This window comes from Cyclopterus lumpus, chromosome 16 (assembly GCF_009769545.1).
Source record: "Cyclopterus lumpus isolate fCycLum1 chromosome 16, fCycLum1.pri, whole genome shotgun sequence".
In the NCBI taxonomy this organism is placed as follows: domain Eukaryota; kingdom Metazoa; phylum Chordata; class Actinopteri; order Perciformes; family Cyclopteridae; genus Cyclopterus; species Cyclopterus lumpus.
In genome coordinates this window covers 13,225,995-13,282,229 of record NC_046981.1, presented here as the reverse complement: position 1 = coordinate 13,282,229, position 56,235 = coordinate 13,225,995, and the positions used below count along the sequence as shown (strand labels likewise).

Genomic DNA, 56,235 nt, shown 5'->3' with positions numbered 1-56,235 from the left:
TCCTAATAACAAACTGACTACTCTACATTCAGAAGGACCATTTCAGATGTTCACTGCACTGAATTTCACCTCACATTTATGATCCATTATTGACCTTTGGCATTGTAAATGACAGACACCCACGAGCTATTGTGCCATCTGATTATTTGCATGTTCGTTGTATTTATTGAATGTGTATTGAATGTGTATTTATTGAATGTGTATTAAATGTGTATTTATTGAATGTACTACAGAATAGTACTCAGTGCCTGTGCAAACATCTGCAAATGCACAAACGTCACTTAAATGGGACAACGCTTTTCAAATTTAAAAATAAAATAGTTTAATCATGTAAATGAGCAATCCAATTATTACAAATACAATCTTCTATCTTTGTTCGAACGTTAATCACATGTTCAGTTTGGTGAGGCACTAAATTACAGTCAAAGTTACAGTTAGATTGAACAAAATAATAATAATAATGAAAGAGCAAATACTGCTAGACAAATCATGATACAACACAATTCACTATGAAACAAGAATTATAATTACTCCTTAATTTACCCCTGAAAACGTACCAAAGATTTAATATTACGTGTTTAGTATGGTAGCCAGACGGAGTCATTACTGGCTCTACCTGGAGCCAGAGAAAACACCTGCATTCAAAAAGCACTTTAAGGGCACACAATTTTTACTGGATTATAAAATTAATTGCACAGTTAACAAAGAGAATCAAAAAAATTAACAAAAACCATAAAAACAACCCTTAAATAAAAAAACGACAGCCTTTTAAGTTGTACATTAACAGGTGATTTCCGTGACCTTTGTTCAGCTTCAAGATTGTTTTTATCTATTAAGCAGTGCATATCATCCAATAAAAATACCACTATATATTACAATCCATTAATGTTTCCATTAAGTATCTCCTTAAAATACTCCAATTGTTTCATTATTAATTGGTAATTTGATTGAATTTCAAGGTTAAAAGAAACGTAATTGAGGGATTCTGTTCGACAATGATTAAAGTGTAGAAACTTTTAATTTGCAATACAATGCTTCTATAGCATGCAATATAAATCAACCATGCTTGTAGCTCACATGTTTGAGCTTTACTAATGAGTAACTAATGGGGGAGGGGGAATCTGCCAATTCCTCATGCACTCATTAGCTCGGGTTGGGAGACTTCATTCTCATAAAGAGTAGCGATTAAAATAGAACGTGTGTTTATAATGTCTGATGGCATTGATCTGGCGGTTAATGTGGAGCCGGGCTGAAGACAAATGACTTTCTGGCTTCATCTGAAGACTCACTCTTTAAATACACAGCTGAGAAATACACAAGACACTTGAAATACTCGTAATTTCATGTATTTATTGTGATAACGGACACAACGTCTCCTACTGTACTATGCTCCAACCGGCTTTACGGAGCTCTTAGTGCGTTCCAGCTCATTGTTTATCTGTCCGACCGACTCTCACTGCTCTGGTAGTGTAGTGTGGTCCACGGGTTTGGATTCACTTATTTTAGTTTGTTCAAGAACTAAAATCTGAGGTGGCACTCGTGACTTGATCACGCTACCATCTCCAATACTGATATCATTCAGACACATTATTATCCTCAAAGTTAACCCAATCACAGTGTCGGCAAGTGATTGCGGAAATAAAAATGAACTTGAGGCCTTTAAGGGAGATATTTGAAGAGATATTATCACATCGCAACTTTTACTGACATGTACCATAAACATGATCTGAATTACTCTGATGATCACTTTTGGGAAATGACTGAGATATTTCTTCAAGAAAACTGTTTCAATTTGCTTTTTCTAGCACCTTCAAGACTCAAGGTCATTATTGTAGCTGTAGATATGAAGCAAATAACCTCATGTGTATTCCTTTAACTTTGATCAACTATTGTTTCTTCTATGGTTCAACTGGAACTGGAGAGAAACTTATTGCATACTGTTGCATGTTAGTAAATCTTTCCACCATGTCAGGGTAATTATAGTTCACTATTGTACTGATAAATCAACAAGCTCAGGGCGCGACAGACTCCACTGAAAGGTAAATTATATAATGTTAAATAACCAATATGTTTTGTTTTTGTAAGATGTGAAACTTGAAAACAAATACATAATCTGTAATTAAAATTGAATTTAAATTTGAATCTCACGTGTGGAGTCAAACATGACACCACACTATTGTCGAAGATTATGTTCAAATATATGTGCACTTTGCATTGAATGTAGACACACAACTAGGAAGCTATTCTGTGGGAAAGGCCAGCGTGTAGTCAAGCATTGTGCCGCCTGACCTCAGCCATGGCAACAACTGTTCGAACCTGGTGGATTATTAACCACGGCTAAAGTGCGTTGACATAGTAAACATAGTTTAAAATTAGTCCGCTATAAAAAAAAAAAGGAACTAAGAGAGATAAGCAGGTTTCTCTGCCCACACGTCAGCTGCTTTGGGCCTCCAGTCTAACCTCACCGGATCATCCATGACATCCAGTGTGGTCGGTCATTTCTTGCGAACTTGAGCGTAAACTGGTGCGGCATCGGAAGGAGGCTGAGGAGCTGGCTTCTTCATTCGCTGCTGGTCGGCATCATGAGGAGAGGAGGAAGCTGCAGGAGGATTGTTGGTCAGTCTGATCTGGGCATATTCTGAGGAGTTACTCTGCGACGCCAGCTGCACTTTTCCACCATCTTTTTTCTGGAAAATACTGATATCTGCATAATTCAACTCCTAGAAATGACAAAGCCAGGGAGAAAATGTTAGATTACATTTACAGTTATTTTACACCAGATGAAATAATAGCAGTTAAATGAATATCTGACTAATATTGCCCAAAACAAGCATAAACATTTTGTCAACTGAATATCTACTTCCTTGCTCAAAGTCTGGCCTCTTTAGAATCAACATGAACAAGCAGATCACAAACTGGCCACATGTATATCACAGAAGAATTATCTCATATTTAAAACTTTGTATATCCCTTTAAACTCACTATTTGATATGACTATCTACTATTACTGTGCACTATATGTGATCAAATCATTGGATTTAATCAAAACCTTGTACGTGGATCATCAACAATATATCATACTCTGGGTATGTTGAACTCGCTTTGAAGTACAGGCCTCAGGTTTAAGTCAGTAATCTGGTTAGCACTGCTGACCTTTTACCTGAGTTCCTGCATATGCTTTGTTGTCCTGGCCTTCAGCTCCTTTAAAATATAAGAAATAAACAAGGCTTAGGATAATTTAAAGGCATACTATGCAGCAATTGCTTCTTACTGTTTGTCAACAACATTCAAAGTTGACCCCTCCTCCCCACGGCTCAACAACACCAGAAGCTCACGTGCCAGAACACCTGCAGCATCACATCTGGCAGCAACAGTGAAAGCCAACCCCCAGGTTGTTAAACATTACAGCCAATCCTATTTGTTATACTGTACCGGCCACCAGGTCCATATTCAGAATTTATATCTGAATTTTCAGAGTGTTTATCAAGTTTAGTCCTTAAAACTGATAAGGTTATTATTGTAGGAGATTTTAATATTCATGTGGATATTGATAATGATTTTCTTAGTACTGCATTTATCTCATTATTGGACTCGATTGGCTTCTGTCAGAGAGTACAGAAACCCACTCACTGCTTTGGCCACACCCTCCACCTTGTTCTTGCATATGGCATTGACATTGAGCATTTGGAGGTCTTCCCACAGAACCCTCTTCTGTCAGACCATTACCTCATAACCTTTGATTTTATACTCCCGGAGTATACACCGTTAGTCAAAAGTTTCTACACCAGATGTCTAACTGACAGTGCTGTAGCTAAATTTAAAGAAGCGATTCCTTCTGCATTTGATTCAATACCACGTCTCAATGTGACAGAGGACTCCTGTGCTAACTTTAGTCCGTCCCAGATTGATCATATTGTCAATAGTGCTACAGGCTCACTGAGAATGACACTAGACTCGATAGCCCCACTGAAGAAAAAGACAGTGAGGCAAAGGAGGTTTTCTCCCTGGTAGAACCCTCAGACCCGCGACCTAAAGCAAACTTCACGAAAGCTTGAAAGCATATGGCGTTCCACCAATCTGGAAGAATCACGCTTAGTTTGGCGAGACAGCCTTAAAACATATAAAAAGGCTCTCCGTAATGCCAGAGCAGCCTATTACTCATCAGTAATAGAGAAAAATAAGAACAACCCCAGGTTTCTCTTTAGCACTGTAGCCAGGCTGACAGAGTGACAGCTCTGTGGAGCCGTGTATTCCTATAGACCTCAGTAGTAATGACTTCATGAACTTCTTCAATGAAAAGATTTTAACTATTAAAGGCAAGATTGATGATATCTTGCCCTCAACTACTGCCGATCTGTCATCAAGAGGAGTGGCCTTGGAAACGGCTGTATACCCTGGTGTATATTTGGATAGCTTTTCTCCCATTAACCTAGACCAATTGTCCTCAATGGTTTCTACTTCTAAACCGTCTACCTGTCTCTTGGACCCCATCCCAACGAGGCTGCTTAAAGACGTGTTGCCTTTAATTGGCACCTCTCTGCTGGATATTGTTAATTTGTCTTTGCTAACAGGGCATGTACCACATTCCTTTAAAGTAGCTGTAATTAAACCTCTCCTGAAAAAGCCCACTCTTAATCCAGAGGTGTTGGCTAACTACAGACCAATCTCTAACCTTCCCTTCCTCTCTAAGATCCTTGAGAAAGTAGTCGCAAATCAGTTGTGCGACTTCCTACATCAGATTAGTTTATTTGAGGAGTTTCAGTCAGGATTTAGAAAACACCACAGCACAGAGACAGCACTGGTGAAAATTACAAATGACCTCCTAATTGCATCAGATAAAGGATTCATCTCTGTACTTGTTTTGTTAGACCTTAGTGCTGATAAAGGACTCATCTCCGTACTGGTATTATTAGACCTTAGTGCTGCGTTCGACACCATTGATCATGACATCCTATTACAGAGACTGGATCAGTCGATTGGCATTTCAGGTAATGCACTAAGTTGGTTTAAATCCTATTTATCAGATCGATCTCAATTTGTATTTGTAAACAATGAAGCCTCAATGACCATCAACATTAATCACGGAGTTCCATAAGGTTCTGTGCTTGGGCCAATTTTATTTACCTTATAAATGGTTCCTTTGGGCAACATTATCATACACTTTCATTGTTATGCACATGATACTCAATTATATCTATCAATCAAACCAGAGGAGACCAACCAGCTCACTAACATTCAAGCATGTCTTAAAGACATAAAAACATGGATGACCTGGGCCCTGAACACCTCAGAGATCAATTATCTGGTGATGTGGTTTCTGTAGATGGCATTGCCCTGGCATCCAACACCACTGTAAAGAATCTCTGCGTTATCTTTGATCGGGACTTGTCCTTTAACTCCCACATGAAGCAAATCTCAAGGACTGCATTTTATAATCTACGTAACATTTAAAAAAACCTGGCACATGCAGAAAAAATGGCTCACGCGTTTATTACTTCTAGACTAGATTACTGTAACTCCTTATTATCAGGCTGCTCTAATAAATCTCTTAAGTCATTCATACATTCTATTCAATTCAATTCAGTTTATTTTTTATAGCCCAATATCACAAATTACAAATTTGCCTCAGAGGGCTTTACAATCTGTACACATACGACATCCCTGTCCCAGGACCTCACATCGGATCAGGAAAATTGGATTGGAGTTCCATTCATACATTGTCATATTCATGTAATGTGTTTATGTAACTTTGTAATGCTGTTCATTCTGTACACATGACATCTATTGCTTCTGTCCATTCGGGGAGAGGGATCCTCCTCTGTTGCTCTCCTGAAGGTTTCTTCCCTTTTTTCCCTGTCAAAGGTTATCTTTGGGGAGTTTTTCCTGATCCGATGTGAGGTCCTGGGACAAGGATGTTGTATGTGTACAGATTGTAAAGCCCTCTGAGGCAAATTTGTAATTTGTGATATTGGGCTATACAAAATAAACTGAATTGAATTGAATTGAATTAGGTTCACTCTTGTTTTCGATGCTGTGCCATATTCATAGCTTCCTCTTAATTCAATTCAATTCAATTCAGTTTATTATTTAGATGTGCAACTGTGCATGTGTGGGGGTCTGCACACACCCAGTGCCCAAAGGTTGAGCGGCCCAGAAACATGAGGGCAGGGTCTCTGCAGATACAGACACCGCTACACAATTCTGGTGGGTCATAGATGGGGATGCCTTTTGTTTGAGAAATCCTGCATAGTATAACTTTAATGAAGGGAGTAAACTATGCTGTATAGTACATATAGACATATACAACTCACACACACACACACACACACACACAATACACATACCTGTTCCGGTGGGAGGGGTTCTAACTGACAGTTTGTGTCTCTGTTTTCTGTTGAGAGAGGTAATGAGTCATTATTATGTAAATAAGACACTGTCCGTCATTATGTCATTTTGCTACAGAATAATAATAATATTGACATTATGTTGTTGAAATCAAATACATCTATTTATTGGAAATAGCATAAATAAAAATGTAGTTCTTTCTCAAAGAGATTTTAGTCCGAAATTTATATTTCGAGAGTGATTTACAAATGATTTTTAGTTTTTACCGGCAAACATTTCAAAAACTTTCAAACAGGGTTATGGACTTCGAAACACTGAGGACAAAATTGTAACTCCTGGTGAGCCAGGTTAATATTTAAACCTGACAACAACAACTAAATGTTAAACTATCTAGCTGTACAGTGCCTATATGGAAAATATATAACAAAAGCAAAGTGACCCTTTGTTGAACATCAACCTTTTGTAGGTTGAGTAAACAGAATTTATAGTCTTAATGTCTACATGATTCTAGTTCCACAGTTTGTGTCTGCTCTCTTTCTTTGCCATGGACTCTCCTGGCATAGATCCTGCTATCCTGCTCTCTTAATCGTGCTTTTGACTCCAAATTTCATAATACTGAGCAGCAACCTCACCTCATAATTATGATGGATTCTTATTAATTGAAAACAAGGCTCCCTGGTTATATCTTAAAGCTCTTTTCCACTTACTTTGTATGATAAACATAGTATCCTCCACACAGTCCTCCAAAGACGACTAAAACTGCGATTACTATTCCAGCGATGTGACCATCCGAAATTCCTTGTGGTGTGATTGGTTGGGCTGGGCAGGCATGAATACAACAGTAGATAAGAACATGATTTTTACACCATGCTGTATATTATGCTTGGGGCTCGCTTTTTGAGGCTACAATAGCTGCTACTAGCATAACACATGTAAGGCTGTGTTCGAAATCGCTTACTAACCAACTATTCCCACTGAGTATGACGTCAAATTGAGTATTTAGTGCGTTGTAACTTCGAAGATTTTGTGTCTGCGAGAAATGCTTGCATGTATGGGAATTTATGAGTATGAGTGAGCTTACTTCACATACTCAACTGCCCCACAATGCATTGCGTCTGGGTACTTTTTGACGATATTCCGTCATGTGATATTTTGAGCCAGGCTAAAAGCAGACCTCTGGTTCTGAAAAGTAAAGCCTGGTTGAAAAAAAAAAAGGTCTGATTGTCTGTCAGAAAATGACTCTACTTCTCATTTGAATTATTATCAACCGTAAACGGTTGAGATCATAAACTCATGTTTATGGTCTCAACCGCTAGTTTCAAGTCTTCCTCAATACAGCATGATGTTTATTTTAAAGTAAAATGGGTGATAAAGCAGAGTATGAATCAAGACGGGGCTAGCTTGTGATTGACAGGTTGCTACCACAATAATGTCTCTTTTGGGAGTTGAACTTGTTTTCGTCTTAAGACTTTAACACTTTTACAATGTGTTTTCAGTTCATGAGAGTTAATTGCAACATTTTGGTAGCATACAAATGTCTTATTCAAGTTGTACAGGTTGGTTGTACTTCGTTCCACCCTCATGTTATTGTTCACAAAAAAACAAGATGGCGAAGGCAAAAATGCTGTAATCAAGACTTCAAAGCCACCGTCCACAAACCAGTATGTGTCGTCACGGGGGACTGGTTTCCACTGCTTATGTAGTACTCTGTGGTTAAAAGCTGTTAATTTCTTTTATATGTTTTAAGGCAAGAAATAAACCATTTATATTAAAAACATGTGGTCAGTTCATCTAAATAATGACTGCCGCTGACTGGGTGAGACCAGCTGTCAGTCATGGGATACGTTTTGCTTGTATATACTTCAGTGTGAACAGCCCGCTGGTAATACAATTGTTCATTTAGAAGGCAGTATACAGTACATCCTGTATTACATGGGTTGGTATACAATCTCGAACACAGCCTAAATGTACGACTAAACTGTTGGCGATTGAGTTACATTATTATTATATAAAAACAGTGATATGAAAGCACTGCAAGAAACACCATTAACACCATCTTGGTACCTTTTACAGACAGTAGATGGGCCGCTGAGGATGTTTTCCCGGTCATATGATTCATCACTTCACAGATGTAGTTGCCACTAAGCGAATAGTTAGTGTTGGTTTTAAAAATAACAGAAGAATTGTGGATCTTTGTCCCGTTCAGCGTCCAGGTGTAAGCAGCAGGTTCGGATTCAGCAGAGCAGATTAATTTTAAGGTCCCATTAAGGTATATCTCACTTGGACCGTGGATTTTAACATGTTCTGGTCCATCTGAAAAACAGATATTTGTGAAAAAGGGTGCTAATGCAGCTTTAAACACGTTACAGTTCCACTAAAATATGTCATGGTACACTGTTATTTAAGGCAGTCATCATTTTTAACCATAAATGTATAGTTTGTTACTTACAGAAAACAAACACTTTGTATTTAGCTTCAACATGGTTGACGGGGTTGCTGACGTTACAAACATAATCTCCAGCGTCATCTTTACTCAGACTGTTAAAGGACAACACTCTGTCCTTGTCGTAAAGTTGCATGTTGTCATCTGGAGTCAGTACTACGTCACCCTTCCTCCACTCTCTCTTAAACACAAAGCCAGCAGCATCACAGGATAAGTTGAAAGAGTTGCCTTCTATCGACCCGTTGGTTTTCGATGTGATAGAAGCACCTGTTATTTTCTCTGTTGGGAAGAAGATATGTGAAAAATATGAGAACAGGGACACAAGTAACCGTTACAGTGAATACAGTTGAGTGCAACATACTATTGACTTTTGAGAAAAACAGTGTGTCAGTTCTCACAATTTATAATCTGTCTGTCAGCTGTTTGGTGCAGGGCAGTTAGGGTACAGTTTGTTTTTCAGAAAACGACACTATGAAACTGAGCGTTGATTATAGCCGCTTTAAGTGATGCGTTTTTTTTAATTACTTTTTCTAATAAAGAATGTGCCTGCAAGATTAGGCAATAACATATCCAATTTAATGTTTGTCTTTTCATGCCAATACAAATTATGCAAGACTACACTTCCTGTAAGTGTTATCTTTCTGACCCTTTGCTACTATGTACACTAATACTCTTAATTCAAATGTACCCAGTAAGGAGACAACTGAGGGCAGAGACGTTTAATTTTTGCTACTGGCCACTTCCAGAAGTATTTTTGTATGACCTCAAACATTTTTCTTTCTGAGCCTCGGTTGACTCTGTTCATCAACAATTGCAGGCGTATCTTGAGTGCAATAGTATGTATTTATTGTTCTCTCACAAATGCTAAATACAACCTTTTCAATGTACAGCTGGGGTAGATGTTTTTTTTGTGGTCTGAGAGAAGACAAGACTTTTTTTCTGTGTTTTGAGGCTTTAGAAAACCTAGTGACGGGAGATTTCAGAGGGCGTTCCCATAAACTGCTCCACAAATGTAGATTCACAAACACATCCCAGATGGTTAAAGTCTGATTCAATGGCAGGAAATCCTGCGGTTAAAATTGCTATTCCAGCATTTGCAACAACTGTCTCCAGTGAAAAGAAACCCAATAAAAATGAATCTCTAAAAGAGAGTCTGAATAAATGCAATAAGTCACGTCAATATCAACAAAGTGTTTCAGAGATCGAGGTGCCTGTTTTTCATAAAACTGCATAACCCAGCTTTAAGGAAGTTATATCTGATACACATCTGTCATTGAAACTTACTCAGGACAGAGACAACTGAGGGCGGAGACGTTTCACGTATCAGAGTTTTGCTGTTAAAGGCCCGACAGCTGTAGTTTCCACTTTGACTCATCTGAATGTTCATCAGTCTGAGATCTGCTCCAGTATCTTTCTGTAGGTCTCCATTCAGAAGCCACGTAAAATGGGGAGCAGGTCTGGAGTCAGCTGAGCAGGACAGGATGATGTCTGATCCTTCCGCATAGTATTCTGGTGACGGTGATATCAGATTAATATTTTCTGGTCCGTCTGCATGTGGGAGAAAACAACAGCAACAAGTTAATATGCACAACTGTATTGTTGTACATCATGTCACCAGAAAAAAAAGAAATGTCTGTTCAGAGAAATGTAACAGAACGAGCCTTCAATACACACATTCTACATGAAACCGTCTGTACAATAATTTAGTTGGCCAAAGTTTGATTGATTCTATAAGGTTGAAAAATGTGTTTCTAATAATTTGGACAACACAATCGGGACAAAATACACAAAACAAGGCCACTCCTCTCGTAACTGTTTCAATCTAAACGTTCTATCTCTGTTTGCATCCAGATGTTGTCAAATAAAGAACAGAGCATGTAGGTTATAACTCACAGCTGATGGAGAGCTGTATTTGACTACTGGTGGCAGTACTGACAGGGTTGGACACACGACAACTGAACGGTCCCTGGTCGTAGCGAGTCACATTTATAGTGAGAGTGGAGCCTCCATCAGTGAGCTGAACTCTGTCACTGGCTGTAACCTCAGAGCTGCTGTTGAGCCAGAGGAAAGAGAGAGAGGATCCAGAGGAGGAGCAGGACAGACGGACAGAGCTGTCCTCCTCCAAGTCTGTGCTGCTGGCATTCGCCATGACGTCAGAAACTAGCTCTGTGGATGAAAAACAAAATGCTTTTACATTTGCCACCACATGAAGGTGTAGTAGAAGGAAACACTGCAGCGGCTGACAATTAATCTATTATCTTATCATGAGACGTTGAAAGTTGAAAGTTTCCAGTAATTAACTCAGTGTTATTTTCAAACTGGACCTTAAGGTTGTTCTCTCATTTTCAATACCAAGGTGTTCAATTTAACACCCTGTGACCTTGACACAGGATAACCATAAAACATCTATCAGTGTATTTTTTGATTGTCTCAACAAGAGCTACGCATGAAAAGCATATTAAGGCTGGAATGTTGTGTAGGAATGTATATTTGAGTATACAGGTGTATTTAAAAGATGGTAAACTCAGTGTTTTCATTTCATATGTTTTTACATATTGTTGATATCAGTGCTTAAAGTCCTACAAATAAAAATAAGCATAACGCTCTAGTGAGAAACCATCCCATGAATTGGATAGAGAAGTAAATTGAGCAAAACAGTTTATTCGTAACCTTGGAAACAGTGGTTTGACAAAAAATAATGTTTACTTAAAGTTGGCTGACTTGATTTCTCTTGCTTGTTTGTTTTGTTTCACTTTCAAATTATTATTATCGTGTCATTATGTAATAACAATCTGAATTCTGTTTTAGCTCGTATGTTTTAACATTTTTTATATATCTCATCTCAAACCACTCGACACCTCAACACAATTATTAATTTATTAATTTATTATATTAATCTCCACTCAGAATTGAAAGGGAAGCAACGTGTGAAGTTTGCTCACCATGTACACTCAGTCTGGTTGTCCCTTCCTTCGGTAGTTCTCCAATTATAGCAATGGAAACGCTGTATTCTCCACTGTCATTATGAGTCAGACTCCTGAGCTCCAGAGATCCAGTAGATATGAACAGAGTGATCCTGCCTTCATACTCTGGTGAAGTGAAGTTGTTCAAACTGAAATATATGATCTCCTTATCCCCAAATTTCCATCGCACTGTTAGAAGTGATGTTTCTGGTAAAGTCACTGTTGTGGTGAACATCACTGTCTCTCCCACAGCTGCATTCAGAAGAGCGTCTGGCAACACGCCAGCTCCTCTGGTCAAACCTGGAGGAGACATTTACAGCTCTGAGAGGAACTCAAATGAATTGTGGAGATTGAAAAAAATGGCCACTGTGACAACATCCTCAATCATAATACATAATATGTGTCCATAATATATTAGTATAGATGTCAATGAAATTACGGTGGTTGGTTTCAATCTTTTTAAGTTTACAACATTTTTAGGCCACATTACGGAATTGAAGTCTAACAAAGTGAACCATTCAGCGAGAGACTAGCGGGCTGATTATCTATCAGAACAGCCAGTATAATATTAGTATATCATACACTTTACAATTAAGGTGCACACTTATTTTTATTGATATCAATTTAAGAAATACACATATTTACTAGAGCACAGGCATGAGAGCCAATATATAAGAAGAAGATTTGTTTCAACAATTAAGTTACTTTTTATTTTTATTCATATGCTGTCCATGCTGCTATAGAGTCACAAAAGCATGAAGCAATCTCAACATCAGGGCACCTTTCTAACAACATCTCAACGATTTTTAAAGTTTATCAAATGTATTTCAGCAGACGACAGTAAAACCTTTAAAAGCAAGATTCTTACCTGTGAAAGCCACAGCGACTGCACAAAGTAAAGGTAACACATCCATGGTCTCCCTTTGTGAGATATCCACAGCTGAGTGAAACGTCACTCATCAAACTTTGACTGTTGTAATCAATGTGAGCCTCCGGCAGCTCTAATTATACGAGGCAGTAAACGCAGAGCTGCGTGTCGAGTTACAAAGAGTCTCATGAGATGAACCCACTGAGCCGCAGTCAGGAACTAAAGCTGCTAAACGTCCTCCTCTAGTGGTGTACATGTGTTGTTATTGACATGAAGGGACATGAGACGTGTTCATTTAATAGTATCATTCATACTAATTAATTAAGCATTATTAAATAAATAATAAATACAAATGTAGTTAACAACAATAAGATCACACATGATGTATCTTAGACAGGGGGGAATAATACATCTTAACCTTTTACACTCCAGCCTATTTTTGTAGGATTCTGCTCGATAAACAAACTAAAAAAAGGGTATCTCCTCTACCACAAGGGCTATTTGAATTCTATATATCTCACTTTTATATGACTAATGGGGTTCAATACATGCAAATACAGCATACACACATTTGTATTAGTAATTAGTCATTTGAAAACAATTTTGTTTTAAATTTGCACACTGGAATGTGATGAAGCGATTTGTGTTGCTGTGTTCTTTTGCTTGTATCTCAGTTGGGGTTGGGTGTAGAGGATTTTTAACTATGACTGGAATCTGTGTGGACTTGGTGACTAGCTTTTTCTGCTAGGACGTAGCTACGGGTCGCTAGGCCCGGAAAACTGGACGGTAAACTTATTTAAGGCAAATTATGAATATGATACTTGTCTTCTTATTTTTACTATTGTGTGAGTTGTGTTTGGAGCATTTGAAAACGGCTTACTAATTATTGTAGTTTACGTTCTGCTGTTTAATTTTATGTGAAACATCATGATATTATTTTATCATTATCTTTATGGTTTTACCTGAAAACCTAGAGTCTCCTCATTCTGACCCTTATTTTGGGGCTGTGTGTAAAAGGTTAAGTAACTAAAGGATAAATAAAACCACAATGTTAAGGAGCAGGCATCATTAAATACATGCATGCATGTTTGAATCATCGTGTGACATCATGAATATATAAACCTTTAGTTAGTTTCTTCAGATTGATTCAGCTTGTATGAACTTTTATTCTTAAATTTTGTTTTTCTGCTTGTTTGTTATGTTTATTTGCATTTGACAATGTTTTATCAGCAAGTTGTTTGATTCCCTATAAAATTATAGAAGAGTGGTAACAAAATAACCATCAATTTAAACCTCATTTTATTGCAATGCATCATGGTGATATTGAGATATTTCACAGGATAAATACAAAATTTGACCTGCAAGAAAAAAAGTCAGGAGATCTCTGCCAAATGTTATGACAGTCCATCAAACAGTTATTGAGATATTCGATGAAACAAAAAATGATGTCAACCTCACGGTGGCGCCAGAGGAAAGTCAGACGATCACCCAGTCTGTGTGTGTTTTCATTCTTTGGGTGCCATGAATGTCTGTATACAATTTAAACTTTCAATTTTACAGCAATCCATCAAACAGTTTTTAGAAAGTAGTTTTTAGTCCAAACCAAAGTGGTGGACCAACATATTAATATTGCCATTGAGACTCTAGTATGGCTGACAATACCTAAAGCAACTACAACATGCCACACACTAGGACTTCATCACAGGATTCTGTGTTGTTTATCAAATTATTTGTGACCAATGATTGTGTCTTGCCATCAGCAACCTAATGGACTAAAGTTTTTATTGTAATGTTGCCACCTCAGAGCAAAAATCCATATCCAAAATAGGGCGTCTCTAAAATAAACTGTTTAATGATGTCAAACTGGGAAAATTGTTGCTCTTTGGACATCAATTCAAAGTTTTGTGTTGTGTACATTGTTAATTATCAACTACAGGGCAGGTAATCTTCCAGGTGAATGACGATGGGAAAAACCCCACGGCACAGTACTTCCTTGTACTACCTTCATAAAATTAAATCAGCACACAGTATTCTGAAATTAGCAAAGGCAAAGTGAAGTGATCCCTCTTCTCTTGAAGAAATGGAAATAGCTGTGATAGACTTCATAATCCTGGTGGCCGTCTCCGGTGAGCTCTTACCACATCATACAGCAGATAAAAGAGATAATTAACTTATTTGTCCATGTTCCCCTGTTGCTGTAGTCTACGTTCCTGTGGGACACATTTCCCTAACATAAGGGGCCAAAGAGTAGTTTCTGACCATCTGTAATATAAACATGTCAGTTAATTCAGCTTGTTAGCAATTTGATGATCACTATAACATGATTCAGAAGCTCTATTTCTGTTTGCTGCAAAGAGAAGAACACCTCAAATCTACAACTGAGCTATGAGAAGAGCCATGATGCTTCTCATAGGTGACCTGTACGTATGGTTCTTTAGGGAGAACTGCTGTAGATGTGTGTCTGGGGTAGTTTTTAGATCTCTGTAAATGTCTCCTCCAGGTTTGACCAGAGGAGCTGGCGTGTTGCCAGACGCTCTTCTGAATGCAGCTGTGGGAGAGACAGTGATGTTCACCACAACAGTGACTTTACCAGAAACATCACTTCTAACAGTGCGATGGAAATTTGGGGATAAGGAGATCATATATTTCAGTTTGAACAACTTCACTTCACCAGAGTATGAAGGCAGGATCACTCTGTTCATATCTACTGGATCTCTGGAGCTCAGGAGTCTGACTCATAATGACAATGGAGAATACAGCTTTTCCATTGCTATAATTGGAGAACTACCGAAGGCAGGGACAACCAGACTGAGTGTACATGGTGAGCAAACTTCACACGTTGCTTCCCTTTCAATTCTGAGTGGAGATTAATATAATAAATTAATAAATTAATAATTGTGTTGAGGTGTCGAGTGGTTTGAGATGAGATCTATAAAAAATGTTAAAACATACGAGCTAAAACAGAATTCAGATTGTTATTACATAATGACACGATAATAATAATTTGAAAGTGAAACAAAACAAACAAGCAAGAGAAATCAAGTCAGCCAACTTTAAGTAAACATTATTTGTTGTCAAACTACTGTTTCCAAGGTTAAATTAAATTAAAAGTCTATAAGTCATAGTAACTATGACATTTAAATAATTTCCCTTGAACACTGATGCCGATGAGCGTTATGCTTATTTTTATTTGTAGGACTTTAAGCACTGATATCAACAATATGTAAAAACATATACAATGAAAACACTGAGTTTACCATCTTTTAAATACACCTGTATACTCAAATATACATTCCTACACAACATTCCAGCCTTAATATGCTTTTCATGCGTAGCTCTTGTTGAGACAATCAAAAAATACACTGATAGATGTTTTATGGTTATCCTGTGTCAAGGTCACAGGGTGTTAAATTGAACACCTTGGTATTGAAAATGAGAGAACAACCTTAAGGTCCAGTTTGAAAATAACACTGAGTTAATTACTGGAAACTTTCAACTTTCAACGTCTCATGATAAGATAATAGATTAATTGTCAGCCGCTGCAGTGTTTCCTTCTACTGCACCTTCATGTGGTGGCAAATGTAAAAGCATTTTGTTTTTCATCCACAGAGCTAGTTTCTGACGTCATGGCGAATGCCAGCAGCACAGACTTGGAGGAGGACAGCTCTGTCCGTCTGTCCTGCTCCTTCTCTGGATCCTCTCTCTCTTTCCTCTGGCTCAACAGCAGCTCTGAGGTTACAGCCAGTGACAGAGTTCAGCTCACTGATGGAGGCTCCACTCTCACTATAAATGTGACTCGCTACGACCAGGGACCGTTCAGTTGTCGTGTGTCCAACCCTGTCAGTACTGACACCAGTAGTGAAATACAGCTCTCCATCAGCTGTGAGTTATAACCTACATGCTCTGTTCTTTATTTGACAACATCTGGATGCAAACAGAGATAGAACGTTTAGATTGAAACAGTTACGAGAGGAGTGGCCTTGTTTTGTGTATTTTGTCCCGATTGTGTTGTCCAAATTATTAGAAACACATTTTTCAACCTTATAGAATCAATCAAACTTTGGCCAACTAAATTATTGTACAGACGGTTTCATGTAGAACGTGTGTATTGAAGGCTCGTTCTGTTACATTTCTCTGAACAGACATTTCTTTTTTTTCTGGTGACATGATGTACAACAATACAGTTGTGCATATTAACTTGTTGCTGTTGTTTTCTCCCACATGCAGACGGACCAGAAAATATTAATCTGATATCACCGTCACCAGAATACTATGCGGAAGGATCAGACATCATCCTGTCCTGCTCAGCTGACTCCAGACCTGCTCCCCATTTTACGTGGCTTCTGAATGGAGACCTACAGAAAGATACTGGAGCAGATCTCAGACTGATGAACATTCAGATGAGTCAAAGTGGAAACTACAGCTGTCTGGCCTTTAACAGCAAAACTCTGATACGTGAAACGTCTCCGCCCTCAGTTGTCTCTGTCCTGAGTAAGTTTCAATGACAGATGTGTATCAGATATAACTTCCTTAAAGCTGGGTTATGCAGTTTTATGAAAAACAGGCACCTCGATCTCTGAAACACTTTGTTGATATTGACGTGACTTATTGCATTTATTCAGACTCTCTTTTAGAGATTCATTTTTATTGGGTTTCTTTTCACTGGAGACAGTTGTTGCAAATGCTGGAATAGCAATTTTAACCGCAGGATTTCCTGCCATTGAATCAGACTTTAACCATCTGGGATGTGTTTGTGAATCTACATTTGTGGAGCAGTTTATGGGAACGCCCTCTGAAATCTCCCGTCACTAGGTTTTCTAAAGCCTCAAAACACAGAAAAAAAGTCTTGTCTTCTCTCAGACCACAAAAAAAACATCTACCCCAGCTGTACATTGAAAAGGTTGTATTTAGCATTTGTGAGAGAACAATAAATACATACTATTGCACTCAAGATACGCCTGCAATTGTTGATGAACAGAGTCAACCGAGGCTCAGAAAGAAAAATGTTTGAGGTCGTACAAAAATACTTCTGGAAGTGGCCAGTAGCAAAAATTAAACGTCTCTGCCCTCAGTTGTCTCCTTACTGGGTAAATTTGAATTAAGAGTATTAGTGTACATAGTAGCAAAGGGTCAGAAAGATAACACTTACAGGAAGTGTAACGAATAAACTGTTTTGCTCAATTTACTTCTCTATCCAATTTATGGGATGGTTTCTCACTAGAGCGTTATGCTTATTTTTATTTGTAGGACTTTAAGCACTGATATCAACAATATGTAAAAACATATGAAATGAAAACACTGAGTTTACCATCTTATCTGTGATGGTATCAGATTACATTTTCTTAAAGCTGGGGTATGAAGTTTTCTGAAAGAAAGTCAGAATTTGCATGTTCTGCTCTCCTCGTGCAGTTCTTCCTTCTTTCCTAAGCCACTCCCACCAGAAGGCTGCTGGATTAAAGAAGAAGAATTGCTGGATCATATATCACATAAAAATCCATCTCGTCAAGCTTCAAGTGATGCTTCGATAATATATCTTAAATTTGTTTTGGAGTAATTGATAATGATATTGGCAATCAGTTGGCTTCTTAGGTTGACATAAATATTGCTAGTGTTCATAAGGTGAATGTGGTTGTGGCTGATTAGGTAAAATAAACAAGGTAAATTAGCAAACACTGGTTAAATATTGCACCAAGCACTAGACAACAGATAGTATATGATGAACAAAGTAAACAGTCCTGTAACAGCATGTCTGTCCAACTCGTATAAAAATCTTTAAGATCTAGATTTATCATAGTATCATTTAAATGGGATTCATATCCATTCTCCACATTGCTCTGCTCTACTGAACAATGTGCCCTTGGCCAAGAGAGGTGGTCAGTAAAAAATTGTTTTATTTTTCACCAACAGTGGCAGTTTCCAACGTCATGGTAACCATCAGTGGCTCAGACTTGGTGGAGTTCAGCAGCTCTGTCCGTCTGTCCTGCTCCTCCTCTGGATCCTCTCTCTCTTTCCTCTGGCTCAACAGCAGCTCTGAGGTTACAGCCAGTGACAGAGTTCAGCTCACTGATGGAGGCTCCACTCTCACTATAAATGTGACTCGCTACGACCAGGGACCGTTCAGTTGTCGTGTGTCCAACCCTCTCAGTACTGCCACCAGTAGTGAAATACAGCTCTCCATCAGCTGTGAGTTATAACCTACATGCTCTGTTCTTTATTTGACAACATCTGGATGCAAACAGAGATAGAACGTTTAGATTGAAACAGTTACGAGAGGAGTGGCCTTGTTTTGTGTATTTTGTCCCTATTGTGTTGTCCAAATTATTAGAAACACATTTTTTTTTAACCTTATATAATCAAACTTCAGCACAATGTAAACTAAGTTATTGTACAGACGGTTTCATGTAGAACGTGTGTATTGAAGGCTTGCACTGGTGACAGTTTTCTCCCACATGTAGACGGACCAGAAAATATTAATCTTACAATATCACCGTCACAAGAATACTATGAGGAAGGATCAGACATCATCCTGTCCTGCTCAGCTGACTCCAGACCTGCTCCCCATTTTACGTGGCTTCTGAATGGAGACCTACAGAATGATACTGGAGCAGATCTCAGACTGATGAACATTCAGATGAGTCAAAGTGGAAACTACAGCTGTCGGGCCTTTAACAGCAAAACTCTGATACATGAAACGTCTCCGCCCTCAGTTGTCTCCATATTGGGTACGTTTGAATTAACAGTTGTATTGGATATAATAGCAAAGGGTCAGAAAGATGAAAAGAACTGAAAGTGTACACTTACAAACAAAATTGGAGTGGAGACAAAAGCAAAAGGATAAAAGAAGAGTGAATATTGGACTTACATTCAACTGGTGGACAGAAACATGGTGCTCTCTATGTTCTGCATGTGTAACCTAAATGTTGTGTTTATCAATTTAAACAGAGTTTACCGGTCAATGTTGTGTTTATGGAGCACATTCCAGGACAAAGGTCACAAGTCTTGCAACTTTCCATTCTTTTAAGTCATTTGTTAAATAATCTTGTGGTTTGAATGACAGTTTTCTTCTCAAATATTGAAATTTGAGAAGAAAACGTTGCTAGTAGCAGCTAATGTAGCGTCTCGATGCAAGCTTGATGCAGAGATGAGTAACGGGCTACAGAAGTCCGGTAACCTTCTAACTCCACACACACAGATTTTATTTTGTATCATCTTTTTACTTGTTATCTACTTGTACCTTCAAATCATGTGACGGGTGGCAGGCATTTCAATCGGTTCTCTGCTGCCTTTCTGCCTCAAAAGGATGCAGAACTCAGCAATCATTTTACTTTTATTAGTCAGCACTATATGTATTCAAACATACTTTGCATTCACCTCACCTGTGTTTCTGTTTCAGAGTTCCTTAAAGCCATGTCTGGACTTCTTTCAACTGGTGCCATTGCTGGAATAGTTATCTCATGTTTAGTGCCTTTCTTTGTAGCAGCTGCATGGCACTATATTTATAAAAAAATGTAAGTTAAAGAAGAGCCTTTATTACCATTCAGACATGTCACCATGTTATCATGTATTAATAGATAACTGACATTACATTAACCCTAATTTAACACTGACCTAACTCTAGTCATGTATGACTTATGGTAGGCTATACAATAAACAGTAAGGATTTATTGTATTTCTTGAAGGACATTATTAACATATCATTCACGGGAGGTCAAAGAAAATGTATCTGTTGATCACATTTATTATTATTTGCATTAACAATTACCTGTTGTGAGAATTTAAATACTTGTAATTGTTATTTTGCATTTTTAGTGCTTAACTTAAATTAGTTAACAATCTTGTTAAGAAAGTTTAGAAATTCCTTATCGAATCATGTTGGAAACATCTACGCAGACACAACACAAGTTACAGTTTTAATTTTGAGTTGCATCTTGTTGACATTTTAACAGAACGTTTTATTTCTAATATTTAGAAACAATAAGAAAGCTCAGCCACCTTCTGAAATTAAAGGTTTGTATTCATCCTTCTAATGCATACATATATTTATACATATATATATATATATATATATATATATATATATATATATATATATATATATATATATATATACAAACACACACACACACACACACACACACACACACATACACACACAAATGCAGTGAGCATTAGGACCTCCACAACATGTTTTACCAGTTTGGGGATATGATCTGGTTGACAAAAATAGACACAATGTGTTTAGCATGAAAATGAACACAACAAAAACAGAACAAAAGCTGAAATAGGATATTAATCTATCCATCTCTCAATTTAATTCAAGTCCATTCATTTCCATATGACTTTACTGACAATAAAGTTTCTAAAAACAATGTACACAAAAGTACACACAACTATCAATATGAAAAGTAACATAACAATAACACAACATTATGACTGTTATATACAAATATTTTTTTGAGGGTTAACCCTAACCCCATAAGAATAATTGGATGTAACAAACCTTTTTTTTTTGCCTATAGGACCGCCACCTTCTGAAAGTAAAGGTTTGTACGCACGCACACACACACACACAAACAAACAGACGCACACACACAGAAACACAAATAATCAGATGTAACAAACCTTTATTTTGTTTCCTAGAACATGAAGAATGTGTGTATGAAAACACTTCAGCAATATATGAAAACTTATAAATTCAACAATCATCTTTCCCTTAAAAGGTGAGTTTTTAAATAATTAATATGATGTAGTAATAAATGGACATTATTGTACGTAGTTTATACGTAGAACCTATTGTAGGAAACACTCACTGAACACTCATTACAGTTGATCAGAACGCCATGAGTGACATTTCTTTCTTTTTCACTTATGTCCAGCAGAACATTTGGAGGAAAACTAATTTAGCAGCCATGACATAATCATGATCGTTTTGATCTGGATGTGTGACATCAAACATTTGCCATTTACTCATAAAGTAGAGAGCAACAGAAGCATTTCTGCTGCATTTCTTTTCAAAAGCAAGCCCCATATTCACTTCTTGAGAACTTCTCCCAGAGAGAGGTTTGTGAATTCAATAGAATACGAAGATCCATTGGGCTGAAGAGATGAGGGATACTTCTCTAAGGGTTTGATACTCTGACTTCTTTACATTTAATATATTGTTAGTATGAAAGATTGGGTTGGGATAAGAGATTATGCAAAATATACATACAAATAATTCTATTCAAATTGTGTTTTTCTGACATGGTTTGAACAGCAACTGCATATGTGACAGTCTTTTAAATATAACAGTGGAAATTATGTTTTAAGTAAAGCTGTATATACTTTTTTGGAATTGATCCATGTGCTGCCAACAAACAATAAATACAAAAATGAAGTTGTGCCTCCAGAGTTTATTCTTGATTGTTCACTAAGCTTCGTGGATAAATGAAAGCTGATCATCAGACTTTGAAAGTGCTCAAATATGATCCCATTGCAGCTGTTATTATATATTATGTTCAAGTTAACACTGATAATCTAGCAGAATTGCAAAATGTCTCCTCTCCCTGCTGTGACGGATAGTTGTTGTGGCAATCCGGTGAATAAATAATCTCTATAAACAAGATTTTTGGAATATGAAGTAGGGCTGCACAAATAAATACAAATTGTATATGATATTTGATGTGCGATATTAATGATAATTCCTACATCATTATTCTCATAGAAAAAATTTAGCTTGCATTGATTTTTACTGGCATCTGTATCGAACAAAGATATTTGGACAAAAATATTCCGCCTATGACCTTTTCGCAAATTGCAAAAGGTCATATTGAGATTTTGATTTCATTTTGATTGATTGTGCAGCCTAATTGGAAGCATTTGCGTTTCCATTTGTAATCTGTGTCGTATAAACCAATCATGTTTGAACAGGCTTTGGTTAGAGGCAGGAAAACAATCCCATTGGAGAGCAGAAGACACGGAGCGCTCTGTCCAAAATGTAACGCTGAACCCGTCGGCAAACAATTCTTTTTGCGTCACAGAGCTACTAGAGTGGCTGAAGACTCTGGTTGGTAAAACTTTTGTTGTGATCAAGTTTGTAACTAAGAGGTAATCATTAACGACAATCATAACTGATGGTGTTCAGAACATGCAGTCATATTTTATTAGCTTGTTATGCAAGTTTAGAGGGCGACAATCAGAAATGGATCATTGAGTGAATATTGGGACGCAGCAACGCGCTGCCTTGGCGCATGCCCCCATACCTGACCTGACCTGTGAATATTTAACCATGCCCAGCCTGCGGACGTCTCGATGACACGTTTCATTTATTGCATATTATCTCACGGACACTTTTTCCATTGTTGCACAAAGTCAGACGTCAGATGGTCAGATAACATTAGAAGAGGACCACACTGAGGAATGCACCATGAGCTATACATTCCTCAGATCAACCATACTTGTGTTTCTCTCATCAGGTAAGAAATGTATTGCAAATGATTTTTACATTCATCAACAACGAGAGGTTGTGAAATGTTGGCTAACCGCGAGATGTTTCAGCAGGTCTCTGCTATGGAGCCGGTGTGCTCACTGTTGACTTACTTCGTGGAGCAACAGGGGAGAGCGTGACCTTCACAACGTCTGTAAAACCACCAGCTAAACCATATATGGCATTGACTTGGAGCTTCAATGGGACCACCAACGTAATAACCTCAACCAGTGTAGATGCAGTGGGACCAGGCTATGTGAACAGGATCACCCTGGATAAATTCACTGGCTCTCTGGTGCTAAGAAACCTGACTGAAAAAGACAGCGGGATTTACGAGTTAATCATCATCCCCTACGGAGCAGAGCAGATTCAAGGAACCGCTGAACTGGAGGTGCAGAGTGAGTTAGACTTCATCAATCTGGCGGCGTATTTAAAATAATGCTTGTGTAATATATACGCATTTGCACTGAAATGATCAGCTACTGTTCACATGATGTGTACGTATGTGTACAGATTGTAAAGCCCTCTGAGACAAATTTTTTAATTTGTGATATTGGACTATACAAAATAAACTGAATTGAATTGAATTGAATTGAAGATGTCTGTTTTAAGAATGTCTCTTTCTACACATTGTTTGTGCACAGCCAAAGTGTCCAAACCCACCATGGCCTGCCCCACAGAAGACCTAGTAGAAGGTAAAACCTCCCTGAACCTAACCTGCCATGCTAGCGGCTTCGTGACTCGCGTGTGGCTGAAGGACGGCAAACCTCTGGTTTCCGGAGACGGACTCAGCTTTCACGATGGCAACCGAGTGTTGTCCTTCAGCCCCTTGAACCGGAGAGACACTGGAGAGTTTCTTTGTAATGTCAGCAATGAGTTCAATTTTGATACGGCCAAATGCAGTCTTAAAGTCTACTGTAAGTACTTTCAATTGTACTTTAATATACCACAGTACTTTTTTTTTTTTACATTTATATATTGTGGGTATTTGCATATAAATTCTTATAATATTCTTCTTTCTCATCTTTTCAGATGGACCTGACAAACCCATAATTGATCAGAGTCCAATAGGAGCAGAACTTGAAGAGAGTGTCTTTCTGAGCTGCTCTGCTGTATCCCTACCAAAGGCAAAGTTCTTCTGGAGGTTCAAACACATGTTGATGTACGGGCCTGCACATTACATCCATGAGATGGAATACAGGCACCTGGGGAGGTACACCTGCATGGCCCGTAACCCTATCACTGGTCTGGAAGCCTCTGCGTTCCACACACTGCGTGGTATTTAAGCTCTCATTCATACCTCTCTACAGTAAATTGTCGATACTGATATGTGTTGGCAAAAAGTACAAGACAGAGTAATTCTTTTTTCTTCTGATCTAGACTCCTCTACTCCTATCTCTGGTTCTATGTCCATGATGTTTTGCACTGTCCTGACCACGGTGGCACTCATATCGGTCTAAAGACTGCATTTTGTTTGTGGAAAGAGTTGTAAGCTTGCTCATTTTAATCGGCAATCATTATCGCTGTGTCTCTTTAAATTGATTGTTCACATAAAATAAAGTTATGAATGACAAATAACAAACCAGTGTTCCTTCCCATTTAATAGCGGTCTCAATTTTTCTATTAAGAGAACTGAAGTATTGCTAATTGCTCTAATGGCATCTCTCAGAGAACGAGTAGAGAGAACTTCCAGCTATGGTCTCATTAGTGCTAACAAATGAACAGATAATAGATCTACTTATATAAATAGTTTTTGACTCATTCAGCCTTATGATAAAGTGTTGGATGTTCTTTAAGGTGACTGAAGCCTGATAACGTTGAATCAAATTGCCTCTATAATAAACTTTTATTAAAGCTCTGTTTCAGATTCTGTTTTGTTAATGAACTCCATCATGTACCTTCCATTCGTTCATTTTTCTTTGTTCCACAAGCGTGCGCCTGCTTGCTGCTGCCATGAACCCAAAAGAATCAACTTACTCAAACCCAAGTGCACTTCACAGCAACTTTTTTAGAATACAATTGGAGCACATTTTGGGTTAGTTACCTGTTGACAGAGTCCTGCACTAAATCCGTTACATCGCCATGCGTTGGTCTTAATGAGGGTGGTGCATATAGCAATGACGTTTAACTCTGGGAATAAATGCAGGACTTGAAACTCTTGAGTCATAAAATAAGAAAAACATGAAAAGTTTGGAAAATGATAGTTGAAAACTAAAGAACAACTGGGTGTTTTTTTAAATAATGTAGTCTGTATAACCCACACAATGATTCAAATGTAGCACATTTCCTGACTACCCAGGCACCTTTGACTCATTTAAAAATTGATTTGGAAAGTTTTTGTGTTCACAGTGCTTGTATGGATGAGTACCGCAACAAGCGTGTTAAGGGTTTTTAGATTTGAGAAAAAATACATTGGCATCTATTCATTATGAATTTTCATAATGTCATAATGGTGTGACGACACCTGCCCTTCCATGCCAATATGTTGTTCCTGTACTCGTTTATTATTTACATGGTGGCAGGGGATCAAACAACTGGGCCCGGTGTTTTACTACTTTGACGACGTGGGTGATCAAAGGCATACTGAGGTGTTTGGATAAACACCCTGCTAATTATTAGTCAAAGATCCATTATGATAGTAAGTTTTGATAAATATTTATAATCTTTGTAATTTAATAAGAAGTCAATAGCCAGATTATTTATATATATATACATACACATTAAAATGTAATGTTATTAGGTGAATAATAATTTATATATATATATATATCAGATTCGACATTTTGTTATGTTACAGCCTTATTCCAAAATCGATTAAATTAATTATTTTCCTCAACATTCTACACACAACAACCCATAATGACAAAGTGAAAACAGTTTTTTGCAAATCTATTAAAAATAAAGAACGAAAACATAACATGTATATAAGTATTCACAGCCTTTGCTTAATACTTTGTTGAAGCACCTTTGGCAGCAATTACAGCCTCAAGTCTTCTTGGGTATGATTCCACAAGCTTGGCACACCTATTTCTGGGCAGCTTCTCCCATTCTTCTCCAGAGATGTTCAATGGGGTTCAAGTCAGGGCTCTGGCTGGGCCACTCAAGGACATTCACAGAGTTGCTCCGAAGCCACTCCTTTGTTATCTTGGGTGTGTGCTTCGGGTCGTTTGTCCTGTTGGAAGATGACCCGTCGCCCCAGTCTGAGGTCCAGAGCGCTCTGGAGCATGTTTTCATCCAGGATGTCTCTGTACATTGCTGCATTCATCTTTCCCTCAATCCTGACTAGTCTCCCAGTTCCTCCTGCTGAAAAACATTCACTAAGTTTGTTTAAATCCTATTTATCAGATCGATCTCAATTTGTATTCTATTTGTAAACAATGAATCCTCTATGACCACCAACGTTAATCACGGAGTTCCACAAGGATCTGTGCTTGGACCAATTTTATTTACCTTATATATGCTTCCTTTGGGCAACATTATCAGGAAACACTCCATAAACTTTCATTTCTATGCAGACGATACTCAATTATATCTATCGGATCAAACCAGAGGAGACCAACCAGCTCGCTAAAATTCAAGAATGTCTTAAAGACATAAAAACATGGATGACCTGCAACTTCCTGATGTTAAACTCAGACAAAACTGAAGTTATTTTACTGGGCCCTGAACACCTCAGAGATCAATTATCTGGTGATGTGGTTTCTGTAGATGGCATTTCCCTGGCATCCAACACCACTGTAAAGAATCTCAGCGTTATCTTTGACCGAGACTTGTCCTTTAACTCCCACGTTAAGCAAATCTCAAGGATTGCATTTTTTCATCTACGTAACATTTCAAAAATCAGGCACATCTTGTCTCAAAAAGATGCAGAAAAGCTGGTTCACGCGTTTGTTACTTCCAGACTAGATTACTCCTTATTATCAGGCTGCTCTAATAAGTCTCTTAAGTCCCTCCAGTTGATCCAGAATGCTGCAGCTCGTATACTCTCAAAAACTAAGAAAAGAGATCACATTACTCCTGTATTAGCTGCTCTGCACTGGCTCCCTGTAAAATAAAGAATCACATTTAAAATTCTTCTCCTCACCTACAAAGCCTTGATTGGTGATGCACCATCATATCTTAAGGAGCTTGTAGTACCATATTGCCCCACTAGAGAGCTGCGCTCACTAAATGCGGGGCTACTTGTGGTTCCTAGAGTCCTAAAAAGTAGGATGGGAGCCAGAGCCTTCAGTTATCAAGCTCCTCTTTTATGGAACCAGCTTCCACTTTCAGTCCGGGAGGCAGACACAGTCACCTCATTTAAGAATAGACTTAAGACTTTCCTCTTTAATAGTGCTTATAGTTAGGGCTGAATCAGGTTTGCACTGGTCGAGCCCCTTGATATGCTGCTATAGGCTTAAAGGCTGCTGGGGGATGTTTTAGGATACACTGAGCACCTCTCTCCTCTTCTCTCTCTCCTTATGGATGAATTTACATCCCTCCATTGCACCTTATTAGTCGTTGTGACTTCACGTCTCATAGGGTCCATTGGACCTGGAGGTGTCTGATGCCTGGTGAGCCGGCCTCTCGCGTTGGCCCTGCTGATGCGCCGCCCCCCCCCCCCTCCTCTCTACCTCCTTCTGTTTCATGGATTGGAGTTCCATTCATACATTGTCATATTCATGTAATGTGTTTATGTAACTCTGTAACTCTGTTAATTCTGTACACATTACATATATATATATATATATATATATATATATATATATATATATATATATATATATATTATTCACCTCATAACATTACATTTTATTATCATGTATACATATATGTATATATACATATATTATTCACCTAATAACATTACATTTTAATTTTGAAAATGGTGTCTCTGGAATCTGGCTATTGACTTCTTATCAAATTTCAAAACTTAATATAAAAATGGATCTGTGGGTAATAATTAGCAGGGTGTTCCTCTAAACACCTCAGTATGCCTTTGACCGGCCACGCTGTGAAACAAACTGCTCTGTGATTTTCTCAAAGCAGACAAGCGGATTAGCGGATGAGCTGAGCTGTTAATAATAATTAATGTGTAATATCTTATATAATAATAGTAATCCAAATATTATTTGTCATATTGTGATATCATCACACTAGCACATCATGTCCAGCAGGTGGTTTTATTACTTTATCATCACTGTGTTATCATACCTGCAGGAACTTTGTGCATAATATATAAAACACTGCTGATAAAATTGTAACACCACAAACCTAATTACATCAATATATGACACTATAAGTAGATTAAGGAAAAAGGAGCAAGGGAATCAACTTTTTTTCTTTGTCTTTACTGCAAGAAACATTGGAAGTTTTATCAATGAATTTCTTGTAGGATTTGATAAAAAACTATTCCACAAATGTTTCATCTACTGTATAACATAATCAAATATACACTATATATATATATATATATATATATATATATATATATATATATATATATATATATATATTTATATGTATACACACATAGACAATATACATCCAAATATTTTAATTCCCAAAGAAAACATCGGACAAGTGGTTTTGCTTTTATGGTTTTATGTTAAGCACTTCATTTCCCTTTGAAAAGCATTTAAAGCTCATTTTCTTTTGCGTTTTAATTATTCAAGATGAGTGTACACAAAGTGTATTTATTTTTATTTCTGATTCCTAACCAATCAGGATGAGTTTGGCACCACAAAAGAAGTAAAGGCTGTAGCAGGTGAAGAGGTACATTGCCCCTCCCCTCACACACATACTCTACTCACTGCACCTCCTCTGTGAAAACATTGTGTGTGTGTCTGGAGGCTGCAGGAGATATGGGAACGTCTATACTGTTAGTCATCTTGGGAGCAATCTCAGGTGAGAAATAAAGACTTGGATAAAGACTTTCACACACACACACACACAACTCCTCCACCACATCATGATTATTCAAGTTATCTCAATTTAATCTTAAAAGCGGACTCTAAATATTATTTAAACAAGATTGATTGTTATTACTGGTTATAGTTTTATTGGTTATTATAGTTGTACATGTTAAAAGTGTGATAATTAAAGATTCTGTTCAGCTATACTTATACGGTCTTACTTTTAATGCTGTGCAGGTCACAGTTGAATCTAACAGACTATCATAAAGAGAGAAGTCTTTGAATGCACCTGTATAATTTTTTTTTTTCATTTAAAAATGGACATGGCATAGGAAAAACTCACTCTTGTTTTTATTTTTATAAATATTTGAGTGATCTCGATGTCTTTGTTGCATAACATTTTCATGTAAATATGACACTAGATGACACAGATAACATTGTAAAGAAATCTAAATCCTATCCTTATTTTAGGATTTGATTTGATGCATATGTGTCTGGTATTTCAAATAATGGTTTCTCATTTGATTACATTCCCCCCTAGTGATCTACAATGTGTTGTTTTCCAAGTCTCAGTAACATTTATTCAAATATTGTAACTGCAGGTTTAAGCCACGGAGAAGTTTTGCTGCCAGACAGTCTTATTGCAGCTGTTGGAGAGACGGTGGTATTCACCACAACAGTGACTCCACCAGAAGCGCCATTCTTGATAGTAACATGGAGTTTTTATGATATCCATGGTGCTCATTCTAATATAATAACCTCAAGTAATGAAGACCTAACTGGACCAGCGTATACAGACAGGATCACCCTCTTCAGAGCTAATGGATCTCTGGAGTTAAGGAATCTGACTCTTAGCGACAGTGGAAAATACAGCATCCTCATTATAACAAATGGAGCAACACAGCAGAGAGGAAACTGCAGACTTGACATACTTGGTATGTTGATGCAACATGATTGACCTGAAAAAACATATGGAAAACATACTGTTTCAAGACTGTGTTCCCTCAAGAGGCATCAACTATTTTAAAGTGATGCTTCAACACGCATGCAATATTGCATATAATGCCATCATTAAAATAATGTTACTTTTTATGTTCGACTACTCTGAAAAGTCAAATACTAAATATTTCCACTGATCATATCAATATCTAATGATTGGAGTAGCTTAATCTTTCATTGTTACTTTGACCTACACCATATATTTCCTGCAGCCTTTGTCTTATGTCATTTTGTTATCAGTTCAATAAAACCTGACCTTGATTGACATACAGGGAGCAAGTGTATACCAGTTCACAACTGTCCATCATGGACGTTTATGGTCAGGGTTATTTTACATTATTAGTTTTCGTGGTTATCCTGCTACAGCAACAGGGTAGACAAGCTTTGCCTCCATTTAGGACGTGTTCTTTGTTAATCTCAACCCACAGCACCAGTCTCTAATGTGGTGGTAACTTTCAGCAGTACAGACCTGGTGGAGTTCAGCAGCTCTGTCCGTCTGTCCTGCTCCTCCTCTGGATCCTCTCTCTCTTTCTTCTGGCTCAACGGCAGCTCTGAGGTTACGGCCAGTGACAGAGTTCAGCTCACTGATGGAGGCTCCACTCTCACTATAGTCAGTGTGACCCGCTACGACCAGGGACCGTTCAGGTGCAGAGTGTTTAATCCCATCAGCAATGGCTCCAGTGATCCAGTGAACCTCTCCATCAGCTGTGAGTTCTCCATCGTCACATATTTCTTCAGAACCAAAAGCTGAAAATGTTCACATTGACATAAATACAGCAAAATGTAGCAGCTTTGCCTCATCACCTGTTGGTGCTTTGGTCACCGAGCAGTTGATCCCTGCAGCTAGTGAGATAATGATGCAGTTCTGCTTTTGACTGGTCCAAAACAGTTGCAGCCACACACTTTACTGATTGGTGACTCTATTGGTGACTCTCTTTTGTTTAATTTTTCATGTGTCGCACAATGCAGACGGACCAGAAATATTCTTTGACGTTATCTCCCTCACAAGAATACTATGCGGAAGGGTCAGACATCATCTTGTCCTGCTCAGCTGACTCCAGACCTGCTGCCCTTTATAAGTGGCTTCTAAATGGAGACCTGCTGTCTGATACTGGACCACAGCTCAAACTGATGAACATTCAGATGAATCAGAGTGGAAACTTCAGCTGTCGGGCCTTTAACAGCAACACTCTGATATCCCAAACATCTCAGCCCTCAGTTGTAAATGTACTGGGTAGGTTGGGGTTTGTACTTCACCACTACAACTGTTCACCATGCATCTTTAGGGCTAGGAATATTGTCATTATTTAGACTGTCCAAAGATGCTAATCAATATGTTTTTCCCCACAGTTCCAGTGTCCAATGTAAAGGTAAATTCCAGCACCACAGACATTTTGGAGTCCAGCAGCAGCTCTGTCCGTCTGTCCTGCTCCTCCTCTGGATCCTCCCCCTCTTTCCTCTGGCTGAACAGCAGCTCTGAGGTTACAGCCAGTGACAGAGTTCAGCTCACAGATGGAGGCTCCACTCTCACTATAGCTAACGTGACCCGCTACGACCTGGGACCGTTCAGGTGTCATGTGTCCAATCATTTCAGTAACAGCACCAGTGATCCAGTAGAGCTCCTCATCATATGTGAGTCATTTATCTGCGATGTTGTTTTTCTTCACTTTATTCTTTCCTCCATGTATTTTATTGGTGACCATATCTTCTTGCGTTTTCCTGCTTCAGTCGGCCCAGATAATATAAATCTGACAATATCTCCATCACAAGAATACTATGACGAAGGTTCAGACGTCACTCTGACCTGCTCAGCTCCCTCAAGACCCCCGGTCATGATTCTGTGGTTTTTGAATGGAGACCAGCTCTCTGATACTGAACCAGAGCTCCGACTGGTGAACATTCAGATGAGTCAGAGTGGAAACTACAGCTGTCTGGCCTTCAACAACAGAACGATGAGAAATCAAACATCTCAGCCTTCAGCTGTCTCTGTACTAAAGTGTAAGTTGGGGAGGAACGACCTCTTGCAGCCGAGGGCTTAAATGAGTAGGCCAGAAATAATTCCTGAGAGACTGTTTAGTTGTGTTTTTTGACACGGAAGTGGAAAACAGTTCAATATGCTTAGCTGAACATAATCTGTATGCAGAAACAGAGCAATTGATCTGCATGTACCAACATTATTATTAGTTTTTTTCTGCCCACAGCACAAGTCTCCAATGTTGTGATAACTCCCAACACCACATATCTATCAGAGTTCAACAGCTCTGTCCGTCTGTCCTGCTCCTCCACTGGATCCTCCCCCTCTTTCCTCTGGCTGAACAGCAGCTCTGAGGTTACAGCCAGCGAGAGAGTTCAGCTCACTGATGGAGGCTCCACTCTCACTATAATTAACGTGACGCGCTACGACCAGGGACCGTTCATTTGTCATGTGTTCAATCATTTCAGTAATTACACCAGCGAGCCAGTGAAGCTCTACATCAGCTGTGAGTACTCTCAGAAGTTACAGCATATGCCACACAGACCTCTACATTTGCATCATAATTATTATAACCATCATGTCAGGAGTGGGTTTGTCTAAATGACTTATTGTGCTCCTTGCTGTTTGATTGCCGCTGTGTTTGGGTGATACTGAGTAAATGTCAGCTGCGTGTCAGTGTAATGATGCAGTTTGGCATTGGAACGACATACTTAACAGCTGTGAGCGCTTCACGCTGAGCCAAGCGAGAAGCAACACACAGCTTTCTCAAGCTACTGTTATTTGATTGGTGACTATACTGTTACTGTTTTAAATCTTTTCCTCAGATGGCCCAGAAAATCTTATTGTGACGATATCTCCGTCACAAGAATTCTTTGAGGAAGGATCAAACATCAGCCTGGTGTGCTCAGCAGACTCCAGACCTGCTGCCCTGTTTCAGTGGTTATTGAATGGAGACCTGCTGCCTGATGCTGGACCAGAGCTCAGTCTGATGAACGTGCAGATGAATCAGAGCGGACGCTACAGCTGCCAGGCCTTCAACAACAAAACCCTGAGAAATCAAACATCTCAGCCTGTAGCTGTGTCTGTACAGAGTACGTTAGAGGAGGCTCAATGGTTCCAACACAATGGCTTTACTTTTTGAATTCTTGACTTGCTGCTAGTCTATTTTTACTTATTATTCACAGCACCAGTCTCCACTGTGGTGGTGACTTCAAACAGCACACACTTGATGGAGTTCAGCAGCTCTGCCCGTCTGTCCTGCTCCTCCTCTGGATCCTCTCTCTCTTTCCTCTGGCTGAACGGCAGCTCTGAGGTCAAAGAAAGTGGGCGAGTTCAGCTCACTGATGGAGGCTCCACTCTCACCATAATGAGCGTGACCCGCTTCGACCAAGGACCGTTCAGGTGCAGAGTGTCGAATGGGGCCACAAGTGGAACCAGCCAACCGATGAGTCTTTTCATACAATGTGAGTTTAAGACAAAGGGACTTGTGCTACAAACCTACCATGACTTAAGATGACTCACTCTCAAGCTCCATATGAGTCCCAGTGGGTTCAGTAGGATGTGTGGACCCAAACCAAACATATGGCTCTAATGCTTAAAAGCAATGTCCACCGTAAAGCGCCCACGAGCAGGCCCACTTCAAAAGTAGTCGCCTACTTGATTTAGTTTACAAGTTACAGTAACATCGCATTACACTACTGCAGGACATGAGATGGCACACAATTCAACGATGACACAACACACTAAAAAAAGTCCTTAATTGACAGCCAACAGTCAATTGAATATAAATGTGTTGTTACCGGTCACAGAAGCTGCGGCTGATGACTTAATCCACAATGTTGAGACAGTTTCTGGATCTCAGTCGACTTCCACTTGCTTGTTTGAACGAATCCATCCATAACATACTATGATCATGTGTATATGAGCTAATTCATCCGAACCAGGCCAAACCAAAACGTCACGACCGACCTCCCCCTCTGACACGACGGTCTATTAAGTCGTGAAATTATTACTATTATTCATACATTGAAATGAATCTTGTTGGATTCACTTTCATACAAACCGTCCATTAAAAAACAATAACAATTCAGGTATATTTTTGTATAATTTATTCCAAGCACTCACATATTATCCTAATCATGTGTCCAAATTTGTAAATCTATGCCAAACTATTTTGCAAAGTATATTACATTTAATTAAGCACTGTACTTTTCTGATGTACTTGTGCCTTACTTCAGTATTTCTTCTACTCCATTACACTTATTAACATTTATCTGATTTCTTAGCCATCTTTGCAGTTTAATAATATAAAATATAATCAACAAATGATGTATTTGTATTATTATACGTTTAGTAAATACATTATTGACCCTCAGAGGGAAATTCACAAGTTAACAAGCAACATGTGAAGTAATTAAAATGAGGCCCACCTTTGTCAGTTACAACATTAAAGTGATAAAAACAGGAAAACATCAAATTATAATGCAATAATATAACAGTCATTTTCTGAAATGGGCCATTCTCCATAATGAGTACTTTTACTTTTGGTAGGCCTACTTTAAGTATGTTTTAATATTTGTGTACTTTTTTTCTTTCACTTGTAACATAGTATATCTTACACTGAGGTATTGCTACTTTTACTTTACTCTCAAACGTGAATGTCAGTTGTTATGCACAGATGTCCCCAGCAAAATTAAACCCAAATAAAAAAAATCATAGACGCATCAGAAGCCTCTACGACGAATGCAGCCAAACTACCGTATCTTCAAACAACCTCTGCTTTGTTACAGTTGGACCCGACAACATTGCCATCAGAGGACCTACATCAGTGCGTGTTGGAGATTTCACAATACTTTACTGCTCCACTATGTCGGTACCAGCTCCAACGTTCACGTGGCTTTACGATGGCAAGCATACCAGTATGCAGGAGTCTGTGTACATCATCCCCTCCATCAGAAGCTTTGACAGTGGGACGTACACCCTGCACTGCTGTGAATGCTGCTACGGGCCAGAGTCAAGCAGGCCAGCCACAAGTTAACTGTCGGAGGTATGTGACAACAATGTAAAGTGACCAAGAAACACACCGATACCATTGAGACATGTATTTTGTATTTTCTGTGTGTTTAGGAGAAATGCATTGAAGGACATTCTTCGTGTTTTCTTTCCCAGATGTTTCAGACTGTGACTGCTCAGCTTCTGCTGGGAGAGCTACAGTCATAACAGCTGGATGTTTTCTAATTATTGCATTTGTGTGTGGAACAATTGTGTGCAGAATGATAAGGAAGAATAGGTAAGCATAAACTCTAAGTAAGTACATTTACTCAAGTACGGTACTTAAGTACAATTTTTGACTTATTTGTACTTTATTTGAGTGTTCAAATGTTCTACTTTACACTTTCCTTCCACTACATTTCAGGGAAACGTAGTGCAGGAACGCAGGACTCACTTGTAATAGAGTATTTTACTTTTACTTACATCTTAACGTGCCCTTATTTACATTTTTCAGAGTCAACAACAATTATTCAGCACATCGAAAAGGTAAGTATTCACCTGATCTCATTTTCTTATATTTTAAGACAATGGAAATACTTATTCCTCAATCATAAAAGTGACTGACTGAATCGTGAGTTAACAAACTTCTGCTTTGATTCCAAGAACAATTAAGCATGAAGGAGAACCGTTCAGACGTGTATAGGATCTCAGTTATAGCATCGAACGGCGTGAACTCTTTTGAAGGTGAAATAAATGTGACTGAATGAGATTTATTGAACATTTCACATTTCCGTATTGCTCTTATAATTGATCTTTCCCTCTTGCAGCATAAGGAGGAAACAAACACAATTAAGAAGCCTTCCCAAATATCCAAAACCAAGTCTCAAAGAAAAACAGCAGTGTTGTTTTACATTCTTTTTATTTATTCAACTCTTCACTGTACTGAGCTCGATGTTGTATGCATAACTTCATTGCAACTTTTGTGTAACCTGGTTTTACAATAACATCTGATGGTTTTGCAAGAATAATATTCCATTCCATCATCCAAACCGCTTATCCTACTCAGGGTCGCGGGGAGGCTGCAGCCGATCCCAGCTGACATTGGGCGAAGCCAGGGTTTACACCCTGGAGGGCACATATATAGAGACTAGCCACGGCACCACCATGCAATATACTGTAAATAGTTAAAATAGTAACCATTGAAACAAAGTAAAGAAATGGGTATTATTATAAATTACATGTTATATGTGTATATTCAATACTATAAGACTATATCTGGATCTACTGAATACAGAAAACGTCATGTTTTACCATCATAAATCCACAAAAACGTTGGCAACACTAACCTTTTGGTATCTGCAGTCATCTTCTCTGGGTTGAACTCCTGGTTACATCCTTCACTGTGGTTGAACATGGACAATCTCAGCAGGTGCAGCCATGTGCTGCTCTCACTTTGTGCTGCTCTCACTTTAAAGTTGCTGGGAGGCAACTCTCAGTGTATTGGCATGTTTAAACATCTAAATATGATGCACTTTGTAACAGTTTTGAAAAGTCTTAAAACATTATTAATTATATAATGGCACATGCAGTTCACTGTTCACTGTGCACTACGTTTGAATCTTGTTTTTTAGACAATGCTCAGTCCTTCAAATAACTTTAAAAATAAATAAGCTAATCTCTTCAAATGTGTGAGTTGGTGATTTGGTAACAGGTATGAATTAGTATATCACATTTTAATAGAAGTGTTTATTTTGTCATTTGGCCCCGTCTTCTGCCCAGCGTAATTTGGGAAAGACCCTATATAAAAACAAAAATGACTGTCTACTTACTTTTTGAGGCCTTGAAGATCAACCAATTTTATGATTCAAGTGACGCAAAAATATGTTGTTTAATTGATTTGAATTCACCATCAAATGGGAGGTCAGTATCTTATGTCAAAACATAGAAAACAACCGTAGCATTTAAGGTTTTTTTGGCTAAATAAAGGAGAGAGTAATATATATTGTTTGCCCAATCAGTATCTTTGTGACAGTACAATATGTTAAATGTTTATTAAAAGGTTTATGAACTCCCAGTACTTTGATCATCCCACCATACATCTTGTTAATTATTATTACTGGACTCTCTATAGAGCAATGTTTCTAAGTTAATTATTTATGTCAATAATAAATATTTTATGACACCTGTTGTGTGAAAATAAATGGACTTTGTTATTTATTACCTAGAGCATGAAGTTATGTATTCAACCCTAGAGATGTGCACAAACAATGTCCAACACAAAAGCTGCTTCCACCTGTCGAATCCTATCTTTATTATTAGATCATTACTTTTAAGAACACAAATCATTAATCCACAAGGACACGGACAGAGGAAGTTCAGGCTGACAGATGTCAGTTTGTTGTTTTACAGATTTTTTAAAAACTATCAGTCTCTATGAAATGTAATGAAACACCTGGATACAGTCAGGGATATTGGATAATGTGAAAACACAAAACAATATTTGTATCTCTTCATGATGTTCAGAGGGGCTGAAGGCACAACACACAAACGTTGCGTTTTTGTGGCGAGTTGGAAGTATAAACAATGAGGAAGACATCATGCATTGTACAAACCAGGCTAATACTGTGTGTAATAAACAGTAAACTAGATTAATCCTAATTTATGATGACCTTGAGGCAGATCAGAGCATAGACATATCTACTAATGGATTTGTTGCGTTTGTTTGCATTTTAGCACCATTTGTCACACCTGTATGTCAAGTTGGGTTTTTGTCCTGTCTCCATGTTTGTTTTGTGACTTCCTGTTTTATTTTGGAAATTAACTCTCCTTTCGTTTCAAGTTCTGTGCCCTTCCTCTTGTGTCACCAGTCTGATTGTCTTCCCTGATTCCTGATTGTGTCCACCTGTTTCCCCACTTCCCTCATGTGTACTTATAGTCTGTGTCTCCCCTTGTCCTGTGCCAGTGTGTCTGATCCCTCGTCCTGCACACACGCCAAGTCATAGTCATGTCCAGGAACCTAGTGTTAGTCATTTCCAGGTTTTTTCCCTGTGATTTTTTGTTATGGAATAAATATACGGTTAGTTAAATCTCCACTCTGTGTCCGAGTCCTCCGCCACAGTTCCCGCCGCATGACACCATTGAGTCTGCATCTGCTTTTATCTTTAAAGCTAATTATAAAACATGCAAAGCAGCGAGAGACAATTTGTCTCACGTAAAAATAAAAAAGAATGTGATAGTCTAACTCAACACAGAGAAGTGGACACACACACAGTATTGCTCTACTGGTTTCTATATCACTGGTTATTGGATACTGTAACTCTGTAAGTTCATTCTGTACATATGACATCTATTGCTTCTGTCCATCCGGGAGAGGGATCCTCCTCTGTTGCTCTCCTGAAGGTTTCTTCCCTTTTTTCCCTGTGAAAGGTTATTTTTGGGGAGTTTTTCCCTGATCCGATGTGAGGTCAAAGGTCAGGGATGTCGTATGTGTACGGATTGTAAAGCCCATCCATCCATCCATTTTCAATACCGCTTATCCTCATTAGGGTCGCGGGGGCGCTGGAGCCTATCCAGCTGACTGGGACAGGCCGCCAGTCCATCGAGGGCAAGATTGTAAAGCCCTCTGAGGCAAAATTTGTAATTTGTGATATTATGCTGTACAAAATAAACTGAAACTGAATGACTAGTACTATCGTTTGAATCGATTAGCTTTCTTATTCTGTCACTCAACCAAGTGATAGAATTTGAAAAGCTCCAGACACTGAAGTCTAAACAGAGCATTCACTGCACTTCTATTCAAGCCAGTGTTTTTTCAGTGTTTTCTGGTTTGGTGGTATTCAGTAAAGGGTGACATAATTATGTAAATATTGAAGATTACTGACATGCAAGACAGTGGCTTTTCTCTGCTGTAAAATATTAACTAATTTAAAAGATAAGACCTGACAGTAGCTATACTCTGATAGAGGTCGAATGTCAACCTGGTTGAAAGCTCTCAAAAGTCGTGACATTTTTAAATAGCTTTTATCCAAATTAAACCCAAAATACAGATTGTTTGCTGAAAAAGTTAAAATTCTTCCTTCACCAAAGGCACAATAATTGTAACTTTTGGTATTGTGATTGAGCCTTGTTTATCATTGCATCATCAAGGACACTGTCCGTCTGTGTTTCTGGAACATTTGGTGAGTTATGTTGTATTTGAAATGTGTGTGTAGTCGATAAATCATTTTATCACGAAAATATTTTTTTGAAATTATTTTTTTCAAGCAAAATGTTAGTACATCTAAAGAACTATGCCCACCAAACCATGCCCATCAACATTTTTTGATTCATTGTTTATGCTTTTTCATGCCGGACTGACTTCATTTCTAAGAAACCTATGACCACATCTTGAGTAAACACCAGATTTAGAAGGGTTGCTTTTGTGTGATTCTCTGAGGAGAAACTCAGTTTCATAGATCTCTGGTTTCTATCAGTTTATGTCACGACAGTGCTGCTGAAATACTGCATTCCTTACAATTTTATAACATAAGATGATCTGCATTGCTTTCAAAAACAGAACATTTGACGTGGTTATTATATCAAACAAAAGGGGTTTAGTTTTGAATGTCAACAGCGATCGTCTGTTAAACTGTAGTTTACATGCAGTAAACTTGGACAATGGCCAATGGATCCATTCAGAGCTCATAAAAGCCGCAGCGTGACTATAGATTTCAAGAATGCATTTTGTATCACATAAAATTTGGTTTCTGCATTAAACTACAGTTGTGAAATTCAGCTTTGTAAAAATGTGATTAATGAAACGGTTATGCTTGACTCCGTTTTGACTCTAGGGATATGGTGTTATAATAAAGCATCAGTTAATAATTTGTCGGTGGAGAATAATTCCTTGTATTCTTTTCAGACATTGAGATCCATTTCTCTCGTAGAGGGACACGTTCTCTTGTCAATCCGACATCATGAGCCACATAAAGTCATCGCTCCCAGTGTAACAGAAGAGGTTGCGTAACATTATATTCACACCAAAGCACATTGTTATTGAAAGGCCACAGTGACGCATTCTGACATTTCACCTCCCGTTCTGTACATTCAGACACATGTGACACATTTTAAATGCCTCATTGTTCCAGCTGTTTCATTTGTTGGGTCTCAGTATTTGGACTGGATGTTTTCTGGATAGATGTTTGTAAAAACAGAAAAAATAAATGCAAACATATGCAGAGACACTGAATTAAATATCTATATAAAAAAATAAAGAAATGCAGTCTATCTGCAGACATTGAACCAAGAGACGTGTTTGTGAAGCTGTCTGAAGGAGGCTAAGTGTCTCCTGGACGTCTTTGATCCTCCTCCTCGAGGAATGCTACGCCTCACTGCTGCTCCTGAAACTCCATCCTGTAAGAAATCCAAAAGCACTCACTGAAGAGCTCATAAAACTGGTGCACGATGGGCCTCCACCTCCATGACTCAGACTTAATGTGACACAGTCACATGACTAGGTTCATAGACATCGCCGTCTTTTTAAATTCAAGTAACTTTACTGAATTTGGTTGAATTTTGAAAAATCTACCCGAACGAAAAACAATGTGTCCACAACGTGTAAAGATGGTCCGAGTGTCGTTGTTGTTTCATGCTCACTAGTTTATTGTGAGAAGATTACGTTCCTTCATACTTTATTGTGTCGAACTTACAGTAAAAGGTGCAAACCTGATTACGGAAAGCTTTGATTACCAAGACCACAGCAAGGTTGTATTAATTAAACACTGCTGACCTTTTTTTGTCTGGTCAATGGACATTTCTACATAAAATGATTTAGTCCATCTACTCGAGTCTATAAGTAACTTCTGACTGAACTCATAGCCTCAGGGGGTTCGGTGTGTTTACACAGTGGCATCGTAAACAGTGTTTGTGCTTTTCATTACTGAATGTGAGGGGGGGGGCAGGAGTCGCTGTGGGACAATAAAAGAGCAGGAGCACCTGTGACTCTATGTTTTAGATTTTGAAGGGGACTGTGAGACAACGTTACACATGGAGATCAAGATGCTGTGGACCGCTGCTGGTTTGGTGCTTGTTTTATCAGGTAACTTAAATCCAGATGAGTTGATGGTTCGCATATCATTAGTTCAACTGTGTTGTTTTTTTTAATTCTCAATTGTGTGTAATTAGGTTTGTGTGTAGGTGAGGGTATCTTACCCCCGGGGCCTCTGAGTGGAGCTCTGGCCGGCACAGTGAGGTTCACCACCACCCTCAGACCTTCTGAGAGTCCGTTCCTCTCAGTCAGCTGGGGCTTCAAAACGGTGAACATTATCACCTCCACCAGCACCGACATCACTGCGGACGGATATGGCAACAGGATCTCACTAGACCGAGCCACGGGCGCCCTGGAGCTCAGGAACCTGGTGATGGAGGACAGCGGGGAGTACACCATCACCATCACACCGGACGCAGGGCTGCAGAAACAGGGGAAGACCACACTTATTGTGTATGGTGGGTTTAATGTTGTGCCGTTTAAAATATCTGTGAGAGATGTCGCCACTCATTTTAGAAGAATTGTTTTCAAGTCTTCAAAAGGACATTGATTGAGAAATATTATTTTTATTACATATGTCTTGATACTGTAAGACCTGTCTTGGACACTGCTGTGATATTAAATCCAATAAAGCAATCCTTTTCCAAGCTGGAAATAAATCAAATGGCATTTGTTTTATTTAAAAAACTCATTTTAGACTGTAAAATGTTGAATCCCTTGAATGTAATGTAATCAGTTTCCTGGTAATACATTATGTTTTTGCAAGGATTCAATTAGAGGGTATATTTGACACAATGTGTGGAGTGAAATGCAACGTAGCTTCTCTTAGGACTAGTGTGAAAAATAGCAATTGGAAAAAAAGAAATAGGAATGAAAGATACATAAAAATAAATCAAAGATTAGTAGAGTTGTAGACAGACATTCATGCATTCACTCATCCGTTTATTTATCGTATTAACACTCTATGTTCCGCTAGCGCCGATAACTGGAGCCATCATCCGCAGCCCCGAAGCCATCTTGATAGAAGACAAAAGCTACACCAACCTCAGCTGTGAGGCCTCCGGCACCATCAGCACCAGAGTGTGGATGAAGGACAACCAACCCCTCCATCGGAGTGGCAGAGTCACCTTCTCCGTGGACAACAAGACGTTGTCCCTGCAGCCTGTTCACAGCTCCAACCACGGCACCCTCCAGTGTCGGGTCAGCAACCCATTCAGCACCGTGACTGTGGCCCATCTTCTCACTGTCAACTGTGAGTACGAAAAGGATTTAGAGCAAATAAGGGTGCTCTTAATTCTTTGCCATTATTAAAGTTATGAAAGACGTGTGTGTATGAACTTTATAGCTCTAATATAGTACAAGTTATCCAGTGATGAAATGTAACTTAGTGTATTTAAGTAAAAACAGACGAGTACTGTAAGTACAAGTTTGAGGTATACTTCTCCATTTTCTTCCAACACGACGTTGTACTTCTACTCCCCTGAACCATTGCACGTTTAATTATCTGACAGCTTGAGATTCTTATTAGTTTTGATATGTTTAAATTACAGTACAGCTGAAACGATCAATCGAACGACAGAAAATGCACTTTTCATGATTTTCAGAATTTTTACAAATCAATCGAGAAACTAACAAGCAGATTAATTCTTACAAGATTAAAAGCCAGTTTTTAAATTGATGCATGAATAAGAATAGTCCAATGATAACAGACAAAATTGACATGTATTTAATTCCAACAGTAAGTACATTTTCATGATTACTTACTTTTACTGATGCAACATTGTAAATGAAGGACTTTACTTGTAACGGGTTGTTTTGACAGTGTGGTATTAGTACTTTTACTTATGTAAAGGGCTTAATACTTATATTTCTCTTCTCTGTGCAGATGGACCACATAACATATCAATAACTGGACCGTCAGCAGCAGCACTCGACCAGAGAGTCACACTGGAGTGCACAGCAGACTCCGTCCCACCAGCAAACTTCAGCTGGACGTTGAACGGCAATGACACACATGTAAACAACTCCATGTACATCATAGAGAGGTTGGAGGCCGAAAGCATAGGCAGCTACATCTGCAATGCCACAAACATGGTGACCATGCGGGAAAACTCCACGGTTTCTGAATCTGAGAGGTGAGATGCCTCCTTCTTAATAGGGTCAGGAAAGTGATGCATTCATTTATATGCATTTTTCCTAAATATCAAGGTTGTTTTGTCAGTGTTGTCTACATTTTAAAGCAAGTAGTGATAATTGTTGTCTTTTTTTAAAGCATCCTGCAGTGCTCCCAGTTGGTCTTTCTCATTGCTGCTCATCAACACACTGATTCTGAAAGGGTTAATGTGAGAGCAGGGAGCAGGTGAGATTGATCTAAAAAATATGATATAGCCGTCTTATCCATTTGTTCTTATTCTGTCATACTCATTTTTTTATTATTTTTTTTCTCAGTTTCTTCCTTCCCTGACACATTTGATCGAGGACCCTGATCAAAATCAATAAAAATGTGCTGCACATGAAATGTTTATTTGACTCGAGTGACATTGATGATTCTCATTGGAAAAACAATTATCACATGTGTCTTCATTAAACAGACTTTGGGAGTACAAATAAACACCTGTGCCCTCATATGGTTTTACAAATAATAACACCAGATGCATTTTCCCAAGTCACCTATATACTGCCGATATTACCATCAGTTTAAAACCAAATGACAGAGCTTCATGGTAAAAAAATACATTAAAAAGACGTATTCCTTCACCAGAGATCTGAAATACTTATTATTAGAGAAGAAGCTGATCACCTTTAAAAAGTGACTACCTGTTAAGGAATTATATATATATATATATATTTTACTGAGTCTCCCTAACAGATCTATTGGGGTAACTGACCCTTTACAACATTTTAACTGCAGCACTACACATCATTTCCAATTTCAAGTCCAGCAGTGGAAAAAGTCTTAAGATCCTTTACTTAATGTCCTCCTTAAATTTCAGCCCTGGTGAGATAATAATTTATATTTGAGTGACAACTATGGATTTGTGCTTTGAGTGTAGAAATCAGAACTGTGACATCGTGCAACTATAGTACTATAAATATTTTGTGATATTCAATTCAATTCAGTTTATTTTGTATAGCCCAATATCACAAATTACAAATTTGCCTCAGAGGGCTTTACAATCTGTACACATACGACATCCCTGTCCCAGGACCTCACATCGGATCAATTGCAATTATATAAATATTGCAACAATTATATAAATATTGCAACACTTTCACCAGTGGGCCATAGGCTCAGTCACCATTGTGTGCGATAAATAGTGACCTTAACAGACATTTATTTAAAAGGTAAATCTGTAAGATTGCCACTTTAAGTCAGATTGTAATACTTCAATGACAAAATACTTTTCCTGCACGTAAAGGTCCTGCATCCAAAATACAGAAGTAGTGTTGCTAAAATGTACTTTAAATATAACAAATAATCATTAGTGAGTAATAAATGTATCTCAGAGACGCAAAGCTGCTTTTGCTGCAATTCTAGCAATTGATTCTGTACCAACGCATTCACAATATTCAATGCACCAAGTCCTCCAATATGGAAACATAGTGTGTGCTTTGTATTTTAGGAATGTAACTCTGCAGCAGAGCTGTGCCTGTTGCAGTTGTCATTCCTGTCTTGCCCCTCAAGACCAATAATTTACATGCAGGCAACAAGCCGAGTTCGACCGACTGAAACAGGCAACGCTTTGCATCCCCGACCCCAATTACTCTTGAACACCTGGGGCTAATTTATCCAGGGGCTCTGATTGGTGGAGATGATTATACATCACTCTTCTGAGATGCAGCTCCGACAAGGAGGCTTAACACGAGGTCACTGTTGAGCAGCTATTCAATTAATGCAGTGTTCTGCTTTATGCTCATTTGTTTTCCTCACACTGTTATCGTCTCAAATAAATCTGTCAAGCTAAGCGAAACACACTGAATGCATGTGTTGAAATCTGCACAAAGTACGCAGAATTAAACATTACAAAATATTATTAATCAGTCTTTTGAATTAAATTAAATGAACATGTTTGTTATCAAATTGCCAGTGGATTATGTGACTGCACGGTCAAACAGCAGTTCTCAAACAGAATGATAGAAGATGTTCGGTATTAATAACCATAAACAAGTGAGGACTATTTGATAGACAAATAAAAATGTCCTGTGTGTTCGGTGTATATAAATCTATTTCATCACAATTTACCAATAGTGCGTTTTATAGCACAACATAATATAAAACACTAGATTATTGATGTGGAAAATAGGAGGAATTATCTGCTAAAGCAGGAAATATTGCTTTACATATTTCTACAACGGAAGGTAAAAACTGAACAAAAATGCTTTTGGCACACTTGCATAAATTACATTTTTGAATTTATCATTTAATTTGACCCTAAAGGGCATCGATATCAACATTTCACATGTTCCCCTCTTTTGATTCTCTCCAACTCACACGCAAACACATATTCTCACATTTATGAAGACGTCGATATGAGTCCCACACATTTCCTCACATATAAAAGGAAACAAAAACAAAAGCACAAGCCTTATTGCAAAATCCGACATCAAACTGCATGGTTGAGCACAATTTCAGATTGCAGGAATTCTGCATTTATAGAATAGAAAAACATATCACAAGCATTACGTGTACAAACCAAAACCAAATAAATCTTCACTATTAAACTTTGTGAGGCTAGTTTGGCTCCATTTCTACTTTCATCTCCAGGAAAGATGTACACCATAACAATGTCGTAAGTCATGTTTTGATTTTGCCATCAAACATCAAAACAGCTCATAGAAAGTAAAATGCATATGTTGCTTTTTGGCTGTATAAGATCTGAGAATTTGATCCACCATAAAAAACGACGTCTGGACTCTTTTGTAATCAGATGATGCAAATCTTCCCATATTGATACAGATCAACAACGCATAACTCCTGCTTATCTGTATTTAAATAGTAAACTATTAGTTTCTCAAGAGAAGAAATACAGTATATAATGTTTTAACATCACATTAGTGTTTCTCTCAAAGGCAGTATCATCTTTTGACCACATGAGGTCGCTGTTCTACCGGGAGATGCTTTGAGGGCGAAAGAGAGGAATACAGTGTAGGAAATACTGCTGACTGCTCACTTTTAAATGACAGCCTTGATCATATAAAAGGGAAACAATCGGCATGAGTTGTGTGTTTCACTTTATTTCTGGTAAAAAAAAAAAGGAAGAGAGACAGATAGATAGAAAAAAGCTTCCTGCTGTTGTCATGACGATATCCTCTTCCCTTTGTTTGGTGAGATATTTTAATAACTAATTATTAGACAGATGTTGATGCCTCTGGATGTTCCATCATCTAACTTGATGAATCTACAGGGAGTCGACATAATACTGCATACACCTCACAGACCTTTTTATTGAGGCTGTGGTTTTGCAGCTTGTAATCTGTATGAACCACGTAGCCCTCAGTCTGCTGTGACGGCTTCAGACCATGTTCCTCTTTGCTCAAGCTTTTTGTTCTGCGTCCGTGAGCCGTCAAACATTGTGACACGGCTTTCCTTCATGTTTTCCACTGGTGTTCCACTAGAGCACCAACTTGACGGCTCTGCCTCTTCATAACTGTGAGTTTATATCATGTTGATTTGACTTAAAAGCTGTTTTTTAAAAAAAGCACTATTGTCTTGAATTGTAATGCGTTTCTGTTATTTTGTCCACCACCTGTAGTTATGAACGATGAAAACTTGCCGCAAATCACCTGTCACACTTCTGAAGGTGATTGTCATTGCATTACTCACAGGTAAGACAAACTGTTTTAAACTTGTACAAATCCATTATTGAAATCATTTTTAAATGTTTCTGTTTAAGATAGTTCTATAAATAGTATAGCTTATTTAAATACTTCACTTTTTAGAGGCTGTGTTACAAAACTAACAACCAGGGGGGAACTCCATATGTGTCTAAAATAAGGAGGAATTACAAATACAAAGTTGTTGTTTGATTGATGAATCAAATCTCCAGCTACCATATCACCTCATTTCTTTGGCAGCTCTTGAAGCACAAGCAAGAGACGTCTGGCCTGTCGTGACGGGATACGTCGGGCACGATGTCACCCTGCCATGCCAATTCATCCCGGGACCAAAGGTCAACATTACTCAGGTTCAGTGGGAGCTCGGAGCTCCAGAAGGAATTAAAATCAAAGTTCTTGTTTTTAGTAGTACATTTGGAGTTAATATTTCAGAATCGTTTCTAAAGCGCAGAGTGGCGCTTGAAGAACAATCTTTGATAATTCGAAATGTGGAAATGGGAGATGCAGGGTCTTACACCTGCAGCGTCGCAGCCTTTCCCAGTGGTTCATTTCAAGGAAACACCAACCTTCTTGTTCAAGGTGAGTGAGAAATATTAACATGAAGATACATCTTCCATATGACCATGACTCCAAGCCATGACACTAAATTTGAATACAATATTTTGTTTTATATTTTCGAATCCTACTGTCCTTAACTTGCCAGTCCCTCTTAGTGAATACCTTGTTTGTCTCTCAACAATATCGTTGATGATGAATGAGTGGGGGATTAAATGAATCCCATTCATTTAAGACACACAGGGACAATCACGGTCATATTTCTTCTATCAGAACAGATGCCATTATCGTCAGGGTTGGTGGCTGTTATCGTGATTGTTGTCATTGTGCTGTTAGTGATCATGGCAGCCATTGTTTACCTGATCTTCATCAGAAGGTGAGTGTGTGTGTGTGTGTGTGTGTGTGTGTGTGTGTGTGTATTTTGTATAGGAATATGGAAGCTGTAGAAAAGAAATCTTTACTCATAACCAAGACCAACCATATCAGCATTAGACATCCTTTAAATACATATTAACAATAACTACATATGTCATGTGGACGGTAATAGTTAACAATGTATTTATGAGGATCTTGAACTTCTTTATTTTGGAAGACAGACAATAAATTTCTGGAAAAAAACAAACTTTGTAAGCTCGTGGGCCCCAATGAGCCGTCATGTAAAGGATAACTATATGCATTGTGTTTTTGTATTTATTGTCCGGTTGCCATTTTCTATTTGTTTGATTATTTTTCCAATATTCTAATATTTGATTTTCTGGGTTGTACGACACATCTTTTTGTCATTGTCACAATTGTTCCATAGATTTATGCATTTCTTTTAGTCTCAACCCTTACTTTTTAAACACTAGTCTTAACCCACAGTCACTTCAGATCTCAAGTAACATCACTTCAACCTCATGCAACTAATCCCAGGACTCTTGATTCCTTTCCTCAGATGTGATCCTACAGTCAGGCAACGTGTCTCCATTGGTGAGAACAAAAGCACTCTCCACGGCGGATGTATACCTTTTGTGTGTTTCAGTTCCCTTGACTTGACTTCACTGTCTTTCAGATACAGGTGGTGCGGCGATGTTTGTGGCCAGGCCTTCTGTTCTTGTAAGAGACGAGGTGAGCTTGTTTGAAACCACATGCATTAATTTAAAGTTAGCACTTTAGTAGCACTTAAATGGCACTTACGGATAGTACTTTGTAGTTTAACTTTATTGAAGAAATTGTACTTGCTTGATTCTTGTTGTTCTGAGTTTGGACTCACGGTTTAATGCACTTATTGTAAGTCGCTTTGGATAAAAGCGTCAGCTAAATGACATGAAATGTAATGTAATGTAATGTAATGTAATGATACATTTCGGTCAAATTTAATGTAGTTATGCTGCTGTTATGTAACATAATGATACAACTGAGCAGGCCTCGACCTAAATACGCTCTTTCTCACACTTATTCATAGGATGTGGTCTATTCTCACGTCAAGCACAAAGAATCAAGAGATGCTGCAGTTTCCTCCAATGAGAAACACACAGCCGATGATGTCACATACTCCGAGGTCTTGATTTTCCATCAGCAGCCCACATTAGATGAAATCTACGTCTAAGTAAAGACGAAGTTCTCCCTACTTGCAGAGAGCCTCCAGACCCTCCATTCATGCTCCTATATATTGTGTTTATACTACAGCTTCACAACAGGTGATACAGAAAAAAAAGGAAACATTGTTTTTTTTCCACCAAGTCCGTCTTTAGCGTATTAATGCATTCTTGAAAAACAAGAGTCTACACTATTGGTTCCGTGAGGCTCTACTTTGAGCTGAATGGTCACGTCGGCATGCTAATATGCTGACAATGACAATGCTAGCATGTTGATGTTTAGCAGGTGTGCCGTCTTTATCGCATTAGTTGAACATTTCAGGCATCCAACTGGCACTAAACACAAAAGTACTGCTGAGGTTTATTGGGAAAATTTGTACCAGACGATGTTCTCAAAAATGGAGAAAAAATGTAATTAAATAAATAAAATGTTATATCAATATGAAGTCAACGTCATTCCAATACTGGGTGCCATGAATGCACAGCAATCCATCCAGAAATCAATGAGATATTCCAATAAAAAAAAATGAAAGTTAAAAAAAAGCCGGATACATCATATGATCACAATGGATATTTGTATCAAACTTCGTATCAATCCATATGTGAGAATGTATACTCTAGGGGTTTTGAACATCTGTTTTAAAATGTCATGGCAACCCATCGAATAGTTGTCGAGATAAATCAACCTTTTAGCTTCACAAGGAAAAGTCAAGAGTTTAAAGTCAGTAGGATTCATCCTCTTGGGACCACGAATGTCCGTATAAAATATAATCACAATCCATCATATGGTACAGCTCTCATGGCTAAAAGCAGGTCTACATAACAACGAATGGACATGTTTGGTGTCATTGGCTAACAGCTGCCGTTTGAAGAGCAGTGCAGAGCGGCAGCCGTTAGCTAGCCGGTGGGGTGCGCTCATATGCAGCAACATGCACTAAAAGCATGCACGGCTGGACCAACTATGTCAAGAAAATAAAAGAGAAGCTTGGAGCTACTCCATTCTCTGCTCCAGCACACATTGCTCCACTATATCATTACATTGACAATAGTTGTTTGCTGCTCTATTAATGCTCTGAATGTCGTATATTGCAGGTGTGAATAGTGGAAACTGGCACATCTCCAACACATCATCAATGTGAACAACTTCTTTTAAAAGCCGTGCTGTGCAGAGGAAAAACCCTTGCACCGTGCCAACAAGGCCGAGTGATCACAATAGATCTCATTAGACATAGTTCCTATTCCCCCATTGCTTTAAAAAAAAGGAAGATAAAAAAAGGAAGCTAAAAAAGGAAAAATGACACTCAATAGAGAATAGAGAACGTAATAATGCAACACCGGTATAGCGTGAGCTGAAAGTGCTTAGGGACTTCAAAAGGTTGCTCAATTTGAACTTCCTTAATTTATATAAATCAACTAAATTGGACATCATGATATGTACCTCTTGCTCATGTGAGCCTATTTTAGGTTTTCAAGATTTGAGTCAGAGAGGAAGGCTCTTAGAGTTGTTTCTGGTTTTACTTACAAACACACTTTTCTAACCATGCCTACATATATATATATATATATATATATATATATATACATACACATATACTTGCCTACAGTAGATTTGGACCAAAAAAAATGTAATTGCATATTATGATACAATACAATATATTCCAGCATTGATACTGGTAATAGTTGTAGTATTTGACCTGATACAGTATTCTGTCTTCTTTAAGTCTGTTAAACAGTGTTCAATGTTACAGTCCTGTTTGCAGATGTTGCAGTGTGAGCGTGCCTTAAGTAAAAAAAGGTTGTCACCTTTGCTGCTGTAATGATGTAAACATCCCTGAACTGTACAAACTGTTTCTGTTACCGGCCTGTTTTAAGCAGCATTTGTGTTTTGTTCAGTGTTGTTTTCTCATTGTTCGTTGTCAGAGCATCGCCTCTTTCTTTTTTTTAATTGTTTTCTGTGTTTCTCCATTTAGTTTGTTAAAAATCAATACTTGGAACTTTGATGAAAATCAGTGTAATGCATATGAGAGAGGAGTCACATTACTTATCAAATCATGCAGTGCAAACAGGCAGGAAATGGATAAAGATGAGACAAACGCAGTGCTTTATCAAAAACATTTCCACAGCAGTCATCATGAATGAGCCACACATTTTTTATTTTTTTTTCATTTGCTTAATCTGCAAATCTTAACAGCCACTTCTTACAGAGCCCATGGGCCCGTGCCCGGTAGGCCTGTTCAGTAATCTATCTATCCATATTACTAATAAGCCATCAAGTCATAAGTCATCCTCTGACTCTGAGGGGGGGGGGGTTGTCAATCAGATGAAATGGTGATGAACGTCTCCTTGACGATAATAACTTGACGTAAATGGTTTGAGTCTTGAGTAAAAGGAATTGAAAATTAGATTTTATGATGGAACACTTTAAAACTTGCTGCGGTAAATGTGTGTGAAGCACAGCAGCTGTGAGAGTCGTGAAGAGGTGACTTCACTCGCTAAATCAGTTTTGATAAGATCTAAAACTGTGGCGGAAGTATTATTATTGTTGCTGTCGTTATAAACTGAACCAGAACTTGCGTTCGCACCCTTGTAAAATTAATTATATTATAAAAAAGAGACCTGAAAGTTGTATGTGAAAGCCTATTGTCGCTGTTGATTTACATTGTAGGTTTTAAAAACCTATACACAGTCTTCCCTTTGCATTAATCCTGAGCTCATCACGTCTGAATCCTATGATGTTTAACTTCACATCAGACAGGAAAGTATCTCTCAGCCATAATTGAGCGTTAAGGAAACACCACCCTGATTAAGGTAAGATAGCAGAAAACGTTTGGGGAATAAAACATGGTTTGCATGAAAAAGAGTTGTTTAACTTTGACATTCTTGTCTGCAGAGCTTCAGTGAATTATCAAAATTAACCATTAGGAAAAACATATTTGTAACTTCAGTGTATTCCTCATTTATATATACATTTTCAAATACATTGTCTGGTGTCACTCACTTTTTATTCAACAACACAGGAGCACTTCTGTCATCATCATCATCATCATCATCATCATCATCATCATCATCTGGCCACATGAGGTCACTCATGCTAGTGAAGTTTAATAATGGCAGCAGGCAGAACAAACCACAGGAATTCACGAGGACTATGAATTGCGGTTTGTTATTTTGTGGCCCTGAAGATGTGCACAGTGACAATTTGCAGCATATCCCCTCTGTGGCTCATTTACATCATGATCCCAGGTAAGTGCAGGACAGGTATTAAGTGTACCACTGATTTATTATTAATGCATTAAACCTTGCGTGGTGTTCTGTGGGACCCGTTTTCTTATAAGAAAAATGATACGATTAGTAATTTTTTCAAACTCAGACTCATGGCCTTGGCTCATTTTCTGTGAAGAACATATATCAGAACACATTTTCAATGACAACACACTGTACACCCCCGTACACATTTACATTACAGGATGTTCGGGACCACTGGACTCATAAGAGTGTGGAAATGGTAGGTCCTTTGTACCTTTACTCTGTCCTCCTGCTTATAGTGTGTGTGTGTGTGTGTGTGTGTGTGTGTGTGTGTGTGTGTGTGTGTGTGTGTGTGTGTGTGTGTGTGTGTTGTACTTATATACCAGTGGGGACTTTTACCTGAGTGCACACAGACCCATGTTTTTTTTTTGAGAAAGGCTTTTTTCAAAGCAGAGAGAATGTGTGTGTGTGTGTGTGCGTGTGTGTGTGTGTGTGTGTGTGTGTGTGTGTGTGTGTGTGTATGTGTGTGTGTTCTTGTACTTATGTACCAGTGGGGACTTTTACCTGAATGCACACAGACCCATGTTTTTTTTTTGAGAAAGGCTTTTTTCAAAGCAGAGAGAATGTGTGTGTGTGTGTGTGTGTGTGTGTGTGTGTGTGTGTGTGTGTGTATGTGTGTGTGTGTGTGTGTGTGTGTGTGTGTGAGTGTGTGTGTGTTTGTTTTGTTTTTATGCCCCCACAAGGTTGCAACGATGTTGATAAATTCAAGCAATGACACCTGTCTGCTCTCACATTCCCACACATTTGACTCTGTCTTGCGGGAACCAAACCTTATTTACTCATACACCATCTGCAAATTGGGTGTGGGACACAATCAATATAGCTTTGCCAGTGTGGTTCCTTATAACAACTGATCAAAATGGCCAAAAGATGCTCTGCTCAGAAGGCCTTGCAATTGGTTTTGGAAGAGAGAGAAGCTTTTGATGATGATGTAGAGCAGAGGTCACTAACAGCCAGACCCAGAAGCCGTCCCATACGGACACGGACCTACAGCCAAAATAGAAGGTTTGAATTTAAAACCTGACAGGGCGCTTCTAGTTTACCCGCCGCATTGTGCAGCTTTTGTAGTCTTTGCGTTAATTGTGTCGTGGATGAGGAAATGCAGACCAACTGCATGCGCGTTAAGCCCTCCCACGTGATACCACTAAGCCAATCAAATCTGTGCATTCTAGGCGGTAAACATTGCCACTCGACAGAGCAGACAGATGAGAGCGTTAGAGGCAAGTTACACATGAAAAGACGATAGAAAGAAAAGAAAAGATAGCGATGCATGTAGAAAACTAAGGTAGAGAAAGAGACGACTGTGCCGGAGAAAAAGGAACAATTGGCGCTCTCAAAAGAAAAGAAAAGTGGAGAGCGAAAAATAGTGCATTCAATCCGGAATGGACGGACTCATTTCTGTTCATACTTCCCACTGGGAGCACTAAACCAGTGGGTCTTATGTTCAGAAACCGTGGCACTTATTAAAAGTGTCAATGTGAAATGCTTTTATGAGACAAAACATAAAGGTTTTCAAAAAACATACCCACTCAAATCTGAAGTTAGATCACACAAAATAAGTATTTTCAGAGCTCAATATGACCAGCGCCCCAGGATCCTGAGCCACACAGGCACTGCCCAACAACGTGCTCATGAGTGTTCCCTCAGAGTTGCTTGGATTTTGGGTCAACACAAAAAGCCATTTACTGATGGAGGGCTTGTCAAAGAATGCACAAGACACCATGTGTAGGCTTAGCTGTGGAGGAGTCCACTGACATCTGTGACAATGCTCAGCTGTTAGTGTACGTCAGGCTGTTCAACGCAGACCCGAAAGCATTCTATGAAGACCTGTTAAATAATAAATGTTCTCTTCCTACCAACATCGCATGCTGGGGGAAATCCTCAGAGTCGTCGATGCCAATAATGATGATTACAACAATGTGAGATGGATCAGCAAAGGCAGGGTGTTAGAGCTAAAAGAGTATTTAAGGATTGGTAGCCTGGTCCCAGAGACGGCTTTCCCAGGTGTGTATGACAATGGCCCTGACTCCATTCAAGCCCAGGTTTAAAATCCAGGCAGGACAATAGAGCTCAATACTCTCACTGAGCAATACAAGTGGGGGAGTGGATATAAGAGGGGAACAAAGGGATTCAAATGAAACCGCTCATTTGTTAAGATGTGTTGAGATTCATTTTCTGTAAAATTGGTTGCGACTGTTGAGTCAAGTTTTTGCTGAAGTTAAGCACTTTTTCTGAAGGGAAGCACTTTATTTAAAACATGCACAATTAATAATACTTTTATTTAGTCCATGAGAGAACATTCTACATATCTGCAGTCATACATATATGTTCAGTTCTATTTTATGTGAGAATGAATATTGTCAAAAGGTTTTTGAATCGTACTGAATTCATTTTATTTGACAGTCAGGTATTGATTACATGCAGATGTTGATACTAGGCTACTTAAATATATATCACACTAAATAGTTAGACATTATGATCCGGACATTTGCTTCAAGAAAGGTTCTCTAACTGGACCTAACTGGATTTGAGTTGAATACCCTTGATGGAGAAGAAGAGGTTTCAGAATGTGAGGATCACATTTATTAAAAATCAGAGTCTGACAGTGACTTTGAAGAAGAGGATGAGATTGAGCAACAGTTAGTTCCAAAAGGAAGATGAGCCCCAGGACCAACCCGTCAGCAGCCAGCCCCAGAACAAGCCTGTCATCAACCAGCAAGTGAAGAAATATCAATGTCAAAAAATTGTGAAATTGAATTGTCTTGCATAAAGATCTGGGCTGCCTGTGATGACAAGTCTACAACTAGGGTGACTGTGGGTCAGAGGTTAGCAGACACTTAACCCTGAATTGCTCCCCGTAGCTGTGCCTACGGTGTGTGAATGTAAGTCGCTTTGGATAAGAGCTTCAGCTGAATAAATGTAATGTACAAAGGGAAGCCTGACGGAGGAGAGAAATCAAGGAATAAGAGTTGTCCTGGACATGACTCAGGGACTCAGTCGACAATATTTTACCTTAGTTTAGTTTAGGAGCTCCTAAAGAGGAAGCTGCCCATGGTGGGAACGATACGGAAAAAACAGTCGGAGCTCCCACCCAAACTGCTGACTACACAGAAAAGGCCGGTCAATTCTTCCAAAGAAAGGCAAGAATGTGGTACTCATGATTACACGACACAGGGATGGGAGAATCGCTCATATCTTGATTATAATAGCACATTAAATTCAGAAATGTGATCTAACAAAAGCAAATGGCAAATATTAACCATATATGCAGTTTATATCGCTTGGAATTGGGTTGAAGTAAACATCTGTTGCGTATTTTAACGTCAAACGTTTGATTGTGTTGAATTAAGAACACAAAAATGCAGCAGGTCCACCAGACAATGAACACTGGCTGAATAACAAAAATATGAACAACACACAAGGGTTAAGTGCATATTAATGTTCCACTAATGTTTTAGCTGGTTGAGGCAGAGAATATTTGTACTTTATATTCACACAGTATGATAGTTTATAATCCATCGATCTTCTTAATTTTTCACTTCCACCAACACACTGATTCATGTTGTGGAATAAAAGTATTAACCAAAAATAAAGTAAGCCTACTTGAGTACAGTACTTGATTAATGTACTTAAGACTTGTCTCTGCACGGGGGAGTGTGGTGCCTGGAAAGACAACCACCTAAAAGATGAATTAAAACCACGTTTTTAGAGGCTGTGTTGTGAAACTAAAACATGTGCTTTACAATATGTTAGAGACAGGAGGACTCCAGTCTAAAAATAAATGAAGAAGGTGAAATTACAAATAATTCAGTTTTTGATGATGAATCAAATCTCCCACTACCATAATCAACTTTTTTTTGTCAGATCTTGAAGCACAAGAAATCCAAGTCTGGCCTGTCGTGACGGGATACCTCGGGCATGATGTCACCCTGCCATGCCAATTCATCACGGGACCAGATGATAACATTACTGTGGTTCAGTGGGAGCTCGGACC

General features: G+C 38.5%; 3 protein-coding genes and 2 pseudogenes across 7 annotated transcripts; 4 read left to right on the top strand and 1 right to left on the bottom strand.

Moving 5' to 3' along the window:
* Positions 1-376: 376 nt before the first annotated feature.
* LOC117745667 (carcinoembryonic antigen-related cell adhesion molecule 5-like) lies at positions 377-12,775 on the bottom strand. 4 transcript variants are annotated; one of them, XM_034554146.1, is made up of 10 exons: positions 12,620-12,775; positions 11,731-12,051; positions 10,682-10,954; positions 10,073-10,336; positions 8,795-9,067; positions 8,410-8,658; positions 7,053-7,164; positions 6,345-6,391; positions 3,161-3,201; positions 377-2,720 (listed from the first exon to the last, which is right to left on the bottom strand). In XM_034554146.1, exons 1-10 carry the CDS (start codon positions 12,663-12,665, stop codon positions 2,496-2,498), a joined length of 1,851 nt encoding a protein of 616 aa, XP_034410037.1. In that variant the 5' UTR covers positions 12,666-12,775; the 3' UTR covers positions 377-2,495. The 4 variants fall into 4 exon arrangements, with proteins under 4 accessions (XP_034410037.1, XP_034410040.1, XP_034410038.1 ...); XM_034554147.1 differs by having other exon boundaries at positions 2,548-2,720; positions 3,154-3,201; XM_034554149.1 differs by lacking the exon at positions 11,731-12,051.
* Positions 12,776-14,659: 1,884 nt separating this feature from the next.
* LOC117745819 (carcinoembryonic antigen-related cell adhesion molecule 1-like) lies at positions 14,660-21,154 on the top strand. The gene is made up of 8 exons (XM_034554361.1): positions 14,660-14,745; positions 15,120-15,440; positions 16,229-16,501; positions 16,847-17,110; positions 18,527-18,802; positions 19,075-19,341; positions 20,025-20,127; positions 21,139-21,154. The coding sequence occupies exons 1-8, from the start codon at positions 14,700-14,702 to the stop codon at positions 21,152-21,154; spliced, it is 1,566 nt and encodes a 521-aa protein (XP_034410252.1). The 5' UTR covers positions 14,660-14,699.
* Positions 21,155-28,927: 7,773 nt separating this feature from the next.
* Positions 28,928-34,989, top strand: LOC117745818 (annotated as a pseudogene).
* A 5,978-nt stretch (positions 34,990-40,967) lies between these two features.
* On the top strand, positions 40,968-43,314 carry LOC117745634 (annotated as a pseudogene).
* A 2,909-nt stretch (positions 43,315-46,223) lies between these two features.
* Positions 46,224-49,375, top strand: LOC117745400 (nectin-4-like). 2 transcript variants are annotated; one of them, XM_034553696.1, is made up of 7 exons: positions 46,224-46,618; positions 46,722-46,794; positions 47,044-47,382; positions 47,637-47,734; positions 48,293-48,327; positions 48,410-48,465; positions 48,803-49,375. In XM_034553696.1, exons 3-7 carry the CDS (start codon positions 47,290-47,292, stop codon positions 48,944-48,946), a joined length of 426 nt encoding a protein of 141 aa, XP_034409587.1. In that variant the 5' UTR covers positions 46,224-46,618; positions 46,722-46,794; positions 47,044-47,289; the 3' UTR covers positions 48,947-49,375. The 2 variants fall into 2 exon arrangements, with proteins under 2 accessions (XP_034409587.1, XP_034409586.1); XM_034553695.1 differs by having other exon boundaries at positions 47,632-47,734.
* The last annotated feature ends 6,860 nt before the right edge of the window (positions 49,376-56,235 follow it).

Excerpts from the sequence above, each read along its gene's own strand:
- LOC117745667 (XM_034554146.1), bottom strand. The coding sequence starts at position 12,665 with ATGGATGTGTTACCTTTACTTTGTGCAGTCGCTGTGGCTTTCACAG. Across the intron at positions 12,052-12,619 it reads AGTCGCTGTGGCTTTCACAG|GTTTGACCAGAGGAGCTGGC; the intron begins GTAAGAATCTTG and ends TGTCTCCTCCAG. Across the intron at positions 10,337-10,681 it reads AATACAGCTCTCCATCAGCT|ACGGACCAGAAAATATTAAT; the intron begins GTGAGTTATAAC and ends TCCCACATGCAG.
- LOC117745819 (XM_034554361.1), top strand. The coding sequence starts at position 14,700 with ATGGAAATAGCTGTGATAGACTTCATAATCCTGGTGGCCGTCTCCG. Across the intron at positions 14,746-15,119 it reads AATCCTGGTGGCCGTCTCCG|GTTTGACCAGAGGAGCTGGC; the intron begins GTGAGCTCTTAC and ends TGTCTCCTCCAG. Across the intron at positions 19,342-20,024 it reads CTCAGTTGTCTCCATATTGG|CCATGTCTGGACTTCTTTCA; the intron begins GTACGTTTGAAT and ends AGTTCCTTAAAG.
- LOC117745400 (XM_034553695.1), top strand. The coding sequence starts at position 46,731 with ATGAAAACTTGCCGCAAATCACCTGTCACACTTCTGAAGGTGATTGTC. Across the intron at positions 47,383-47,631 it reads CACCAACCTTCTTGTTCAAG|AACAGATGCCATTATCGTCA; the intron begins GTGAGTGAGAAA and ends TTCTTCTATCAG. Across the intron at positions 47,735-48,292 it reads TACCTGATCTTCATCAGAAG|ATGTGATCCTACAGTCAGGC; the intron begins GTGAGTGTGTGT and ends TCCTTTCCTCAG.